We start from the raw sequence: 72,089 nt of genomic DNA on the forward strand, positions 1-72,089 counted from the left end.
GTGTACAGACTGAATAACATCAGTGATTGCCTGCAATCCTGTCTCACTGCCTTCTCAACCACTGCTTCTGTTTCTTGCCCATCAGCTCTTATAACTACAGTCTGATTTCTGTATAAGCTGTAAATAGCCTTTTGCTTCCTGTGTTTTACCTCTGCTACCTTTAGAATTTCAAAGAGAGTATTCCAGTCAACAATGACAAAATCTTTCTCTATGTCTAAAAATGCTGTAAACATAGGACTGCCTTTCCTTACCGTATCTTTTAAGATAAGTCATAGGGTCAGTATTGCCTCGAGTGTTCCTACGTTTCTGCAGAACACACACTGATCTTCTCTGAGGTTGGCTTCAACCAGTTTTTCTATTCTTCTCTAAAGAATTCATGTTAGTATTTTGCAACCATAACTACTGCTGACAAAGGCCTTAATGGCCGAAAGCTATAATTGTGTGAATCTTTTTGTTATGCCTATTGTGACTCAGCATCTCCACTATATGGTGAGTAGCAACTTTCCTTCTCTGGAATTGTAATCATTAGTGGATACTTTAACCATCCAACAATCAACTGAGAAAATTACAGTTTTGTTAGTGGTGGGTGTAATAAGACATCCTGTGAAACTTTTAATGCCTTCTCTGAAAACTGCATTAGGAACACCACTCATGATGGAAATATATTGGATTTCATGGCAACAAAAAGACCTGATGCCTTTGAGGATGTCCACATCAAAACAGGTTCCAGTGAGCATGTAGGATTGTGACAACAGTAGAGTCTCAATAGCTCGAGATGAACGGGACCGGAACCACCTCGAACTATTGAAAACTCAACTACCGAAATTTAAATGGGAAAAAGAAATATTATGATATTGTAAGTAATACAGGTCAAAATATGAACTATAAAAGTATTTAAACACACATTTGCATTGGCAGAATAACAATAATTATTTATTTAGACAAGTAATAGTGAGGTGTCATTTGTTTGGCGAAGCTGCAACGTTTCCTCGCGGCAATGTCACGCCACCGTCTCAGGAGCAGTAGGTCAGTTGGTGTCGCCTCAGGCTGTTGTTCCACGTAGCATATGGCGGCCTCGAGAGCAGCGTAGCCATCGGTGTGGCTCATCATCGGTGCAGCCTCCGCCTCGTCATCCTCGTCACTCTCACACTGCGGTGGAATGTTAACCGTGTCAATTATAAAAGAGTCTGTCACTTCCAACTGTTTGTCCGAATTTAACCAATCGCCTACTTCCACCTCTTCTGCCTCTTCACAACCTGGCAATCTTCTGATTAAATTACACAATAGTTGATCGTCCTCATCTGCTATATCTTCAGTTTCTGTGTCTGGCATACTTTCCTGTAGAATTTTCCTGCATGACTTAGAAATTGTGTCTGACTTTATTTCGCAAATTCAGTACATGACGTCCTTCAAAGTCACTTTCTTCAAACCTCCTACAATGCTTTCATTGTCTTCGGAATGCAGGATTGACTAGCAATTGCCGTCGATACTTTTTTTTTTAAGACATTCCAGAACGCCCTGATCCATGGGCTGAATGAGACAGGTAACGTTTGGTGGGAAAAACAAGGCATGGATACCATCGCACTGCAGTTCTCCTGCACTTGGATGTGAGGACGCATTATCCATGAGCAAAATTGCTTTGCATGGCAGTCCCCTTTCTTTTAAAAAATTCTTGCAGTCAGGTACAAATGAGTTAAAAAATCAGTTCTTGTATATTTCCTGATTCATCCAGGCATTATTCTGATGTGTATAGATAACCGGAAGAGCTGAGTTGGATACATTCTTGAATGGTCTTGGCTTGTCAGACTTCCCAATCACAACTAGTTTTTGTTTGTGGTTTCCAGTTGCATTTGAAGCTGCCATAACTGTGAGCAGCTCTTTGCTTATTTTGTGCCCAGGAGCATTTTTTTCTTCACAATAAGCAAGTGTTCAAGTGTTCTCACTGGTAACGTTTTAAAATTTAGCCCAGTTTCGTCACAGTCATATATTTGTTCATTATACAAATTTTCGTCAGTTATAATTTTTTTTAAACTCGACGATACATTTTTAAATGGCCTGAGTGTCACTAGAGAGTTTTTCTCCACATATGTCTAGTTAACGCACTCCATACCTCTTCTTCCACTTGTCGAGCCAGCCCACACTAGTGGGGTGAAATTGTCATCTCCTTCCCGAAATTGTCATCTCCTTCCTGGAGCTGGTTTCTGAAAAACAAAGCTTTTTCTTGCAAGATTGGGCCAGAAATTTGAGCACCCTTCTGTCTTTGTTGGGTAAACCACTTGAGCAATGCCTCACTTGTTTTTTCGAAGTCTGACTTCTTTATACTTCTTCGACTGAGAGATTCGTGTGAGCATTTCCGTGAAGAAAATGTTCCAATTTAAGTTGGTTTCTTCACCAGTCACCAACAGTAACTTCACTGACATCATATTCAAGAGCAAGTTTTTTTATTGTTTCTCCTTTGTCAAGTTGTCTTAGTGCTTATAATTTTAGATGCAAAGGCACAAATTTCCTCTTTTTTGTTACAGCACTCATCTTTGTAAAGTGTACAACGGAACACACAGTCAACAAACAAAACGACAAATAACACTGTACAGTACAGGTACTGGGAACTACAGCAGTGTATGAACTCCCTAGTTTTGATCGGTAGCAGCTGGCAGCAGTCAGGGTATTTCGTGCAATACTGACAACAGACGTTCGTGCAACAGGGCCGCGAGCTAATCGTCGGTGTTGACTGCATTGTTGTCTGCTTCGTCACTGAGTTGTACTCTCCCTATCTACCTTTTGCAATGCTGTTTTCATTATTTATCATGTCAGTAAAAAAAGAAAGTATATTGTTGCAACTTCTTCTAAAAAAAAGGAGGCTCGGATTATTGGAAACTCGAACTATCGAGACTCTACAGTATATGTTCAGTAAACTAGATAAAAATCAGTAATGTCATATCTCAACGAGGAACTTCAAATTTTCAGCACAGGGCAGGAACATGTAGAGGAACTCTCGCTCAAGTTTAAAAGAATAGTTGACCGTGCACCGGACAGATATGTACCCAGAACAACAGTTCATAATGGGAGAGAACCTCCATGATATACAGTCACTGCAAAGAAACTTCTAAAGAAACAGAAAATACTGCATAATACGTCTAAAGCGAAGTGTAGGACTATAGATAGAGAGGTACTGAATGAAACATGTTTGGCTGTCAAGAGAGCAACGTGTGATGCCTTCAATGACTACCATGACAAAATATTGTCAAATGATCTTTCACAAAGCCCAAACAAAATTGGTGATATGTTAAGGCTGTTAGTGGCCCTAAAGTTAGTGCCCAGTCCATAGCAAACGACAAGACTGAAGTTGAGGGTAACGAAGCAAAAGGGGAAATGCTTAACTCCATTCCCCAATTTATTCCTTGTACCATTGAAAAGACAGGTGACATAAGTATTGGTATCAGTGGTGTTAAGGGACAGTTGAAATCATTAAAATTGAACAACGCTCCAGGTCCCAATGGAATCCCCATCAGGTTCTATGTTGAATTTGCAGCTGAACTAGCCCCTCTTCTAACGATAATCTATTGTAGAAACCTCAAACAAAAAAACCATGCCAAGTTCTTGGGTGGGGGGTGGGGGGAAGTCTCAGGTCACACCTGTACAAAAGAAGGGTAGTAGAAGTGATTCACAAAACTACCGTCCAATATACTTGACATCAGTTTGATGTAGAAGCTTGGAACATATTCTGAGCTCAAACAGAATGAGGTATCTTGAGCACAATGATCTCCATACCAACCAGCACGGGTTCTGAAAACGTCTATTATGTGAAATCCGACTCGCACTTTTCTCACAGAACACATTGTAAGCTGTGGATCGAGGCAGTCAGGTAGATGCAGTATGTCTTGATTTCCAAAAAGCACTTGACTCAGTACCACACGTATGCTTATTGTCAAAAGTATGATCATACGTGGCATCAAGTGAAATTTGTGACAGAATTGAGGACTTTTTGGTAGGGAGGACATAGCATGTTTTCCTGGACAGAGATTCATTATGAGATGTATAATTAACTTCAGGTGTACCCCAGAGAAGTGTGTTGGGACCCTTGTTGTTCATCTTGTATATTAAAGACATGTTGTTGTTGTTGTTGTTGTGGTCTTCAGTCCTGAGACTGGTTTGATGCAGCTCTCCATGCTACTCTATTCTGTGCAAGCTGCTTCATCTCCCAGTAACTACTGCAACCTAAATCCTTCTGAATCTGCTTACTGTATTCATCTCTTGGTCTCCCTCTACGATTTTTACCCTCCACGCTGCCCTCCAATACTAAATTGGTGATCCCTTGATGCCTCAGAACATGTCCTACTCACCGGTCCCTTCTTTTCATCAAGTTGTGCCACATACTCCTCTTCTCCCCAATTCTATTCAATACTTCATCATTAGTTATGTGATCTACCCATCTAATCTTCAGCATTCTTCTGTAGCACCACATTTCGAAAGCTTCTATTCTCTTCTTGTCCAAACTATTTATCGCCCATGTTTCACTTCCATACATGGCTACACTCCATATAAATACTTTCAGAAACGACTTCCTGACACTTAAATCTATATTCGATGTTAACAAATTTCTCTTCTTCAGAAACGCTGCCATTGCCAGTCTACATTTTATATCTTCTTTACTTCGACCATCATCAGTTATTTTGCTCCCCAAATAGCAAAACTCCTTTACTACTTTAAGTGTCTCATTTCCTAATCTAATTCCCTCAGCATCACCCGACTGAATTTGACTACATTCCATTATCCTCATTTTGCTTTTGTTGATGTTCATCTTATATCCTCCTTCCAAGACACTGTCCATTCCGTTCAACTGCTCTTCCAAGTCCTTTGCTGTCTCTGGCATAATCACAATGTCATCGGCGAACCTCAAAGTTTTTATTTCTTCTCCATGGATTTTAATACCTACTCCGAATTTTTCTTTTGTTTCCTTCACTGTTTGCTCAATATACAGATTGAATAACATCGGGGAGAGGCTACAACCCTGTCTTACTCCCTTCCCAACCACTGCTTCGCTTTCATGTCCCTCGACTCTTATAACTGCCATCTGGTTTCTGTACAAATAGTAAATAGCCTTTCGCTCCCTGTATTTTACCCCTGCCACGTTTAGAATTTGGAAGAGAGTATTCCAGTCAACATTGTCAAAAGCTTTCTCTAAGTCTACAAATGCTAGAAATGTAGGTTTGCCTTTCCTTAATCTAGCTTCTAAGATAAGTCGTAGGGTCAATATTGCCTCACGTGTTCCAGTATTTCTACGGAATCCAAACTGATCTTCCCCGAGGTCGGCTTCTACTAGTTTTTCCATTCGTCTGTAAAGAATTCGTGTTAGTATTTTGCAGCCGTGACTTATTAAACTGATAGTTCGGTAATTTTCACATCTGTCAACACCTGCTTTCTTTGGGATTGGAATTATTATATTCTTCTTGAAGTCTGAGGGTATTTCACCTGTCTCATACATCTTCCTCACCAGATGGTAGAGTTTTGTCCGGACTGGCTCTCCCAAGGCTGTCAGTAGTTCTAATGGAATGTTGTCTACTCCCAGGGCCTTGTTTCGACTCAGGTCTCTCAGTGCTCTGTCAAACTCTTCACGCAGTATCATATCTCCCATTTCATCTTCATCTACATCCTCTTCCATTTCCATAATATTGTCCTCAAGTACATCGCCCTTGTATAGACCCTCTATATACTCCTTCCACCTTTCTGCTTCCCCTTCTTTGCTTAGAACTGGGTTTCCATCTGAGTTCTTGATATTCATACAAGTGGTTCTCTTTTCTCCAAAGGTCTCTTTAATTTTCCTGTAGGCAGTATCTATCTTACCCCTGGTGAGACAAGCCTCTACATCCTTACATTTGTCCTCCAGCCATCCCTGCTTAGCCATTTTGCACTTGCTGTCGATCTCATTTTTGAGACGTTTGTACTCCTTTTTGCCTGCTTCATTTACTGCAATGTTTTTAAGACATTGCAGACAATATAAATAGTGACTTCAGACTTGCTGCAGATGATGCAGTTACCTATAATGAAGCTGAAAGAAGCTGTGTAAATATTCAATCAGAGATAAGATTTCAAAGTGGTGCCTTGATTGGCAACTTGCTTCAGATGTTCAAAAGTGAAAAATTTTGCTCTCCACAAAATGAAAAAAAAAAAAAAAATGTAGTAGCCTATAATATCATTGAGTCACTGTTGGAATCGGCCAACTCACATATATCTGTGTGCAACACTTTGTAGGGATATGAAATGGTATGATCACATAGGTTCAGTCGTAGGTAAAGCACATTGTAGACTACAGTTTATTGGTAGAATACTGGGGAAGTGCAATCAATCTACAAAGGAGATTGCTAACAAGTCACTCATGCAAGTGATTCTAGAATATTCCTCAAGTGCGTGGGACCCGTACCAGATAGGACTAACAGGGGATATTGAATGTAAACGGAGAAGGGCAGCACAAATGGTCACAGGTTTGTTTGATCCATGGGCGAGTATCACAGAGATACTGAAAGAAGTTAACTGGCAGATTCTTGAAGACAGATGTAAACTATACTGAGAAAGTCTATTAACAAAGTTTCTAGAACCAACTTTAAATGATGACTCTAGGAATTTACTATAACGCTCTACTTATCACTCACGTATGGATTGTGAGGATAAGATTAGAATAATTACTGCATACACAGAAGCATTCAAACAATCATTTTTCCTGTGCTCCATACGTAAATGGAACGCGAAGAAACCTTAATAACTAGTACAACAGAATGCACCCTTTGCCATGCTCTTCATGGTAGTTTTCAGAGTACAGATGTAGATGTAGGCAGGCTTTATAGCAGTGTCTTTTGTTCTGAGCAGATGATGACTATTTTTGTGAGACAAAATGAAGGTTGTAGCAGTTTCTTACAAGAAGATTAAATTTTCTACTTAGAGATAATTTTCCCAAAGCATGAAAAACGTTTTGCTATTCACACAGGTACAAAGCATTTGTGCACGGGTAACAGGGATGTTGCTAAAGCTCTGCCTACTTTTGCCATGAATTGTAGAATACAATACTCACATTAAACTGATGATATGAGACAATAGAATCAAAATTGTAACTTGATAATTATTGTAACTGTAACAACATAAAATAGTCTTATAATTTCACAAACAAAAACAAAGCATGAAGCTAACATAAGATTTATTTGTAGCAAATGTAATTATTTTTCCATACCTTCAATTTAATTCAAAGTTATAATCAGACTTGAAATTATCACTGTCATTCTATAATTATTTTGAATAACAATTTGAAAATATTTGGTAAAAGAACTAATTGTGTATAAAATTCTGTATGTAAAAGATAAATACTTTATAAAATCTCTGAGCTGAGACTGTTTGTATTACCTCTATTTTTATTGAGGTCATCAATTGTTAAATAGCTGTCCCGAATTAGTAGTTGGTCTATTATGCACAAGTATAGACGGGGACATGCACGGGTTCGCTGCAGGTAGTACAGTCAATCGGTCTTGTAAAGTACTTTTCAAAATTTACATTAACTGCTTTGAACAACTAGTTAGACAACCCACATACAATGGAAATATTTTAGACCTTGTAGCTACAAACAGGCCTGACCTTATTTGTAGTGCCAATATAGAGACAGGGATTAGTGATCCAGTGCTGTAAAAGCGATGATGGTTACTAAAGTTCATAAACCTATCAAGAAGACTAGGAAAGCATTTATGCTAGAAAAAGCAGGTAAACAGTTGTTACCACCCCTCTTACACAATGACTGGACACTGTTTGGTTCCAATACAGCAAACATAGAGGAATTATGGCCAAAGTTTAAACTGACTGACAAAATCATGCTCTGGAAACTTTTGTGCCAAGTAAGTGGATTTGGTTTAAGAATCATGAAAGAAGGTTGTATACATGGAAGAATCCTGGAGATACTAAAAGGTATCAGATAGATTATATAATGGTAAGACAGAGATTTAGGAACCAGCTCTTAAATTGTAAGACATTTCCAGGGGCAGATGTGGACTCTGACCACAATCTATTGGTTATGACCTGTAGATTAAAACTGAAGAAACTGCAAAAAGGTGGGAATTTAAGGAGGGATCAACTGAAAGAACCAGAGGTTGTACAGAGTTTCAGGGAGAGCATAAGGGAACAATTGACAGCAATGGAGGAAAGAAATACAGTAGAAAAAGAATGGGTAGCTTTGAGGGATGAAGTAGTGACGGCAGCAGAGGATCAAGTAGGTAAAAAGACGAGGGCTAGTAGAAATCCTTGAGTAACACAAGAAATATTGAATTTAATTGATGAAAGGAGGAAATATAAAAATGCAATAAATGAAGCAGGCAAAAAGGAATACAAACGTCTCAAAAATGAGATCGACAGCAAGTGCAAAATGGCTAAGCAGGGATGGCTAGAGGACAAATGTAAGGATGTAGAGGCTTATCTCGCTAGGGGTAAGATAGATACTGCCTACAGGAAAATTAAAGAGACGTTTGGAGACAAGAGAACCGCTTGTATGAACATCAAGAGCTCAGACGGAAACCCAGTTCTAAGCAAAGAAGGGAAAGCAGAAAGGTGGAAGGAGTATATGGAGGATCTATACAAGGGCGATGTACTTGAGAACAATATTATTGAAATGGAAGAGGATGTAGATGAAGATGAAATGGGAGATACGATACTGCGTGAAGAGTTTGACAGAGCACTGAAAGACCTGAGTCGAAACAAGGCCCCCGGAGTAGACAACATTCCATTAGAACTACTGACGGCCTTGGGAGAGACAGTCCTGACAAAACTCTACCATCTGGTGAGGAAGATGTATGAGACAGGTGAAATACCCTCAGACTTCAAGAAGAATATAATAATTCCAATCCCAAAGAAAGCAGGTGTTGACAGATGTGAAAATTACCGAACTATCAGTTTAATAAGTCACGGCTGCAAAATACTAACATGAATTCTTTACAGACGAATGGAAAAACTAGTAGAAGCCGACCTCGGGGAAGATCAGTTTGGATTTCGTAGAAATACTGGAAGACGTGAGGCAATACTGACCTTACGACTTATCTTAGAAGAAAGAATAAGGAAAGGTAAACCTACGTTTCTAGCATTTATAGACTTAGAGAAAGCTTTTGACAATGTTGACTGGAATACTCTCTTTCAAATTTTAAGGTGGCAGGGGTAAAATACAGGGAGCGAAAGGCTATTTACAATTTGTACAGAAAGCAGATGGCAGTTACAAGAGTTGAGGGACATGAAAGGGAAGCAGTGGTTGGGAAGGGAGTAAGACAGGGTTGTAGCCTCTCCCCGATGTTATTCAATCTGTATATTGAGCAAGCAGTAAAGGAAACAAAAGAAAAATTCGGAGTAGGTATTGAAATCCATGGAGAAGAAATAAAAACTTTGAGGTTCGCCGATGACATTGTAATTCTGTCAGAGACAGCAAAGGACTTGGAAGAGCAGTTGAATGGAATGGACAGTGTCTTGAAAGGAGGATATAAGATGGACATCAACAAAAGCAAAATGAGGATAATGGAATGTAGTCGAATTAAGTTGGGTGATGCTGAGGGAATTAGATTAGGTAAAGAGACGCTTAAAGTAGGAAATGAGTTTTGGTATTTGGGGAGCAAAATAACTGATGTTGGTCGAAGTAGAGAGGATATAAAATGTAGACTGGCAATGGCAAGGAAAGCGTTTCTGAAGAAGAGAAATTTGTTAACATCGAGTATAGATTTAAGTGTCAGGAAGTCTTTTCTGAAAGTATTTGTATGGAGTGTAGCCATGTATGGAAGTGAAACATGGACGATAAATAGTTTGGACAAGAAGAGAATAGAAGCTTTTGAAATGTGGTGCTACAGAAGAATGCTGAAGATTAGATGGGTAGATCACATAACTAATGAGGAAGTATTGAATAGGATTGGGGAGAAGAGAAGTTTGTGGCACAACTTGACCAGAAGAAGTGATTGGTTGGTAGGACGTGTTCTGAGGCATCAAGGGATCACAAATTTAGTATTGGAGGGCAGTGTGGAGGGTAAAAATCATAGAGGGAGACCAAGAGATGAGTACACTAAGCAGATTCAGGAGGATGTAGCTTGCAGTAGGTACTGGGAGATGAAGAAGCTTGCACAGGACAGAGTAGCATGGAGAGATGCATGAAGCCAGTCTCAGGACTGAAGACCAGAACAACAACAACAACAACAACAACAAGTGGATTAAGGATGGAAAAGACCCTGAGTGGTTTAATAATCAAATTCAGAAAATACTGATAAAACAGATATTGTTGCAGTCTCGGTTTAAAAATGGGCACGCAAACATCAAAAGGCATAAGTTAGTAGAAATTCGTTTGTGAGGAGATCAGTGCACGAAGCGTATAACAACATCCACCCTCATACATTGGTGAAAGATCTTGTCAAGAAACTGAAAAAATTTTTGTCATACGTAAAATCACTAAAAGTGTCGAAGGCTTTTATCCGGCTACTCATCAACCAGACTGGACTGGCAACAGAAGACAGCAAAGGAAAGCTGAAGTTTCAAATTTCACTTTTAAGAAATAATTCATGCTGGAGGATCATACAAATATGTCATTCAACTGTTGCAAAGACTACCACACAGAGGACATAGAAACACATACGCCTGGTGTAAAGAAGCAACTGAGAGAGGTGAAAACAAATAAGGCACCAGGTTCAGTTGAAATTCCATTTCTGTTTTGCATAGAGTACTCTGCAGCCCTTTACTTAGCTCTCATTTATCGCAAATCTCTCAATCAGTGGAATGTACCGTGTGACTGGAATAAAGTGCAGGTGACTCCTAAGTATAAAAAAGGTAAAAGAACAGACCTGCACAATTACAGACCAATATCCTTACCACCAGTTTGCAGCAGAATTCTTGAACACATTCTGAAGTCTAATAAAATAAATTTCGCCGAGCGGTTCTGGCGCTACAGTCTGGAACCGCGCGACCGCTACGGTCACAGGTTCGAATCCTACCTCGGGCATGGATGTGTGTGATGTCCTTAGGTTTAAGTAGTTCTAAGTTCTAGGGGACTTATGACCTCAGCAGTTGAGTCCCATAGCGCTCAGAGCCATTTGAACAATAAATTTCCTTGGACAGAAAAGCTTCTGGATACTAATGAACACAGATTTAGACGGCATCACTCATCTGATACTAAGTCTGTTCTTTTGTCACACGATATCCTACAAATCGTGATTGGAGGGTGAGAGGCAGATTCTACACTATGTGATCAAAAGTATCAGGACACTCCCAAAAACATACGTTTTTCATATTAGGTGCACTGTGCTGCCACCTACTGCCAGGTACTCCATATCAGCGACCTCACTAGTCATTAGATATTGTGAGAGAGCAGAATGGGGCGTTCCGTGGAATTCACAGACTTCAAACGTGTTCAGGTGATTGGGTGTCACTTGCATCATATATCTGTGTGCAGGATTTCCACACTCCTAAACATCCCTAGGTCCACTGTTTCCGATGTTTAGGCGGGAGGTGAGAAAACTTGGATTTCATGGTAAAGTGGCTGCTCATAAGCCACACATCACACCGGTAAATGCTGAACGACACCTCACTTGGCGCAAGGAGCGTAAACATTGGACAATTGAGCAGTGGTCAAATGTGTTGAGTGACGAATCACGGTACACAATGTGGTGATCTGATGGCAGGGTGTGGGTATGGCGAATGCCTAGTGAATGTCATATGCCAGCATGTGTAGTGCCAACAGTAAAATTCGGAGGTGGTGGTGTTATGGTGTGGTCGTGTTTTTTACAGAGGAGACTTGCACCCCTTGTTGTTTTGCATGGCACTATCACAGTACAGGCCAACATTGCACCTTCTTCCTTCCCACTGTTGAAGAGCAATTTGGGGATGGTGACTGAATCTTTCAACATGATCGAGCACCCGTTCATAATGCACGGCCTGTGGCGAAGTGGTTACATGACAATAACATCCTTGTAACGGTCTGGGCTGCACAGAGTCCTGACCTGAATCCTACAGAACACCTTTGGGATGTTTTGGAACGCCGACTTCATACCAGGCCTCACCGATTGATATCGCTACCTCTCCTCAGTGCAGCACTCCGTGAAAAATGGGCTGCCATTCCCCAAGAAACCTTCCAGCACCTGACTGAATGCATGACTGCGAGAGTGGAAGCTGTTATCAAGGCTAACGGTGGGCCAACACCATACTGAATTCCATATTTAGCGATGGAGAGTGCCAGGAACTTGTAAGTAATTGGCAGCCAGGTGTCTTGATACTTTTGATCACATAGTGTATATTCCTGGACTTCTGGGAAGCATTTGACATGGCACCCCACTTCAGACTGTTGACAATGGTCCAAGGATACAGATTAGGTTCCCAGATATGTGAGAGGCTCAAAGAGTTTTTAAGTAATAGAGTCCAGTACATCATCAGGAGTGCATCAGAGAAGTGTGATAGAGCCAATCTTATTCTCTATACACGTAAATGGTCTGCTGGACAGGGTGAACAGCAATTTATGGCTCTTTGCTGAATGGCTGTGAAAGGAAACATGACAACTTACACAGAATTTCTAGTGGGTGTGATGAATGGCATCTTTCTCTAAATATAGAAAAATGTAAGTTATTGAAGATAAGCATGAAAAACAGTTCTGTAACATTTGAATACAGAATTAGCAATGTGCTGTTTGACACAGTTACATGTATTAAATATCTTGGCATAATGTTGAAAAGCATAATGAAATCGAATGAGAATATCAGATTGGTACTAGGAAAGGTGAATACTTGACTTTTGTTTTATTGGGAGAGTATTGGGAAAGTGTAGCTCAACTACAAAGGATGTTGTTGTTGTTGTTGTTGTTGTTGTTGTTGATGATGATGATGATGATGTTTGCTTTGTGGGGTGCTCAACTGCGCTGTTATCAGCACCCGTACAAATTTCCAACCTTTGCTCAGTCCAATCTCACCACTTTCATGAATGATAATGAAATGATGAGGACAACACAAAGACCCAGTCATCTCGAGGCAGGTGAAAATCCGGGAAGCGAGAATGTGACCATGAGACAACTACAAAGGAGGCAGTGTCTAGAACACTAGTGTAGCCCATTCTTGGATACTGCTTTATTTGCGAGTGAAACAGGTAAGGAAATGACGAAGTGTTACATGTTGCCCTCTGCCATGCACCGTACAGTGGTTTGTGGAGATGCATGTAGATGTACATGTAGTTGTTGTTACAGAGTTGGTGTGAGTAGCAATTATTGAGAAGCTGATACAAAGTTGTGTTCAAATGAATGGATTGTACAGAATGGAAACTGATTTGTGAGATTACAGTAAAATATGAGATGAAGACAATAAAAGAAATGATGGTGAAATTTAATAATGCAGTGTCCAAATTGTTACACTGAAACAGGTTTCCACAAGTATACCCAAGTGAAATTCCCTGATGTTTCCCTAATTTCCAGACAAGTTTCAGCATTTTTCCCTGACAAATTTTGAGATCTCAAGGGTAAATAAAAATGAAAGTTAACATTCCGGCTTTCCAGCTATGGTACAAGAAATGATAGTGCCAAATGAGGAAATATCTAAATAAAACTTGTAAGCAGACGGAGTTTTCTGACATGAGCTAAAATCTTAAGTACTAACACCAACATCTTTTGTAATGAACTGTTTTTAGATGGAGACCATCAGTGATCATTAAGACCATTGATGTTATTTTATTTCAATAAAACAAAACACATTTGGTGACAAAAATATGCATTTCCTTGGAGTCACAAGTTGTTGTTGTTGTGGTCTTCAGTCCTGAGATTGGTTTGATGCAGCTCTCCATGCTACTCTATCCTATGCAAGCTTCTTCATCTCCCAGTGCCTACTGCAGCCTACATCCTTCTGAATCTGCTTAGTGTATTCATCTCTTGGTCTCCCTCTACGATTTTTACCCTCCAATACTAAATTGGTGATCCCTCGATGTCTCAGAATATGTCCTACCAACCGATCCCTTCTTCTAGTCAAGTTGTGCCACAAATTTCTCTTCTCCCCAATTCTATTCAATACCTCCTCATTAGTTATGTGATCTAACCCATCTAATCTTCAGCATTCTTCTGTACCACCACATTTCAAAAGCTTCCATTCTCTTCTTGTCAAAACTATTTATCGTACGCGTTTCACTTCCATACATGGCTACACTCCATTCAAAAACTTTCAGAAACGAATTCCTGACATTTAAATCTATACTCGATGTTAACAAATTTCTCTTCTTCAGAAACGCTTTCCTTGCCATTGCCAGTCTACATTTTATATCCTCTCTACTTTGACCATCATCAGTTATTTTGCTCCCCAAATAGCAAAACTCCTTTACTACTTTAAGTGTCTCATTTCCTAATCTAATTCCCTCAGCATCACCCGACTGAATTTGACTACATTCCATTATCCTCGTTTTGCTTTTGTTGATGTTCATCTTATATCCTCCTTTCAAGACTGTCAATTCCCTTCAACTGCTCTTCCAAGTCCTTCGCTGTCTCTGACACAATTACAATGTCATCGGCGAACCTCAAAGTTTTTATTTCTTCTCCATGGATTTTAATACCTACTCCGAATTTTTCTATTGTATCCTTTACTGCTTGCTCAATATACAGATTGAATAACATCGGGGATAGGCTACAACCCTGTCTCACTCGCTTCCCAACCACTGCTTCCCTTTCATGCCCCTCGACTCTTATAACTGCCATCTGCTTTCTGTACAAATTGTAAATAGCCTTTCGCTCCCTGTATTTTACCTCTGCAACCTTCAGAATTTGAAAGAGAGTATTCCAATCAACATTGTCAAAAGCTTTCTCTAAGTCTACAAATGCTAGAAATGTAGGTTTGCCTTTCCTTGATCTTTCTTCTAAGATAAGTCGTAGGGACAGTATTGCATCTCATGTTCCAACATTTCAACGGAATCAAAACTGATCTTCCCCGAGGTTAGCTTCTATCAGTTTTTCCATTCACTGATTTCAGAAACAACCTCAGAAAAAAGTAGGCATCTTGAAAGAAGTGTATAAGGCAAGCAAGAGTTGTGTAAGCCAACAATATAGGTGACTGCCGATAAAATGTTGCTTCTAACACATTCATTATTGTCAATTATTACCCACTGTGTTACACCTATTATTTTACACGTATCATGTGATTGTTCTTTCGAGAATTATTTGTGTACATAGCGTACAAACCGCCAGCGACTGCCACAATTTTCTTCTTCTTATTGTCCAAACTTTCTAATACATAAAATACTTTCAAAATGATACAGTGTACTAGAATAAATAAATGTCTCTAAACACCATACCTTGCAACGTACTTGTGGTGAGACAGTAGCAATTTCTGAAATACATCGCCCGTGGCCTCTGGCCGGCCGAGGAGCACTGCAGTCCTGGGTCCACAGATAAATCAAGAAAATCCGCTGCATTACGCCACACACAAAGAGACATCGCCAGCAGGCAGGTCGCTGAGATTAGATCTCATGGGCAGGACCTGAACATTAGCGGGAAACAAAGTGTTCCAGAATGAGATTTTCACTCTGCAGTGGAGTGTGTGCTGATATGAAACTTCCTGGCAGATTAAAACTGTGTGCCCGACCGAGACTCGAACTCGGGACCTTTGCCTTTCGCGGGCAAGTGCTCTACCATCTGAGCTTCCGAAGCACGACTCACACCCGGTCTCACAGCTTTACTTCTGCCAGTACCTCGCCTCCAACCTTCCAAACTTTACAGAAGCTCTCCTGCGAAACTTGCAGAACTAGCACTCCTGAAAGAAAGGATATTGCGGAGACATGGCTTAGCCACAGCCTGGGGGATGTTTCCAGAATGAGATTTTCACTCTGCAGCGGAGTGTGCGCTGATATGAAACTTCCTGGCAGATTAAAACTGTGCGCCCGACCGAGACTCGAACTCGGGAGTCCCGAGTTCGAGTCTCGGTCGGGCACACAGTTTTAATCTACCAGGAAGTTTCAAAGTGTTTCAGATCAGCATGCCCGATCCCTTAGAGACACCCACAGAAACGGCCCACGGTTTTGGCATGTCATAAATATCCACTAGTGTGGCCAGCTATTCAGAAGTCACAGGCAGCATATTGATGAAATGGGACCGTAGCAATCAATCCGTACAACAGATAACTTGTGCAAATACTCTGAGAATCAATAACAATGAGGATTATTAGCAACTCACCATAAAGATGATCTCTGAGCCACAGGCACGTAGAAAAGATAATCAGACTCTCACAACTAAATTCTCAGCCATAGCCTTTGTCAGAAAACGAGAGCACACACACACACACGTTCACACAATCACTCAAATAAGACTCGTGCACACAGGACCGCCATCTCCGGCTGCTGCGTCTACAGCCTCTGAGAATCAGATCCGAACAACCCACTCTTCAAGCCTCCCTGCCTCTCTTCTGCAGCTGCCAGGCTAGTGGCAACAAGTGCTGGCAGCACTTACTGCAAGCTGGGGGGAGTGGTAGGAAGAGGAGAAGCAGTAGTAATGACGGAGTACGGAAGCGACACATGTACTCAGCTGCACTCAACCAGTGACGATGCATGACATCTCAGTAAGCAAAGTATTTCATCTACTGAGATAAAAACGAGGGTTTTCCAGAGTTTGTTTCAAATTTCCCTGATATTTCCCTGACCCGTTTGAAATTCCTCGATTTCCGAAACCTGTGGCAACCCTTTTAACATAACCTAACCAGTACTCCAATATTGGATATAATGCAGCGAAAATTACGTATAACTGAAGCATGGGACACCACCTGTCTGCTTTTAACCATGACGTCACCAACATGTCGAACTCCAAAAAAATGGATCAGACTCTTCGGTCGACTTAGCTCAAATGAAGCAGGCGATACCGAGAAACACCCAAACATACAGGAGAATGTGGTATCGAACACTTCAGTTTACATCACCTCAAATGAAGCACAGTTTGTTAGTTTTCTGCTCATCTCTCACCTCCAACTTAACTTACAAGTTGCAACAAAAGACAGGACACACTGTAAAACTTCACACAACTGACAAGAACGGAACAGCAAGTGCATACGAATAAAGAACAACAAAACAAAGATGGCAATGAATAGCAAAGGATCATGGCAGCAGGACCGTAGAGACATCTATCGGTAGCTCAGCGTTTGAGCGTACACATATCCGTTTGGCGCTACCATTGTCCACTATTAGCGGGCGAGGGCACTACCCGCTTGTCGAACTGGCTGCCAGCGATTCAGTTGTCGAGAACAGTTGCCGCAGCTTCGAAATGCTTGAAACAGTCAATGGCATTGCTTTTCCTACCAAAAACTGCACTGGCATTGTTCGTATTGCAATTACCAACAGGAAAAAATGAAATAAAAAATTTACGTCCGTGAAATAAATCTTTGGCACTCCTCCAAGTTCTCAACATTGTAAAAAAGTAACTTTGTCAACGAAAAAGTTTAGGGGTGCGCATCCCCCAGAGTTCCCCCAGAAAAACAGCCCTGAACCTAACCATACCCCACAGACATGATTGTTTTCAATGAGCCAGATTATCGAACAGGAGCTCTAACTTCCTTCTCACTTAAAAGACTCCACTGACCTACTGTTACTCTATTTACAAAAAGTGCACATGAATAACTGATGGTTTTTAGAAGTAACAGGGAGGGGTTCATACATGATAACATGGATTTTCAATTTAAAGGGCATGTCTGAAAATTTCTTGAAAATAACATGATCATTTTCAACAGTTACATAACGGTGATACGCAACAAAAACTTAAGTTTTGTTAAACTTTGCATGTGAAGCAAAAACAGTTGCTTAAAAATAAAATAAAGTGATACAGAAAGTAGCAGTGTAAATGAAGCCTAGATATCAACACAGAGAGAAATCCATGCACTTTTAAATCTGTCTTTGGTTATGGAGTTGCTGGTTACTGGAATCACAAGTTTTCACAGGCACATAGAGTTACCACGTTTTCTTTTCCTACCATCGATATGCAGGTTTACTGAATTAAGTACAATCAGAATAATCCAAGTGTCTCCACGGATTTCGATATACAACTGAGCCCCGTAAGCAGAAACTTATTTTGTGTCTGAATACAGGATCCACAACGGCGCTAAAAACTCGTATTCTTGGTAACGAAAGTGCTTTTGACCACTCTATGAGTCTGGATGTTGTCAGATTACAACCGACTGCAACTGATATTTCATTGTGGTGTTCAGAACTCTTCAAACTGTAACACAGTTCTTCAACAACAATAAATGATCGGTCCCCTAAACGAACTTCCATGAAGTGTAATTGAAACACATATCCACTTCACTAAAATTTTTGCTTAGGTCATTAACATGAAGATGACCTCTTGTCTTCTTTTCAGGGCTTTGATGGTCTCCAGATCTGGCTGTACAGAGAAAGATACAATTTCCAGGTTTGTTAAGTTGGTGGTTTACAGGCTACTAAATGACATAATTTCTTTATTAAATCTCCTGTATTCATAAAATTGTAGATAATTGGCTCCCAAACATGTCCCAAAAAAGAATCAACAAGACTCTGCTTTCAACAACTACAATTGATTACTCCTTACAACAGTTTATTAACCCTCCTTCATATAATTCTTGCCATCAAGTGCAAGGCAAGAAAGCAGGACAAAGATTCTATTTGACATGAAAGTCAAAGAACTTAGTTACCATCTCAGACATTCAACGAAAATGTTTGAAATTCTTTTTTAAATAAACTGTTATTTTAATATTTATGTAAATGACTTTACAAGATTACTATATTTTTTATGTTTTAATTAATTTAATTACACAAATGTTAAAATATGTGTTTAATGAAATGGTAGTTCACAACAAGCTATAAACACTGATGATTTTGTACAAAAATGTCCACTACAAGAAACAAAGATGATATTCAAATTTATGTTAAAGATTGATAGCTGCTGGTACTGTAGATTTAATAATAGGTATTAAGCTCGATTACATCACAAACTGCCAAAGCAAATTTTGCTGCAGTGTGGGATGCCTCATGAAAAAAGTAATTTGTACATATTTTCAGTTAGTGCAAATAATTCTATTTAAGAAGGAGTAAATATTCTATCATCAGTTAGTCATTACAAAGCAAAAGAAATGCAGGCCGCTACTGTTTGTCTAAGAAAAATTTTTACTTCAACACTGTTCTGGATTTGCCAAAGATTGGCCTTATGTGGTCATATTGATGAATCTTCCAATTTTGTCAATCTTCTGAAATTATGTCCCAAGGATGTTCCCGAACTGAAACGATGGCTTAATCAGACTAGTTACAGGTGGATGGCTCATGACATAAGTAATGGAATAACGTGGAATGTTTCCCTCTATTATAACCATATCAGTAATGGAATAATAACATTGATAAGCACGTCTCTTCAGAGAATTTTGATTCAGCAAATAAAAGAATATGTTTTATACGCATTAATATCGGATGAGACATCCAATATATCAATTGGAGAGCAGATATCTGTTTTTGTACTGTTGACCAAAATGTTGCTGCTCATGAGTTGCTTTCTTGTTTTTATGAGCTCCCGTATACTGACTCAGATATCCTGTTGCAATCTGTGAAGGATATATATTGTTATGATATTCTACTTCTGTAAACAACTGTTGTGGGCAATACTATGGCGGCGCAGCAAACGTTTCAGGCTGTCTTGTTCAAGACTCATTTAATAACATTCCAGTATCAAGAGATATTCTGTCAGTTCTCAAACATTTGATTTCATTTACTTGTGGTTAATCCAATAGGCTAGGAAAACTCAGAAATCTAGAACAGTCGCTTTCAGATTCTCATGACATTGAAGCAGACCTAGGCTTACAACTGTTCCATCAAAAGAGATGATGTAGGCATGTCGTGCCTCTGTTGTGCATAGATGTTGTTGTTGTTGTTGTTGTGGTCTTCAGTCCTGAGACTGGTTTGATGCACCTCTCCATGCTACCCTATCCTGTGCAAGCTTCTTCATCTCCCAGTACTTACTGCAACCCACATCCTTCTGAATCTGCTTGGTGTATTCATCTCTTGGTCTCCCTCTACAATTTTTACCCTCCACGCTGCCCTCCAATGCTAAATTTGTGATCCCTTGATGCCTCAGAACATGTCCTACTCACTGGTCCCTTCTTTTCGTCAAGTTGTGCCACATACTCCTCTTCTCCCCAATTCTATTCAATACTTCATCATTAGTTATGTGATCTACCCATCTAATCTTCAGCATTCTTCTGTAGCACCACATTTCGAAAGCTTCTATTCTCTTCTTGTCCAAACTATTTATCGTCCATGTTTCACTTCCATACATGGCTACACTCCATATAAATACTTTCAGAAACGACTTCCTGACACTTAAATCTATACTCGATGTTAACAAATTTCTCTTCTTCAGAAACGCTGCCATTGCCAGTCTACATTTTATATCTTCTTTACTTCGACCATCATCAGTTATTTTGCTCCCCAAATAGCAAAACTCCTTTACTACTTTAAGTGTCTCATTTCCTAATCTAATTCCCTCAGCATCACCCGACTTAATTCGACTACATTCCATTATCCTCGTTTTGCTTTTGTTGATGTCCATCTTATATCCTCCTTTCAAGACACTGTCCATTCCGTTCAACTGCTCTTCCAAGTCCTTTGCTGTCTCTGACAGAATTACAATGTCATCGGCGAACCTCAAAGTTTTTATTTCTTCTCCATGGATTTTAATACCTACTCCGAATTTTTCTTTTGTTTCCTTTACTGGTTGCTCAATATACAGATTGAATAACATCGGGGACAGGCTACAACCCTGTCTCACTCCCTTCCCAACCGCTGCTTCCCTTTCATGCCCCTTGACTCTTATAACTGCCATCTGGTTTCTGTACAAATTGTAAATAGCCTTTCGCTCCCTGTATTTTACCCCTGCCACCTTTAGAATTTGAAAGAGAGTATTCCAGTCAACATTGTCAAAAGCTTTCTCTAAGTCTACAAATGCTAGAAATGTAGGTTTGCCTTTCCTTAATCTTTCTTCTAAGATAAGTCGTAAGGTCAGTATTGCCTCACGTGTTCCAATATTTCGACGGAATCCAAACTGATCTGCCCCGAGGTTGGCTTCTACTAATTTTACCATTCGTCTGTAAAGATTTCGCATTAGTATTTTGCAGCTGTGACTTATTAAACTGATAGTTCGGTAATTTTCACATCTGTCAACACCTGCTTTCTTTGGGATTGGAATTATTATATTCTTCTTGAAGTCTGACGGTATTTCGCCTGCCTCATACATCTTGCTCACCAGATGGTAGAGTTTTGTCAGGACTGGCTCTCCCAAGGCTGTCAGTAGTTCTAATGGAATGTTGTCTACTCCCGGGGCCTTGTTTCGACTCAGGTCTTTCAGTACTCTGTCAAACTCTTCACGCAGTATCGTATCTCCCATTTCATCTTCATCTACATCATCTTCCATTTCCATAATATTGTCCTGAAGTACATCGCCCTTGTATAGACCATCTATACACTCCTTCCACCTTTCTGTTTTCCCTTCTTTGCTTAGAACTGGGTTTCCATCTGAGTTCTTGATATTCATCCAAGTGGTTCTCTTATCTCCAAAGGTCTCTTTAATTTTCCTGTAGGCAATATCTATCTTACCCCTAGTGATATAAGCCTCTACATCCTTACATTTGTCCTCTAGCCATCCCTGCTTAGCCATTTTGCATTTCCTGTCGATCTCATTTTTGAGATCAGTTATTTTGCTGCCCAAATAGCAAAACTCCTTTACTACTTTAAGTGTCTCATTTCCTAATCTAATTCCCTCAGCATCACTCGACTTAATTCGACTACATTCCATTATCCAGTTAAATCATTTAGCATTATTGAACATCCATTCCAATAGTGCAAGGGAACTGAACCTGGAACCTTTAATCAAAGAATTCAACAACAAAACAACTGTCAGGAGAAGCATTTTCAAGTGTCTCCCTAGTTAGACGAGTGATCATGTATTTTAAGTTACTTTTGTTGCACTTACATTTACTATAATTATATGGAGGGCAGTTATGAGTGGAGTTTGGATTTTGTATATAGTTTTTTTTACAGTACCTGGTGTTGTATCTTTACGAATTATATTTTGGAAGTACTAAGCTACTTTAAATTCAACTTTAAAATGCATATTTTTGGCATATGAGCATATTATTGTCATATTTAGAGGAAATAGCCGTAAATATGCATATTTTTGACATTTAGAGGTCATATTGAGGTTCATTTTGTTCCCTGACAACCCAAGAACCTCCCAGAATATTGGGCCAATAAATTTCCAAAATGAGATAATATGGGATGAGCCATCAGAATAAAAGCCTTTCAGGTAAATGTGGATAGCTTATGGAGGGGCATAGTCTTGTTTTTTCACTTAGGTAGTCTCTCAGATAAGGATGCTAAAGACTTGTGATGGTTCATTGTTGCAAGATGGATTATCGGAGTAGAAACATGCTTTGGTATTTGTTGCCCACAGTTAATGTGTGTTTAGGTCGCTCACCTGATCTCTGCTGGGTGCCAAAATGTCCTACTAGTTATTGTTGGCATTTTGGAATATGAATCATTCTTGTGTGTGTTTCTGTGCTGTTCCTATAGACTATTTGCAACCTTCTTCAAATTACAAATATGACCAGGCCAAAAACCAATAATTTACGGAAATGGATCAGGAGTGATTGTGCTTTCACAACGGACAGAAAAATAATATTCTGCCAACTATATGAAAAAGAGATAAGTTTAATTTTATTTTTTCTTTGTTTGATAATTTTTCCAAGAAATTAAAACAATTAAGTTCATTTGTAAATTTGCGTGCATGTTTTCTATGCACAGATGGGAAGGAACAAAAAAATACCTTTAGGAATTACCTTCGACATTCATGCAAATTAAAAAAAAAAAAAAATGTTAAATGTTGTGAGGGGATCAAAGTTCCAATTTTTAGAAACTTATTTGTAGTATTAATACACTTTCTTGAGTGACCATCTCGTGAGTACACACTGTTCTCTTACATTTTTGTACAGTTGTACGTACTTACAGTTATTTACTCACTTCTCCAATGCTTTAGGTCAGGGCTGAGAAAAAATTTCAACTGGATCAGCATAAAAAGACATCTCAGCAACAGAACAATGTAACCACGACACGGTTAAAAACTTCACAGCCACCATTGATTCATTTTCGAAGCATATGGATGACAAAAATGAGTTCAATGAAGATCTTTGTGAGGCTTTAATAAAAGCAAACATTCCCTGGAACAAGCTGGAGAATGAAGGATTAAGGACCTTATTGAGAAAATACACAGGAAAAGATATTCCTCACGAGTCAACGCTCAGAAAGAACTTTGTGGACCCATTGTATGAAAAGGTAAGGTCTTTCAGTAATTTTTATGAACGTAGGTATGTGAAAGTCAATGGATATAATTTGGTATATACATGGGCCAAAATATTAGTTGTTTAGCTTTCAAAAACCTTGAAAAATAAATTTAAATTATGTTTGAATGTTTATTTTGGCAAAATAACATTGTTACTTGAACGTAAAAAAGAAAAAAAGAAATTAAATTTAAAGTGAGTGAAGCTTTTCAAGGAAGGAAAAGACAAATGAAGAATGGACTTGAAACGGAGACAATCTGTCTCAAAATGTTCATTGCAAAAAAATAGTAAATTTATCTTTAAAGAATGTAATTTTTTTTTTTCAAATTGAACGACTATTACTTTGGTCAATGTATATACACAAGAAAATAGTCATAATATAGGTAGCTGCTAAAACAGATATAGTTTGATTTCATGTGTATGCCTTCTATGTAGTGTCCACATGTTTATGTGTATTTTTTAATTTAGTTTCTCTATTACAGACATTGGAGAATATTAGGAAAGACATTGGCGATTCTCCAGTCTGTTGACAAAACCACTGATTCCTGTGGTCGGTATATGGTGCACGTTACAGTTGGAAAACTCTCTGCTGACGAGGCTGGACAAGGACACCTCATACTGTGCAAAGAAGTAGAACGAACGACACACGCCATGATTGCATGCACAGTGCAGGAAGACAGTGCAGGAAGCACTGTGTAAGTTTCACCAATACTTAATAGTTTAAAATAAATTATAGGTAATATACGAGTGCAGTTTTTCACATCATGTCCCTAGCCAATAATAAAAAAAATTGTAAAATCCTGTGATTTTCTTTCAGGTGTGCTACGGAGAAGTGAAGATCAGACGTGGGGAGAACAAGGTTTTGGCCATTGCGACGTATAGTGCCATATATATGCTGAAGGCAGCAGAGTGTCTCCGGGTGTTTTACCCTAAAACTATTCACCTCACGTGTCTGGCTCATGGCATCCATCGAGTCACCGAAGAGGTCAGAGCCACATTGCCAGAGGTCAACAGCTTTATATCTTCGGCAAAGAAGGTTTTCATCAAGGCACCAAGTTGAGTGAGAGCTTTCAAGACTGCTCACCCAGACTGTCCTCTGCCGCCTGAACCAGTCTTGATGAGGTGGGGAATGTGGATTTCAGCTGCAAACCATTATGCAGATAACCACAGAAAGTTGAAGAGGTATGGATGCGTATGTAGCTCTGGATAAACTGAATAAGCAAGGAAAACAAACACAACATGGAATTCCAATATTAAGCTTATTTCTCTGTAGAGCATTTTTCAGCATGAAACCAACATTCACTAGATTACAGTTTTCTTGTTCCAAGTCCTAAAGGGCTTTGAAGATAGCGAAAATTTAACCATACAAAAAGCCAAGAATGCCCTGAAGAATTCCAGCATGTTACACAGCCTATCTTTCATCCGAGTGCACCTGGGTGGCCTTCCAGACCTAATTAAGAAACTTGAGACTCGTAACATGGAAGTTACGATGGCAGTGGCTCTCGTCGAAGGACTCAGGACACAGCGCAAGAGTTGGCCCGGTCCGATGGGTGAGACACTTAGAAGAAAATTTGATGCAGTTCTTCATAGAAATCCTGGTTGGCCTAAGATTTGGAAGATCGCTCAGTTACTGGAAGGAGAGAAACGCTCTGAGAATCTAGATGATTTCACATCACCTGATGTCGCTGCTCTTAAATTTTTACCTGTAGTGTCATGTAATGTTGAATGATCATTTTCGAGATTGAAAATGTTACTATCTGACCACAGGAAAAATTTTCATGTAGAGAATATGGAAAAAAATGTTGGTAGTTCAAACAAATTCTAATTTTTAGAATTTACCAAAATTATCATGTAAGTACCTACAAGGTCCGTTCCGTAAGTAATGCGATCAAATTCATAAAACATCATTTACTGAATAAATTCGTACAAATAATCAAAAATGTTCAAAATAGCACCCTCTTGCATTGATACAGTTCTGGAGACGGTGTTTACAGGCCTGGAAGGCTTCCTGGAATGCCTTTTCCGGAATGTTCTTTAGAGCTGATGTAACATGCGCCTGGATGCTTTCAATCGTGTCCCAATGTTTTCCTTTCAGGACTCCTTTTAACCGAAGAAACAAAAAAAAGTCAGTGAGCCAGGTCAGGGTTGTAGGGAGGCTGGGGAACCAATGCGGTCTCAGTCCTGGCCAGGAAGTCGTTGACAATGAAGGCGTTGTGACTCAGTACGTTGTCATGGTGAACTTTCCACGTGTCCTCGATGTCGCTTCGGCAGCACGAGACCCTCCTTTTCAGTATTTTGAGCACTTCCAAGTAGAAAGCTGAGTTCACTGTAGTCCCGGTAGGTACGAATTCGTGGTGGACAATGCCTCCGACATCAAAGAAGACAATGAGCATGGTTTTGATCCTGGACTTGCTCATGCGTGCCTTCTTGGGACGGGGCGACGGTGGGGTGTGCCACTCTGAACTCTGCCTTTCTGTCTCAGGGTCGTACTGAGAAATCCATGACTCATCACCAGTGATAACTGAGTTTAGAAAATGACAATCATTTTCACACATTTCCAACATTTCTCGGCACCGAAGCACTCACATGTGCTTGTGTTCGTCGGTCAACACTTTTGGGACGAGTTTGACACACACCTTTCTTATGTTCAAGTCTTCGGTCAAAATGCTGAAAACGGTTGTTTTGACATGTTTAGGGTTTGTGCTATCAATTGAAGGCTCAGCCATCTGTCAGAGTCCAAACAATCACACACATGCATCACATTTTCGTCGACGCGTGTGGTTGATAGCTGTCCACTGCGAGGTTTGTCGGTGATCTCCTCTCGGCCCTCCGTGAACGACTTGTACCATCGGAAAGCTTGTGATTTGGAAGAGCAATCAGTCCCAAACGCATGCTGAAGTAATGGAAACGTTTCGGTGGCAGATTTATCAAGTTTAGTGCAAAATTTGATAGCGTACCATTGCTCTACAGAATGATCCAGTGTGCTGTGTGACATGAACTCAAAACGAGGTTGACGGAAACGCACATCCTGACTCTCTGGCAGCTCCTAGCCGAATGAGACAAAGAGCATTTTGAAGCTACACCCCCCGCCCCCCCCCCCTCCACTTAGTCCAGCTGGTTACAACATGCTGTGGTGCACTGTTGCGTCAGAAAAAAAACTGTTTGCATTACTGCACCCTGTTTGTTATACTTCATTTTCTTCATTGAATTATAGCCATTATTGTAAGTATTTGATGGTTATTCATTAATTTTTCCAAGTAAGATGCATATGCATATTTAAAGGCATATACTGGCAGTAAGAACATATCTTAAATGCATATTTCGAAGAGTTTTGGAGCATATTTCGTGAGTATTAAGTGCATATCGATCTGAACACTAGTTATGAGTTTTAAAGTGTAACCTGATGAGCACACACCAAGATTTTGGAAAGTCTGACTGTAATAACATTTCTTTGGGGATGCCAATGGGGCACGGTTTTTGCACACAGAAAATAAATGCTTCACAAACTATTTTGTGTTTTAATTGTACCCAGGGATAATGTGTATCTGAGAACAAAAGTGTTTCTTTGTACGTTTTGTCACATAACAAAAATAATGGTGTTGATATTCTATGACATTACATGTCAGATACTTTTATACTGAAACTGTTTTGTCAAATCCAACATAAATAAATATTGAAATTCTGGAGAATAGGTTTTGAAACTAAACTGTCTTCCAGATATTGCAACTTCCTGTGATTAAATATGTGAAATTCATGTTGTTTTGTTTTTTGATATCCAGGATATTTTTAAGTGGTACATTCATTGCACTGCTTAGACTACTCTCTACAGAAAGAAGAACAAGTAATTATTTTGTATGTTTATTTAAAAAAAATATAAGTGAAATAACAGTATGTACAAAAAGGTTCCACTAGATTCCATCAGATAAGTGTGTCCTCTGAACGTATATACTCTCCAATGTCTGCCTGGTGGAAGCATACAACTGCCATAGGGTCTGCATGTTTACACTCTGCTGTAGCCTTTGCCGCTGCTCCAAAACCCTGTGAACAATCAAATTTATGTTCATTTACTATCTATAGGTAGTATGTAAAGCAGGAGAACAGAGGGTTACATCATAAAATTATATGTAAAATGTGTATCTCATATTCTGACGGTACAGAGTTAAAAATATATCTGGATGGACAAAACAAATTACAGTATGAAACTTCCTGGCAGATTAAAACTGTGTGCCCGACCGAGACTCGAACTCGGGACCTTTGCCTTTCGCGGGCAAGTGCTCTACCAACTGAGCTACCGAAGCACGACTCACGTCCGGTACTCACAGCTTTACTTCTGCCAGTACCTCGTCTCCTACCTTCCAAACTTTACAGAAGCTCTCCTGCGAACCTTGCAGAACTAGCACTCCTGAAAGAAAGGATATTGCGGAGACATGGCTTAGCCACAGCCTGGGGGATGTTTCCAGAATGAGATTTTCACTCTGCAGCGGAGTGTGCGCTGATATGAAACTTCCTGGCAGATTAAAACTAAGCCATGTCTCCGCAATATCCTTTCTTTCAGGAGTGCTAGTTCTGCAAGTTTCGCAGGAGAGCTTCTGTAAAGTTTGGAAGGTAGGAGACGAGGTACTGGCAGAAGTAAAGCTGTGAGTACCGGACGTGAGTCGTGCTTCGGTAGCTCAGTTGGTAGAGCACTTGCCCGCGAAAGGCAAAGGTCCCGAGTTCGAGTCTCGGTCGGGCACACAGTTTTAATCTGCCAGGAAGTTTCATATCAGCGCACACTCCGCTGCAGAGTGAAAATCTCATTCTGGAAACATCCCCCAGGCTGTGGCTAAGCCATGTCTCCGCAATATCCTTTCTTTCAGGAGTGCTAGTTCTGCAAGGTTCGCAGGAGAGCTTCTGTAAAGTTTGGAAGGTAGGAGACGAGGTACTGGCAGAAGTAAAGCTGTGAGTACCGGACGTGAGTCGTGCTTCGGTAGCTCAGTTGGTAGAGCACTTGCCCGCGAAAGGCAAAGGTCCCGAGTTCGAGTCTCGGTCGGGCACACAGTTTTAATCTGCCAGGAAGTTTCATATCAGCGCACACTCCGCTGCAGAGTGAAAATCTCATTCTAAATTACAGTATGTCCAAGATAAAGTGGCCACATTGTTATTTTAACAATTCCTCACCTACACAATCTTCCGATCACATAACAGGTGCAGTTAATTGTCACAGCTTCATTTCTCACTTTGAAAATTCTGCAAGTGTCATTTCATAGTTCTCCAAATTACTCGAGTAATGTATGCCAAATTCTGTGAATCAAAGAGTGCGTACAGTTGAAGCTTACATCTGTACTGAGGACATCTGTAAGAGGACTTGTGAAATTGCTCACAATCAATTCCTGAACTCTAGTACTAATGTAAAAAAGCAGTGTTTACAAGTTAATAATAAAATGTGAAAAATCTTGTAGACTTAGTGCTGCACAGCTTATAAGTATTTGTTAAAATACATCTTGTTTTACACTGTGAGCAGAACATATACATGGTGTTTGTTTTAAACTGAGACAGCTAAATATCTCAAAAATGACGCGTTGTATGACAAAAATGTTCTAGGTGAAAAGTTAATACTAGTAAAGGGGACATTTGTCTCTGCTACAACTTACCACCTCCTCACCACCCCTCTACATCTAAATCTACACTTTGCAAACCACCATGAGGTGCATGACAAAGTGTCCCATTGTACCAGTTATTAGGGTTTCTTCTTGTTCCATTCACGCATAGAGTGCGGGAAGAATGACTGTTTGAATGCCTCTGTGCATGCAGTAATTACTCTAATCTTATCCTCATGATCCCTATGCGAGCAATACTTACAGGGTTGCAGTATATCCATAGAGTAATCATTTAAAACCAGTTCTTGAGGCTTTTTTGACAGACTTTTTCGGGATATTCATTTATTTATTTATTTATTTAGAATCCAATAGCTCACACATGTGATATAGGATTTGTCATTTGATTGCACGTAACACATAACAACACACACACATAATAAATGGACAAACACATACAAACAGCCCCTACAGTGAGTTTGTGGTGGGCTGTGTGTCATGATACGAATAGCTCTTTTTTGCATAATAAAAATGTCATTTAGTCTTGACCTGGTTTTCCCCCAAAAACTTATGCCATAGCTTGCAACTGATTGGAAATAACTAAAGTACACCGCTCTAATGCATTCCTTGCTACATACCTTGGATATTATTCTTAAGGCAAAACATGCTGAGCTAAGTTTCTGAGTAAGATATACACTGTATTCATTCCAGTTTAAATCTTGGTCAATTCACATTCCCAGAAACTTTGTGGTGCACACTTTTTCTATTTGTTTGCTATCCAGCATAAGGCACATATTTTCCCCTTGACACTTGCTTCCATACAATATAAAGTTTGTTTTCTTTGTATTTAATGTCAGCTTCTTTGAATAAAACCATGACTGTATGTATCAGAGCATTTTTTCAGCTGTAGTACACAATGATTCTTTTATATCACTAATTATGATACTCGTGTCATTTGCAAATAGTAGAATTTTGGCTGAGCTGTCTGGAGCCTGTATATCATTGATATAAATTAGAAATAACAATCGGCCCAGAATGCTGCCCTGTGGAACACCTATTTCAATTTGTTTTGGTTAGTTTACATCTGTCTTCAAGAGCTTACCATTTCAGTTCCTTCAGTATCTCTGTGACACTCTCTCACAGTTTAAACAAACCTGCGACCATTCATGCTGCCCTTCTCTGTGTATGTTTTATATCTCCATTTAGTCCTATCTGGTAGAGGTCCCACCCATTTGAGCAATATTCTAGGATGGATCACACAAGTGATTTGTAAGCAATCTCTTTTGTAGACTGATTGCACTTCTCTGTATTCTACCAATAAACCGAAGTGTACCATCTGTTTCACCCACAACTGAATCTATGTGATCACTCCATTTCATACCCATAGAAAGTGTTACACCCAGGTACTTGTAAGAGTTGGCCGACTCCAACAATGATTCATTGATATTATAATCAATGGATGCTGTGTTTATTTGTTTTGTGAAGTTGAAAATTTTACATTTATGAACGTTAAGAGCAATCTCTGCACCAAGTTGAAATCTTATCAAGATGAGACTGAACATTTATGCACTTTCTCTCAGATAGTACTTCATTATAAATAACTTCAGCATCTGCAAAAAGTCAGAAGTTACTATTAATATTGTCTGAAAGGTCATTAATATACAAAATGAACAGCAAGTGTACCAACATGATTCTCTGGGGCATACCCAAAGTTACTTCTACATATGACGATGACACTCAATCCAACATAAAATGACGTGTCCTCCCTATCACAAAGTCCTCAATCCAATCACAAATTTCACATGATACTCCGTATGATTGTACTTTTGAGAATAAGCATAGGTGCAGTACTGAGTCAAACGGTTTTTAGAAGTCAAGAAACACTGCTCTCTACCTGGTTACTTGATCCAAAGATTTCAGTATGTCATGAGAAAAGTGCAAGTTGGGTTTCACATGATTGATGTTTTTGAAATCCATTCTGACTGGCATTGAGGAGGTCATTCAGTTCAAGATTCCTCATTATGTTTCAGCTCAGAATATGTTCTAGGATTCTGCAACAAACCTATGTCAAGGATACTGGACAGTAGTTTTCTGGATCACTTCTACTACCCTTCTTGTAGACGGGTGTGATCTGTGCCTTTTTCCAAGGACTGGGCATGGTTCTTTCATCGAGGGATCTATGATAGATTATAGTTAGAAGAGGGGCTAACTCAGCCACTAATTTGGTATAGAACCTGACAGGGATTCCACCAGGTCTGGAGCATTGTTCAATTTTAATAATTTCAGCTATTTCTCAATACCACTGGCACTAATACTTATTTCATTAATCTTTTCTGAAGTATGGGTATTAAATTGCGACAATTCTCCTGGGTTTTCCTTTGTAAAGGAACATTTGAAAACACAACTAAGCATTTTAGCTTTTTCTTTGCTACCCTAGATTTCAGTCCCCATCTCATTTGCTATGGACTGGACACTAACTTTGTGCCACTAACAGCTTTTACATACGACCAGAATTTCTTTGGATTTTGCGGAACATCATTTGACAATATTCTGCTACCACAGTCACTGAAGGCTTCATGCATTGCTCTCTTGACAGCCAAATGCATTTCATTCAGCACCCCGCAATCTATAGCCCTCCTACATGAGTGGGATCAACATTGCATTTTCAAATGGAAACCCCTCAATTTTATTGCATATTCAGATTCTACACCAAAATACATGTGTGGTTTATTCAAACCATTGTTTCCCACTTGTGGTACATGGTGCTCTGATCAACAAATTTCATGTTTGCCTCTTTTTGCAGTTAAGAATCAATGAATTTGATTCTACATTTCATTTACGATGTTAGTGTGTTCTAACAGCAGATGGAATAACAGCAGGTATATGTTATGACCCTATCTCATTCCTGTGTTTTTATCAATGTTTACTGATTCCGTGTAAAACACCAAAATTGTGCAGAGGGTTCATATTCAATATTCTTGAGCTGTGCATTTTAATTTCTCACACTCTCCACTGTTCATTAACAGGAGGGAGTATTACAATAGGAGAACTTTATGCAACAGGAGACAAAAAAGCTAACAGAGAAAGCACTCCAAGAAAGATCTCCTGAAATATAAAGTGTGTGAACAATTTGATACAAAGGAAAAACATGTGGGTATCATTATGTGTTGTATCTCATTGCATGACACCCTTACAAAGAAAAATTAGTAACATTTGACAGCAGCAGCAGTGGATTATTACGTAAGTGAATATCTTTAATAATTATTTACAATACAATAGTGCAGTCCTACAGAAAACGGAAGATGATCAATACATTGTGCTTGTCAACAGATTCTTTGTTTCTCTCTATTTAATGATATCAATATAATAGAAGGAAACATTCCACGTGGGAAAAATTATATATAAAAACAAAGATGAGGTGACTTACCGAATGAAAGCGCTGGAAGGTCGATAGACACACAAACAAACATAAACATACACACAAAATTCAAGCTTTCACAACAAACTGTTGCCTCATCAGGAAAGAGGGAAGTAGAGGGGAAGACGAAAGGAAGTGGGTTTTAAGGGAGAGGGTAAGGAGTCATTCCAATCCCAGGAGCCGAAAGACTTACCTTAGGGGGAAAAAAGGACAGGTATACACATATGTGTGGATGGATATGTGCGTGTGTGCGAGTGTATACCTGTCCTTTTTTCCCCCCTAAGGTAAGTCTTTCCGCTCCCGGGATTGGAATGACTCCTTACCCTCTCCCTTAAAACCCACTTCCTTTCGTCTTCCCCTCTACTTCCCTCTTTCCTGATGAGGCAACAGTTTGTTGCGAAAGCTTGAATTTTGTGTGTATGTTTATGTTTGTTTGTGTGTCTATCGACCTGCCAGCGCTTTCGTTCGGTAAGTCACCTCATCTTTGTTTTTATATATGATTCTTTGTTTCTGATTTTTAATCTTCTTTACAGTCTATTTAACTCACTGAGAACATCACAGTGTGGATGATTTAGGTGTTGTAATATGCACTTCCGATTTTTTTAAAAATTGCAGCCTATATCAAGTGTTTTGAATATCTGTCCATTTCTGATATAGAATTACTTGTATATAAACAAAGAATACTCACATACCTTAATTTTTTGCCTCTATAGAAATACTGTCTTGTACTTATGCACACATCTATATCTACATATACATAGATACTCCGCAAACCACCATACGGTGCATGGCAGAGGGTACCTTGTACCACAACTAGTATCTTCTCTCCCTGTTCCACTCGCAAACAGAACGAGGGAAAAATGACTGCCTATATGCCTCTGTACGAGCCATAATCTCTCTATCTTATTTTTGTGGTCTTTCCACGAAATGTAATTTGGCGGCAGTAAAATTGTACTGCAGTCAGCCTCAAATGCTGGTTCTCTAAATTTCCTCAGTAGCGATTCACCAAAAGAACGCCTCCTTTCCTCTAGAGACTCCCACCCGAGTTCCTTAAGCATTTCTGTAACACTCGCATGATGATCAAACCTACCAGTAACAAATATAGCAGCCCGCCTCTGAATTGCTTTATTTCCTCCCTCAATCCGACCTGATAGGGATCCCAAACGCTCAAGCAGTACTCGAGAATAGGTCGCACCAGCGTTCTATAAGCGGTCTCCTTTACAGATGAAACACATCTTCCCAAAATTCTACCAATGAACCGAAGACGACCATCCGCCTTCCCCACAACTGCCATTACATGCTCGTCCCACTTCATATCGCTCTGCAATGTTACGCCCAAATATTTAATCGACGTGACTGTGTCAAGCGCTACACTACTAATGGAGTATTCAAACATTACGGGGTTCTTTTTCCTATTCATCTGCATTAATTTACATTTACCTATATTTAGAGTTAGCTGCCATTCTTTACACCAATCACAAATCCTGTCCAAGTCATCTAGTATCCTCCTACAGTCACTCAACGACGACACCTTCCCGTACACCACAGCATCATCAGCAAACAGCCACACATTGCTATCCACCCTATCCAAAAGATCATTTATGTAGATAGAAAACAACAGCGGACCTACCACACTTCCCTGGGGCACTACAGATGATACCCTCACCTCCGATGAACACTCACTATCGAGGACATCACAGTGGAACACTTACAATAATTATTCTGACAAAAAGACAACTTGGTGTTGACAGCTGTCCAGATAAAACCTCAAAGTCTGCAGTTTAATCCTCAATCAAGCCTACGATCTTTCTTCCCTTTCTTCTAGCGATGCACTGAGATGACAAAAGACATGGGATACACCCTAATATCACGTCAGACCTCCTTTTGCCAGGCACAGTGCAGCAACTCGACGTGGCACGGACTCAACAGTTTGTCGGAAGTCCCCTGAAGAAATGCTGAGCCATGTTGCCTCTACAGCTGCCCATAATTGTGAAAGTGTTGCCGTGCAGAATTTTACGTACAAACTGAACTCTCGATTACGTCCCACAAATGTTCAACGGGATTCGTGTCAGGTGATCTTGGTAGCCAAACCACTCCCTTCAACTGTCCAGAATGTTCTTCACACCAAGTGCAGACAACTGTGGCCCAGTAATACGGTGAATTGTCATCCATAAAAATTCCATCATTGTTTGGGGACATGAAATCCATGAATGGCTACAAATGGTCTCCAGACAGCCCGAACAACCCAGCCCGTCCCATTTAAACACAGCCCACACCATTATGGAGCCACCACCAGCTTGCACAGTGCCTTGTTGACAACTCGAGTGCACGGCTTTGTGGGGCCTACGCTACACTCAAACCCTACCATCAATTCTTACCAATTGAAAAATGATCTCATCTGACCAGGCCATAGTTTTCCAGTCATCTAGGGACCAACTCATGTGGTCAAAACCCCAGGAGAGGCATTGCAGGCAATGTTGTACTGTGGGCAAAGGCACTCAGGTCGGTCATCTGCTGCTATAGCTCATTAATGCCAAATTTCGCCACACTGTCCAAACAGATATATTCATCACATGTCCCACATTGATTTCTGCTGTTATTTCTTGCAGTGTTGCTTGTCTGTCACCACTGACAATTCCTATACGAACACTCCTGCTCTCGCTCGTTAAACGAAGACTGTCAGCCACACCGTAGCCCGTGGTGAGAAGTAATGCTTGAAGTTTGGTATTCTCAGCACAATCTTGATACTGTGGATCTTGAAATATTGAATTCCATAACAATTTCCAAAACAGAATGTCCCATGCATGTAGCTCCAATTAGAGGGTTGCCACAAGTTTCCCCAATTTCCAGACAAGTAAACAAATCATTTTATCTAATGAGGAAAAAAAAAAAAAAACTTTCCAGTGCTTTTTTGAATTTCCCTAACACGTTTCAAAGTCCCTGATATTTCCCCAATCCAGAACTTGTGGCAACCCTGGATTACCATTCTGCATCCAAGGTCTGCTAATTCCTGAAGTGTGGCCACAATCACATCATAAACCTATTCACATGAATTACCCGAGTACAAATGACAGCTCTGGCAATATACTGCCTGTTGTGTACATAGTTCCGCGTAGTCACTGCGTACACAACTTTCCACACTAGAGCGCACCCCGCTAAGCACAACAGCGCAGGCGCAGCGCTCGTCCGTCTCCGCACTACTAGATGGCACTGCCATTTTTCCCTGACAAATTTTGAGATCTTTGGCATAAGTAAAAACATAAGTTGACAAAAAGGTAAGGACTTCTGCATTTCTCACCCATGTAAGCAAAAATCTCAAGTGCTAACATCAACATCATCTGTAATGAAAGGGTTTTAGATGGAGAAAGCAAGCCCAAAGGTACAGGGTGCCACACGGGAGATGGACGGTTTTTAATGAAATAATACTCAGCCAACTTTAATTAATGCATGTTTATTTACACAAAATCAAAGCTCATTATTTGCCATTATTTGTGAAAAATAATGTCATCAAGGTGATGTCCATCATTTCAAATGCAGGACTCTTCTCAAAATCCTCCATCACACAGACTAAAATCTCTGCAGGGATGGCAGCAATTTCTTGAATGATTACATTCTTCAACTCGTCCAAATTTCATGGTTTGTGGTTATAGACACAGTTCTTAAGGTATCCTCACAGAAAAAAGTTCAAATACTGACAGGTCAGGAGACCTGGGAGGCCAAGGGTCATTGCCAAAACGTGAGATAATCCGGTCAGGAAACATGCGTCTAAGAACTGTCATTGAAGTGTTTGCGGTGTGCGATGTTGCCCCATCCTGCTGGAACCAAACGCGTTTTAAAGGGATTCGTCGTCTTCTTAGTTCTTGTTTCAAGAATATGAATGTAACGAACTGAATTAACAGTAACTGTGGCCCCGTTCTCTTAAAAAAAAAATAAGGTCCAATAATGCCAACAGAGCCAAGAGCATACCATACTGTTACTTTTTCTGTGTGTAGAGGACGCTGGTGGATAAGGTGTGGATGCTCTGGAGCCCATTAACGTAGGTTTTGCTTGTTAACGGTCCTGTTTAAATGAAAATGAGCTTCATCGCTCATCAATAAAATTTCATTTTCATTCGATCCCAAAATCACTCGCATTCTGTAAGCGAAGTCTTCTCGTACAGCAAAATCAGTTTCCTTAAGTTGTTGGACAATGAGCATTTTGTAGGGATGGAATTTTAATTCTTTATGCAAAATTCGTCTAATTGACTCATGATTGATTCGTAACTCACTAGCATGACGTCTAGCTGACCGTCCTGGGCTTCTGACTGCCGCTTGCGTTACCTTTTCAACATTTTCTGGTGTCGTTACTCTGCGTCTCGGGCCAGGATGCTTCTTATCCAGTATGTTTCCAGCTGATCTGAAGTTTCCCACCCATCTGAGGATTGTGTTACGGCTCGGAACAGCTTCATGTCGACTGACATTAAACCGCGCACGAAACAATCGCTGCGTAGCAATAATAGGCTCACCACTTTTCACGAAGCTGTCATAGACAAACACTCGACGATGCAAGTCCCGCTGCTCCATAGTGACTGAGTAAATGAAATGGCGTCTTGTGTAGATCAGAACTATCCCCACCACAACCACCTCCCACCATCGCACCCTCAGTACTACGCAGTTCAAAACCGTCCGTCTCCCGTGTGTCACCCTGTATGTGTGTTTCATTAAGACCACTGCTATTATAGTAAAACACATTTGGTAACAATAATACGCATTTTCTTGGAGTCACAAACAGATTTAAAATACCTTCACCGATTTCAGAAATAACCTTAGAAAAAAGAACGCCTCTTGAAAGAAGTGTAGAAGGCAGGGAAGAGTTGTGCAAACCATAGGACTATAGGTGACCACCACTAAAATGTTGGTTCTACTATGTTCGTTATTGTCAGTTATTACTCACTATGTTATGTCTATTATTTTGCAGGTATTGGGCGATTTTCCTTTTGAGAAATATACTAGTATGTAGTGTACAAACCGCCAGCAACTGCCAAAATTTTCTTCTTCTTATCATCCATATTTTCTAATACAGAAATTACTTTTGAAGTGCCAAAATGACCAAGAATAAATAAAATGTCTATAAAATGCCACACTGTACAATGTACTTGCAGTGAAAGAGTCACAATTCCTGCAGTCAACACTCGTGGCCTCTGGTCTGACGAGGAGCACCACAGCCCTGGGTCCTCAGATAAACCATGAAAATCTGCAGTGTTATGCCTTGCACAAACGGACCCGGTCTATGGGCAGAGCGGTAAGACTTGATCTGATGAGGAGGGCTTGCACAATAGTGGGAAACAACGGGCTTACGATCAGCAGGCCCGATCCATTAGAGATACCTGCAGAAATTGCCTGCAGTTTTGGCCTGTCCACGGAAGTTCACCTGGTGGCCAGCTATTCACATGTCACAGGCACCATGTTGGGAAACCGTAAAGAGGTTGTTGAGCAGCAGACAGGCACATAGAAAAGAAAATCACACTCTCACAGCTAAATTTTCAGCAACAGCCTTTCTTCAGAAAATGAGGGCACACACACAATCACTCAGGCGCAACTCGTGCATGATGGCTCTCCATCTTCCACCATAATCGAGTCCATCAATATGAGGTGGCAAATATGAGGTAGCCAAGGAGGTGGAAACGTGGGTTTTACTATGCCAAGACTGCTTGGTAGCTACAACAGGAAAACACAATTAATTAGCAGGAGTACAAAATAAGAAAGTATTTATTATTTAACTTTGCTGTAGTCCACGATCAGTCGGTTGCCAATTATAGAAGACGTGACTTGACCAAGCATCTGTAGAATGACATAATTTACAAGTCACAAATCTTGCAGTGACGAATTAATCCCTCGTAATCTTGAATGTCGAATCTGGTGAATTTGAAGACTAACTTTGAACTGGGCTACGAAGACTTGACGACTGCAATGACTGAGCTGCAGGCGATGACTAACATCGCTGGCTGACCACTGAGCGCGGCTACGAACTGTAGACTGGCACAACTGCACTACACTCATGCGACACGTGAAGTGGCCTAGTGACGCCTCGCAGTGAGCACAAGTACTGCGACTGGCTGTGTACTCTTTGGCTAACACAGCCGTTCTTCTGTTCCGTTTAACGAGAGAATCACATCCGGCGGATCGATCTCTCAGGCGCCGGTGTGGTCGTATGACTGGTGACATAGCAGTGCACACATGGCCACCATTTCTGGCAGCTGCGTCAACATCTCTTAGAATAAAATCCAAAGAAACCACTCCTAATGTCTCCCTGCCTCTCGTCAGCAGCTGCCACACTAGTGGCAAGAGTGGTGGCAGCACTGGCTGCAAGCTGAGGGGAGTGGTAGGAAGAGGAGAAGTAGTAAGAGTGAGGAAGTAGGGAAGTGGCACACGTAGTCAGCTGCACCCAGCCAGCAACAATGCATATCAAACAAATCATTTCATCTAATGAGACAAAAAACAAAATTTTTCCGGTGTCTTTTTTCAAATTCCCTGATATTTTCCTGATCTCCCTGACACGTTTGAAATTCCCTGATTTCCAGAACTAGTGGCAACCCTGGATTACCATTCTGCATCCAAGGTCTACTAATTCCTGTAGTGTGACCACAATCACATCGTAAACCTATTCACATGAATTACCCGAGTACAAATGACAGCTCTGGCAATATACTGCCTGTTGTGTACATAGTTACGCGTAGTCAGCGTGTACACAACTTTCCCCACTAGAACGTGCCCTGCTAAGCACAACAGCGCAGGCGCAGTGCTCGTCCGTCTCCGCACTACGAGATGGCGCTGCGTTAGAGACGGACCAAATTCTGCTTCCGCCGATCCGCGTATTAATATGTAACGCAGCCAATGAGATTGCTGCTAACGTAGAACCTTTCCTCCTCGCGGATCACACTCGCGCAGTGATACATGAAAGCGCGAGGTATTATAACGAGTGTACAGACCTTCGATTAGTCAGTCTGCATTAGTCTGTAGTCAAGTTTCAGTCTGCGTCTAATAAGATTACCATATTCCTGTACATAGCCATAAAGATAAATAAATAGACACTTTGTCAAGTATCAGAGATATATGTGAGAATAAGATTAATGTACCAATACCAAAGGAACTTCAGATTGTCAATTGTAAATAGCATCCACAACCAAGTTAAATAATTTTTATGCTTGTTATTATTTTAATAAATGTGTGTCAAAATTAATCAAGTTCTGTCTAAAGTTGGTCACCGTCAATCTGCTGCTCTAAGCGTGCAAGTGGCATTTCTATCATCTGACCTAACGGCAGAAGATAAACACGCCACGATAAGACCACGAGACATATTGCTGACACTCGCCCACTTACATAGAGTGACAAGTCAAATAATCTGATGGTGTGTGTACTGAAGGTCTTACAGTACGCACACCACACTGCCCTTTTGTACCTTGAGTATGTGATACTAATGCCATCTGTACATGTACATACATTATTCCAGGATTTTGTCACCTCTGTGTAATTGGTGTGAGTGGAAACTGCTTTTGGAGACCATGTTAAACTGTAAGCCCCATGATAAAAGGCTGGGTAAGATAGGTCAAAGGAAACCAATGGTATAGCACCTCCAATCGGACAATCCCTTAACTTTACATAGGTCCGTCCACCCACTGTGTTTGTTTACAGTGTAATGCAGGTGCTGACAATGTGTCTCTGTATCAAGTTCGAGGCAACCAAATGGGAGTACAATTTGAGGTAGTTAGTGAACAGCTAGTAACTAGGTGTGTCTTTATCCCACTAACAGACACATTTCTCAAGCACAAACTTTGTTCGCGAGTTGACGAAGCGAACAAATGTCAAAGTGAAATGATGGCTGTGGCGATGTACTGATCTGCAGAGTAGCCAAAAAGAGAAAAATGAACACTCGATGCTAAATTTTTACTATGTTTTGTGTGTGTGTGTGTTTCTCCAAATTAAGTGTTTTCCCTCAAAATCGCAATTTGATTGCACTGTATCCCTAGTATTTGAGGTTTTGTAACATTAAACACTTAGTATGTTTCCTGCGATCAAAACAAAAACACTGTTGCATCACTGGCTATACAAATCAGATACTCTGGCATCATAGCTTCCACAATTCTGCAATAACAGGCCCCAGTATTATCCTCTCAGACCGACAAAACATGGTTGGGGGCCTTGAAAAGGTATTTTAGTAGCTATTAAGTAGCATGCTGCATACTGTGCACACATTGTTTTCAATTTGTGTGCAGATATGAAGGGAGAAATGTGAGTACAGCACATTAACAAAATGCACTGATGAGCAAGTGGTTTTATTGGGTAGGTACATTGTGTTTTTCCACACGTTTCATAAACACAACAAATATACATAACAGAGACTTTAGTCATCAATAATGTATTCTCACTTATTATTTAAAACAATCTGCCAATGATGTGGCAACTTTTTGATTCTGCGACTGTAGAAATCACCTGGATTTGAGGCGAAGACTCATTGAGCCACTTTTGGAATGTATTTTTATCTGAAAAGGAAGTTACTTGAAAGTTGTTCAGTAGAGAGCTGAAAAAGTGAAAATCTGAGGGCGTAAGATCAGATGCATATGGTGGGTGCAGAATGACTTCCCAACCCAACTCCTGTATAGCGTTTTTTGTCAATCTATCAGAATGCAGGTGGCATTACTGTAGAGTAGCATCACTTTACACACTCTTCCTGGTTGCTGTACTTGAATTGCATCTGCAAGATGTCTCAATTGTTAACAAATGTTAGTAGTGATGGTTACACCTCACAGAAGCAATTTGTGGCACACTAAAATGGCTCTGAGCACTATGGGACTTAACTTCTAAGGTCATCAGTCCCCTAGAACTTAGAACTACTTAAACCTAACTAATCTAAGGACATCACACACATCCATGCCCGAGGCAGGATTCGAACCTGCGACCGTAGCGGCCGCGCGGTTCCAGACTGTAGCGCCTTTAACCGCTTGGCCACCACGGCCGGCTGGCACACTAAACTATCATTGTTCCACTAGATGCATAACATTATCTTTTGTGGAAGTGTGCAGGTCTTTGTACATGGAGTTGCTGCCTAGCTTGAACTCAATCATTCCTTTCTTTTCCTCATGTGAACAAAAGACCCCATTTCTCCTCACCAGTAACGATACAAGGTAGGAATGGTTGGTGTTGTTCACAAGTCGACTGATGACAAGCAACCACATACGTCTGATTTTCTAACCTTCCTCATTGCATGCAAATGTCGCACAATGGTGGAATGATCACAGTTCATCACATTTGCCAGTTCTCCAGTGCATTGTCGAGGATCATTGTGGGTTAAAGCATGTAAACAATCTCCATCAAACTCCAAAGATCCTCCTAGAGGGCAGAGTCACTAATGTCAAAATGATCCTCCTCAAAATGAGAAAACCATTTTCTTGCTGTGCTCTGCTCAATGGCATTATCCCCAAAAATGGCACAAATGTTTCTGGCTGCTTCCGCTGCCGCCACCTCTCTACTAGAACTCGAGGAGAAGAATATGTCAGAAATGTTCCCCACTTGGCACTCCATTTTCTACATTTTCTAGCATCTACAGCTCTATTCAGTATCTCCAAATGATAAACTGACAATACATAAACTCAAATAGCAACAGTGAACTAGAAACAAAAAATTACAACCAATAAATAAACCCATAGCAACAAGAATAAAAAAAAGAAACCTCCTCCCGAACAGGCCATGAAGGCCCAACGGTACTGACCGGCCGCCATGTCATCCTCAGCCCACGGGCGTCACCGGATGCGGATATGGAGGGGCATGTGGTCAGCACACCACTCTCCCGGCCGTATGTCAGTTTAAGAGATCGGAGCCGCTACTTCTCAGTCAAGTAGCTCCTCAGTTAGCCTCACAAGGGCTGAGTACACCCCGCTTGCCAACAGTGCTCAGCAGTCCAGATGGCCACCCATCCAAGTGCTAGTCCAGCCCGACAGCACTTAACTTCAGTGATCTGATGGAAACCGGTGTCAGATCTGCAGTAAGGCCATTGGCATAGCAACCAGACTACCAACATGAGAAAAAAAAAACCACATGCTATGAGCTTACGCACTAACCTAATTCTCAAAATGGAGAAGCTATTTACGCTTTACCATCACAGCTTCGGGACCCAATGGACTCCAGAGGAGAAGAGGGCCAAACAATAATATGAGGGTAATCCCAAAAGTAAGGTCTCCTATTTTTTTATAAGTACATAGGCCTGTTTATTTCTACAATGATTTACATAGGTTTACAGCTTGAACATTTAGCTATTTTTTGACATAATCACCATTTCTGTCGATGCACTTTTGTAGACACTGTGGCAGTTTTTGTATGCCCAAGTCATACCAGATCGCCGCCATGCTGTTCAGCAAGTTATGAACCTCCTCTTTCACCTCATAGTCGGAGCTGAATCGCTGGGACCACAATTAAAGCTGACAGGTACTGTGACACTCTGAAAAAACTCAAACGGGCAATTCAGAACCTGAGGAGAGGAATGTTGAGCACGGGCGTACACATTCTCCATGACAATGCTCGCCCACACATCGCTCGGCAAACCTTTGCCCTCCTGCAACTGTTTCAGTGGAACATAATCACCCACCCACCCTATAGTCCCGACTTGGCGCCCAGTGACTATCACCTGTTCCCTAGGTTGGCCGGAAAGTGATTCAGCTCCGACGACGAGTTGAAAGAAGAGGTTCATAACTTTCTGAACAACATGGCGGCGAGCTGGTATGACATGGGCATACAAAAACTGCCACAGCGTCTACAAAAATGCATCGACAGAAATGGTGATTATGTCAAAAAATAGCTAAATTTCCAAGCTGTAAACTGATGTAAACCATTGTAGAAATTAACAGGCCTATGTACTCATATAAAAAAAATATAGGGGACCTTACTTTCGAGATTACCCTCGTAGTTTTGCACAAGAACAAAACAAGCTCGTTAAAAATGCTTTTGGAGTTTCCTATGGACTCACATGTCTATATTATCTATATGTCAGGTGATAAAGTATCATATAGACACTACCCATGAGCATGTTGTAATAATTGATCTATTCACTCTATGTTGTAAAGAATTATGTGAATAGTTAAATGCAGAAGAGTTCTTTAAATCGTGGTTTCATGATTTTGTAGTAAGTTATCATAAAGTAAGAGCTTTCTTACAGCCCTCGACCCTCTGCAGACGAAGTTCAGCAGTCAAATTAGTGACACTGCTTAGCAGGACCAAAGAATTAAGAAAATATATGAAGACAACCGTCGAGATTGAATAAGGAGACTTTTATTACAAACAGCATCAGAGTGACGGATCCATACATGAAGTTGTCAGTCCAGCACAGGAGTTCTCTATTTAAACACTTCAACAGTCTGTACAAGTGGTGGGATGAGGTGATCACAACTCTATAAAAGACATATTTACGCCAGTGACTGTAGCACTTTCTTTATTTCACAATTGCAATTTTGGCCTCAGGCCATTATCAAGTGCAGATTTTTGTGGCTTTAAGTCATGTCAACTTAAAATGAGCTGACACATTTATACGAGGGTCACTCAAAAAGAAATGCACACTATTTTTGTAAAAATACAGTTTCCATTCTGCACGTGTGAAAGTTTTACAGTGTGTAGATACATCCTTCCCGCTTGTTTTCAAACTTAGTTCAACCTGTTCCCGTGAGTGGCACCGTCACAGCATGTCTTCGAGACGGCTGCTACACTTGACGTTCTTCAGAAGCAACGTGATGTCATAGAATTCCTGTGCTGTGAAAACGAGACAGTGGGAAACATCCACAAGAGGTTGAAAAAGGTGTATGGCGATGCTGCTGTTGATCGCAGTACAGTAAGCCGGTGGGCAAGCAGGTTACGTGATGAAAGCGGGCACAGCAGTATTGAGGATTGTCCTCCGGTGGGCAAGCAGGTTACGTGATGAAAGCGGGCACAGCAGTATTGAGGATTGTCCTCGCAGTGGCAGGCCTTGTACTGCACACACTCCAGACAGTGTGCAGAGAGTTAACGAATTGGTGACTGCTGACAGACGCATCACCGTAAACGAATTGTCACGCTATGTTGGGATAGGGGAAGGAAGTGTTTGAAAATACTGAAAGTGTTGGTGTTAAAAAAGGTTTGTGCCAGGTAGGTTCCCAGGATGTTGACAGTGGCTCACAAAGAAACAAGAAAAACGGTATGCAGCGAACTTTTGGAACAGTACGATTATGGTGGAGATGAATTTCTTGGAACAATTATGATAGGTGATAAAACATGGCTCCATCATTTTTCACCAGAGATGAAGAGGCAATCAATGGAGTGGCATCATGCAAATTCACCCAAGGAAAAAAAATCAAAACCACGCCTTCTGCTGGAAAAGTTATGGCTACGGTGTTTTTCGATTCTGAAGGACTCTTGCTTGTGGACATCATGCCAAGTGGAATCACCATAAATTCTGATGCATATGTGATGAAACTGAAGAAACTTCGAGCTCGACTGAGTCGTGTTCGACCACATCGGCAAAAGCAGGATGTTTTGCTGTTGCACGACAATGCACGGCCACATGCCAGTCAAAAAACCATGGAAGCAATCACAAAACTCGGATGGACAACACTGAAACACCCACCTTACAGTCCTGACCTGGTTCCATGTGACTCATCTCTTTGGGAAACTGAAAGACTCTCTTCGTGGAACAGGGTTGGAAGATGATGACTCCCTTGTGCACGCTGCCAACAGTGGCTCCAACAGGTTGGTCCAGAATTTTACCGTGCAGGTATACAGGCGCTGGTTCCAAGATGGCATAAGGCAGTTGAGAGTGATGGAAATTACATAGAGAAATGAAAATATTGTTCCTAAAGGATGTATCTACAAACTGTAAAACTTTCAAACATGTAGAATAAAAGATGGATTTAAAAAAAGACAGTGTGCATTTCTTTTGGAGTGACCCTAGTATGTTGTCGTCATTATTATTAAGTACATTCGTGATTCTGTTACATTTTGCGAGCACACATATCCATATGACATAAAACAACATATGGTTATGTGTGCTCGCAATATGTAACAGCGTCACGAATGTATTTAATAGTAATGACAATGACATATAAATGTGTCAGCTCATTTTAAGTTGCATGGCTTAAAGCCACAAAAATCTACACTTGATAATGGCCTGAGGCTGAAATTGCAATCGTGGAATAAAGAAAGTGTTACAGTCACTGGCGTAAATATTATGTCTTTTATGAAGTTCTATATGATTGTGAATCCCAGGTATAAAAAGTTAATTGATGACAACTTAGTGCTCAAAATAGCATTTAAGGAAGCACACCTACAACTAAGAGTTAAGTACCTTGCAGGATCTTATCTTCAGATCTCTTAGATGTAGTTGTGAAGAGAACTTACTGTGAAACAAGAGGTCAAGGAACTTTACTGAATCATGCATCTTGATAAGTGTGTCTCTAATAACTAGCGTTGTCAATGTTGTGACCACAATGTCACCCATTACACCTGCTAACAACTGTCAACAACACAAGAAGTATTTAACTCTAGCAATAAAATGAAACTGTGGGAAGTACGCGGTTTTGGAAGGGGACAAACTGAATACATGACAAGAACAACCACAACACCATTCCAATCAAATATTCACCCAAAAATGACATACAGAAAACATCAACAATCAACCCAAATACAAAAAGCAAGAAACACACCACGGATATCATTCATTACACATGAACTATATAGCTCAAACAAAGACAGCAATACCAGGAACCCCCACAAAACTTGAAAGTCCAGCACCGCCAATTTCCTACATAGCTCAAATGAACCCCACAGCGACCGAAACTAGCAGAACTAAGTATTACCAAAACCCATTGATATCAAAACAGCTGCAACGCACTCCACAATACCAGCACTTTAAACTACTAAATATGAACTTCAATGAACAACACAGCATAACAATCCCATAAAATTTGAATACAGCATTACTAGGGTGCAGCCTGGCACAGTCTCATCAATTAAATATCAAGGGATAATGTTACAAGACAAAGTAACGTGTAATAAGCACATAAGGTTTATAGTATGGGAGGAGAATGCTTGACTTTATTTCATTGGGAGAATTCTGGGACAGTGTAACTCGTCCGTAAAGGAGATGGCATATACAACACTTGTGCGGCCCATTCCTGAGTACCCCTTAAGTGTTTGGGATCCCCACCAGGTCTGATTATCAAAGCAACTCATGAGTGATCCTGCTAGATTTGTTACTGGTAAGTTCAATCAGCTTGCAAGTATTATGGAGATGCTTTGTGAACTCAAGTGCGAATCCTCGGAGGGAAGACAACACTCTTTTCATGACACACTATCGTGGAAATTGAGAGAAGCTGCATTTAGCGCCAACTACAGAATGGTTCTTCTGCCACCAATGTACAATTCGTGTAAGGACCATGAAGCTAAGGTGTGAGAAGTTAGGGCTCATTGGGAGGCTTTTGAATATTCATTTTTCCCTTGCTCTATTTGTGGGTGAAACAGAAAATGATATGACTAGCAGTGGTACAATATACCATCTGCCATGCAATTTTTATTCACGTTCAGTTGGTGACACTAGTCACCTTACTTCTACACATCTCTCTCAACACTGCTGCTACTGCTGGAAGCATTTTCAGAAAGCCTCTTTTGGTATGATGCACAATTGCTCCATCAAATTCTGCATGTCTTCCCTCTTCTGAAATATGGTTCCTTTCAAAGCCTTTTTCAGTTTCTGGAAAAACCAGAAGTCACTCAGTGCTAAATAATGGGAATAGGGAGGTTGACAAATCACGACGTCTAATGACTACTGCGGTCATTAATGCTGAGTACCTGGCAGTAGGTGGCAGCACAATGCGCCTAATATGAAAAAACGCATGTTTTTGGGGGTATCCAGACACTTTTGATCACATAGTGTAGCCCTTGGTTGGCCCCTCCTTTTGGTGGAATACAATCTACCTTTCATTATTCACCTGGCATCCTGTCACCTGACACCTTCCCCATATGTCCTAATCAGTGGATTCTTTGAAATTTAAGAAATTTCACTGTATTTTTCCCTGATATAAGATCATGTGTTTCAATGTTTTACCTTACTCTCCAACCCACAGCCTGTCTTGCAGGCCCATAAATTTTTTGCAGGGTTTTTCTTTCAAATGCTGTTAGGCTGTTCATATCTGCTTCTATCACTGTCCTCATTTCTGGCCCATATGTACCAACAGTCAAACAAGGCAATAGCATACTCTTAACTTGGTTGTTCTTGTAATTAGAGAATTCTTAAATACTTGTATGTTTGCGTAATATACTTTGTTTGCTGCTGGTATTCTTTCTCTGCTATATTGTCTCATATTATTACCGACCATTAGCAGAACACCTAAACAATGGAAGCAGCTTACAAGCTTCAAAAAATATTATTAAGGCATAAAATAATGCTGTAGACAAAATTTATGTAAGTATCTAGTGGTGGTGGTGGTGGTGGTGGTGGTGGTGGTGGTTAGTGTTTAACGTCCCGTCGACAACGAGGTCATTAGAGACGGAGCGCAAGCTCGGTTTAGGGAAGGAGTGGGAAGGAAATCGGCCGTGTCCTTTCAAAGGAACCATCCCGGCATTTGCCTGAAACGATTTAGGGAAATCACGGAAAACCTAAATCAGGATGGCTGGAGATGGGATTGAACCGTCGTCCTCCCGAATGCGAGTCCAGTGTGCTAACCACTGCACCAAAGTATCTAGTGTACAGGACTATTATACTCCATATAATATTTACTAAGTCAGTGTACAAAGAAAAAAAAGAGTACAATAATTCCTTTCTAATCCCCAAGTAGATCACCAGAGGATGCACCTAAACTGGTGTGAAAGCAGTAGTGGTTAAATAAAAACTTTCTACGGCCAGAGTGGTGTTTTTTGCCTTCTTATAAAAATTTTCTTTTATTCCTGCTTCTGTTTCAGCAAGCAAGCAAGCAAACATCACGCACACACGACCGTTAACTACAGCATCTCGTGCCGGAATGCAACATCATGTGCAATGCAAACAGCAATGTGGATGGGGTGGGGAAAGGGAAGGAATAGTAGTGTACAGGTGGGGAGAGAGACAAACTCTTTTGTTGTTATCAACCCTGTTCCATGTTGACCTGTTCTCCTTTAGAGTGCACTGCACAGCAGATAATACTGAGGCATATCTATCTGTCCTTGCAATCTCACTTATTCTAGTGTCACAGTATTTTACTAAAACTTCATGTCCTCTTTGGCTATTTCTCTCACTGTATATTCCAGATAATTTTGCCCCTTTTCTTTGTTGAAGGTGTATTCTATATGTGCCATCCATTATCCGAGCCTCTTGCGGTTCAGTGTAGAGTGATTGGCCTCGCCCTGGAGGACTTGAACTTATTTAGGGTTTACTCGCCTAGGAACATTGGCTTCCCCGTGCCTTTTGAGTCATCCCTGCCCTGTGCTGCAGGAGACACTTTGCCTGGTTCCTCTGTCGTGACCTGTCCAGCTTAGTATGCTCTGGCGGTAGCTATGCTACTGCCAGCATGGATCTCAGCTTCTTTGACGTACACGAACCTCGCCTCTCTACAATGGAGGTGTCTTTAACAAGACGGTGTCTCACGGATATGAGGAACTAACACCTTCAAAACCAAAAATACGTCAGTAGCCAATAACTGAGGACATTAAAATTTAACTCACTGACAAGGCAACAAAAACAATCCTCCAAAACACCAAGTAATGCACAGCAAAAAGTCCACTGCTGCTCTAACATCACTCCGAAACAATTTAGAAACATAAACATCATACAACAGTGTGTGCCAACACTTATTGCAATATGCTTCTGCAAATGCAGTTCATTTCAAACATTTCATCCCTCAATAACATCACACAACACAGTTATCTCACTAGACAAAGCTGATGGGCACTATCCCAGCCTCTGGTTGACCCCAAATTTGAAATTCATGTGTTGTCTTGACTCCTCCAGTTTTCCAATGTTCTACTGCAACTGGTTTGTTAAATTTGCAAAGTTGTTAGAGAATCAAAACGCCGCAAAATCATTCACAAGTTGGGATGCTTATGAATGATGAACACCACTACTCATTGTAATAACAAGTATATACAAGGTGTTTCAAAAATGACCGGTTTATTTGAAACGGCAATAAAAACTAAACGAGCAGCGATAGAAATACACCGTTTGTTGCAATATGCTTGGGACAACAGTACATTTTCAGGCGGACAAACTTTCGAAATTACAGTAGTTACAATTTTCAACAACAGATGGCGCTGCAAGCGATGTGAAAGATATAGAAGACAACACAGTCTGTGGGTGCGCCATTCTGTACGTCGTCTTTCTGCTGTAAGCGTGTGCTGTTCACAACGTGCAAGTGTGCTACAGACAACATGGTTTATTCCTTAGAACAGAGGATTTTTCTGGTGTTGGAATTCCACCGCCTAGAACACAGTGTTGTTGCAACAAGACGAAGTTTTCAACCGAGGTTTAACGTAACCAAAGGACCGAAAAGCGATACAATAAAGGATCTGTTTGAAAAATTTCAACGGACTGGGAACGTGACGGATGAACGTGCTGGAAAGGTAGGGTGACTGCGTACGGCAACCACAGAGGGCAACGCGCAGCTGGTGATCCAACAGCGGCCTCGGGTTTCCGTTCGCCGTGTTGCAGCTGCGGTCCAAATGACGCCAACGTCCACGTATCGTCTCATGCGCCAGAGTTTACACCTCTATCCATACAAAATTCTAACGCGGCAACCCCTCAGCGCCGCTACCATTGTTGCACGAGAGACATTCGCTAACGATATAGTGCACAGGATTGATGACGGCGATATGCATGTGGGCAGGATTTGGTTTACTGACGAAGCTTATTTTTACCTGGACGGCTTCGTCAATAAACAGAACTGGCGCATATGGGGAACCGAAAAGCCCCATGTTGCAGTCCCATCGTCCCTGCATCCTCAAAAAGTACTGGTCTGGGCCGCCATTTCTTCCAAAGGAATCATTGGCCCATTTTTCAGATCTGAAACGATTACTGCATCTCGCTATCTGGACATTCTTCGTGAATTTGTGGCGGTACAAACTGGCTTAGACGACACTGCAAACACCTCGTGGTTTATGCAAGATGGTGCCCGGCCACATCGCACGGCCGACGTCTTTAATTTCCTGAATGAATATTTCGATGATCGTGTGATTGCTTTGGGCTATCCGAAACATACAGGAGGCGGCTTGGATTGGCCTCCCTATTCGCCAGACATGAACCCCTGTGACTTCTTTCTGTGGGGACACTTGAAAGACCAGGTGTACCGCCAGAATCCAGAAACAATTGAACAGCTGAAGCAGTACATCTCATCTGCATGTGAAGCCATTCCGCCAGACACGTTGTCAAAGGTTTCGGGTAATTTCATTCAGAGACTACGCCATATTATTGCTACGCATGGTGGATATGTGGAAAATATCGTACTATAGAGTTTTCCAGACCGCAGCGCCATCTGTTGTTGAAAATTGTAACTACTGTAATTTCGAAAGTTTGTCTGCCTGAAAATGTATTGTTGTCCCAAGCATATTGCAACAAACGGTGTATTTCTATCGCTGCTCGTTTAGTTTTTATTGCCGTTTCAAATATACCGGTCATTTTTGAAACACCCTGTAAATTCTTAGGATGCTCTCATACTGGAAACTGTGCCCTGTATTTAACTTGTCCATAAGTACTTTCCAACTCAATATCTGAAACAGGGAAGTGAGAAGAATATTATAAAGATGAGAAAATCTCCCTGGAAGCCACATCGATGGAAGTGTCTGACAATGTTCTGCCTATTGCCTCCAACTGCTCCTGTAGGCTTCCTCAAGACTAAAAAAGCCTGCAGTATCACCACAACCCACGGGGTCAGATTTCCAGAGGTGGATTGACATCTGCTTAAGTCTAACTGGAAGCAACAAAGGAGCTGCTCTGATCTTCAAGGTCTTAATAGCGTACTGTATGTCACTGGTTGTGGGTGAGATATTGGTTCCACTTCCCTTCAGGAGCTGGAGAAGTACGCTGTATACTGGGTTGTACAGGGTGGAGCAGAGGAAATGCATGTTTTTTGAACTGCTAGTACACAACAATGAGAGGGAGCATTGTCCTCGAATGAATGTCGGCATACTGTCCATACAACGCAGTTTAAGCCGTTATGGAGTGTTGGAGCGTAGAGCATCATGTGTCCGTTGTCGAGCAATACTTTAGAAACAATGATTCTGTAGTCACAGTGCAGCATCTTTTCCGTCAAAATTTTAGAGTCGGACATCGAGGGGCAGTGCCCGACCGAAATACTGTACTCCGATGGGTTGCAGTGTTTATAAGTACTGGATCTGTGATGGAAAAGAAGCCACCTGGTCTTCCCCATTCAGTTCGAACTCCGGAAAATGTAGACCGAGTGAGAATGGTAGTGCTTGCTAGTCTGAAACGATCGGCTAGACGACAGGCTGTAGCACTGCATCTTACATGATGATCTTAAGTTTCACCCGTACAAGATAATGATCGTCCAGCAGCTTAGTGAAGGGGATTTTGTGCAGGTTATAGAGTTTTGTCACGTAATGGATGAAATTTTTACGGAAGATGCAGCTGCTACAGTTTTCATGAGTGATGAAGCACACTTTCATGTAGACAGTTATGTCTATGTTCAAAATTATTGGTACTGGGCACCAGAGAACCCACTTGAATTACACTCTCTACAGTTTAAAAGTAACAGTGTGGTGTTGCATTTCAAAAATGGGGACTGTTTTTTTTATATAAAGAGGAAGGAACTGCAGTTACTGTGACATCAGCAGGCTATGTTAACTTTCTTCGTCCAGAACTTGAAAGGCGTCAAGTGAACATGAGAGAAATATGTTTTCAGCAGGAGGGTGCCACAGCTCACAAGGCGAGAGCATCAATGGAAGTGGTGCGACAAATGTTTCCGGGACATGTTATTTCGAGATATGGTGATTTTTACCGGCCCCCTCGCACACCCGATTTGTCGATATGCAACTTCTTTTTGTGGGGATATTTAAAAGCAAAAGTCTAGATGAACAAGCCTTGCACAATCAATGACTTGAAGAATTCCATTTGTCAGGAAATTGAAGCTGTGCCGAATGAAATGTTGGAGAGAGCCATGCGTAACTTTCTGGAGAGGATCCAAATTTGTATCCAGCAAGAAGGACGTCATCTCCAAGACATTATTTTTCGAACCTAATCAAAGTATGCATATTTCAAAACTGCATTAAAAAATCTATCAGTTAATGCTTGTTTTTATTATTTTTATCAAACCCTGTCCCAGTCATTCAATAGTGAAAAACACGAGTTTCCTCTGCTCCACCCTGTATAATGAAAGTGCACCTACACACGGAGAGCCAGTGTGGGCTTTAATTATTGTATGGCAGTGAAAGTTATTAGATATGCCAATGCGTTAATGTAGGATCGATTTATGCTGAAAAAAAAGGTCCAATTTTGGTCACCAGGTACAAATCTGGCACTGTACACTGTTTGTAAGTCAGCATGACACCCACACCACCATCTGACAAACAATAATGTGAGTGAAGAGTATGGCTATTAAGAAGACAGACTGTGTGCTGTTAACAAAACTATTTTATGTGAATAGCAGCAATTACAGTGGTGCGCTGAGAGTATTGCCGACTGAAAGGTCAGAGGAGAGGCCTGACGTCATTAAATGGCTTACCGAAGATGATGATGAAATTCAAAAACACGAGTGAGCTCAGTACAGAACCTGGAAGAGGAAGGCATTCCATCTCAGCCATTGTCTATCCCACGGTCAACTGTACAGAAAGTATGGCAGTCTATTTCACACTGGAACCTGTACAAGATCCACACAGTGCGGCAACTGAAATCTCATGATCCACAGCACTGTTCTGAATTTGCTGTTCAATTTCTGGCACAGATCAAAATGTATTCTACAGAGTGGCAAGGTACATTTTACATTATAGGGTGTGGTGAATACACAGAATTGACGAATTTGGGTTGCTGCTCGACTGTGAGTTGTGCACGAAGAGCCACTGCACATGCTATATGTGACTGTATGGTGTGGATTCACAAGCACCTTTATTCTCTGCCTGCTCTCCTTTGAAATGATTACACCTAGAATGCCTGTCAGGTGTACCGTGACGTGGGTACATTATTGAGATTTCCTTGTACAGCATGTGATTCCTGTTTTGGAAGAGTGCATCTACGTGGAAACCATGTTTTCATGCAAGATAGGGCAACACGTCATGTCGCTCACCCAGTGGAAGATATGCTGAATGCAATTTGCTGCAGACGTATCTCCAGAGGTTCTCTAGATAAATGACTTGCAAGATCTCTGTATCTGAATCCATGTAACTTCTAGCTCTTGGGATATCTACCTGATCTGAAACACAGTGCTCAAATTCCACCAGAACTGCTGCAAGCAGCTGCTGATGATGTCATTTTATAAATGCAGAATCTTGTCCACACTTCCAGTACTCATACTGAAAAAACTCAATAAACAGCAGTTAATAATAAAAATGAACATTACACCTTTCTCACTCGTTTGACTTTTCTGCTCATGTCCCGTTTCGAAACTATTACATATGGAAACATTTCTATACATCTTCCTTGCATTCACAGCACCATATTTATACTTGGTAACACAAATAGGAACTAATTTCTTTCCAGCATAAACTGGTTCCGCATTGACACACTAGAACACCTACCAAGTATCACTGACATACATTAGTTACTGCCCAAACTTGACTTCTGTGAATAGCTGAACTTTTAATACAACCACCCACCATTAGGTACATTGAACATAACAACAAAAATTTCTTCTGCAGTGACACAAAAAGAAATGAGTACTTGATGTCGAATAACATGCTAAAGTGTGGAGGAGGGACACCTATAATGGGGTCGACAGAAGCGTCCGATCCCACGCGTCGGCTTTGACCCGTGACGTCATGACGGTGCGGAGTTTAGTTTGTGAGTGGGGCATGTTTGTAGATGACGTCGTGTTGTGGTTTCTGGTGGTATGTTCAGGATTTTCGTTTGTTTGGTGTAATGGGCTCAGTTTGCTTTTGCTCATTATCCAGAATTGTTCGAGTGTCGGCTGTGTTTGTAGTGGAATTCGTTTCAGTGAGTTAACGATTTTGTGTGAAGGTTTATTTAGTGTTGTTCGCTGTACATCGTGTGGTAATTTTAGTAAAATTAATCGATTGTTGTGTTTGTTCAGGAATGGATATGACGGATAAAATTAACGGTGCGCAGGTCAAGGAAAGTGTTCGATCCCAATGTGTGGCTATGTATGTTGATATTGGTATCGGGAGATGTTTTTGTGCTATATAGGCCAAGGCAAGTGCTGGATCCTAATTTATGGGATCGGGAGCTGCTCTTGAGCTATATAGGTCAAGGGAAGTGTCCGATTCCAGATGATATTGTGTTTAGTGGTATTTGGGGAGTTTTTTGAAGTCGGTTTTTTCGACATTTTGTGTGGTTTTGTATGGGGGTGGGTGCCTAAATTTGTTTATATTTAGTTTGTCCCCACCCAAAAAACCCCATTTTCCACCCTTGTCCCGTTAGTGACATTAGGCTTTTTGTGGAAAGTGTGTGTGTTTGTTTTTCAATGTATTTTCGTCCTTATAACGTCTACGTACCGACTTTATGTGCGCCATATTGGAATCGTGGTTTATGGTCGTTTCCACCATATTTGTGACGTCATGGGTCAAAGCAGACGGGTGGGATCAGATGCTTGCATTTTTCCCCTATAATGTTCTTTGTTACTGGAGAAGTCCCAACTGCCTTCCACTCAGCAAAAGTTGTGTGCAATTAAGAACTCGCAGCTTCACCTATAAATCCATCCAAAGGTCCCTGTCCCACAGTGGATCTTGTGGAACAACTGATGGTAATCAGACAGTTATGCTATAACCTCTTCTTACTAAACATATTAATTTCACTGGATTGCTAACTAAAAGACTGTCAAGTTGCAGGAAAGCAGTAACAGAGCAAGGGCAGAGCCACATGTCTTTTCTATGCCCAAATCAATACTGCATCATCATAGCCACCATAATGATGAGAAAGAGCCAGTAGTCTTTACAGCACCTGGTCAATCTTGATACACATCAGTTTTGGTGGCTCCCTCCTGGGGAGATGAATCCATTGAGTTTCTACGTAATATCTTTGGGCAACAGAGCAATTATTTCCAATACAATGTTTTCCTAAACCAAATTGAATTTTGTGGTTTGGCAGTTTTTGTTGAACCTAGTGTTTAAATATGGCTCTACTGTTGGTACACCTGGATCAATTTATATTGACAGTACGCCTGTCATAGCCATGAAAGCAGCACAGACTACAGTACAACTCATCAGCTATGAATAGTATTGCCATCAACAATGCAAGCATTCACCTTTACCGTGTAACCACAAAGGCAATTATGGTGTCATACAGTAGCATGTATTGGGTCTAGTGTAGCAGGGGAGACAACCCGTCGGCTTTGGACAATGACGTCACAAGTCGCCAGAGAGCAGTTTACCATTTTCGCTTTTACTGTTATGTTTCAGTTTCGTTTTTTTACTGATTGCTTAATAAAGTGGATCTGTTTATTCTATCTCGTGAGATTTTTTTTTTAAAAAGCCAAAAAACACTTATCAGCCACTGAAGGGAGCTACAACACTAAGAAGAATCGCTTCTCGATTGGCCACTTGTGACGTCATTGTCCAAAGGCGACAGGTTGTATCCCCTGCTGCACTAGTCCCCATGTATTTTAACTACCAAATTATTGTCACTCCAGTGGAGAATGTGGGAGTTTTGGAGAGGGATATTACCATGAAGAACTTCAGACATATTAAAATCTGGAAAATAAAAGACCACTGTGGGAAAAATATGGGTTTTCAGTACGGTCTTAATATCTAAATGACACGAAAATAATAATGGGCTAATAATAATGTCAGGAGACACTCACTGGCTTCATGAACTCACAGCCAGGCTACGACCTTCCAATTTAATCTAGACCTTTGTCTAAACTACAGAATAGACTGTGACTAAAATCATCATTTAAAAAAGGAGTGTCAACAGAAATGTCTATCGCCAAAGAAGAACGTGAGTATTGGGAACACCCAGGAGGCATTCAGAAGCACCACAGATGATCTTCCTAGATCATTTCCTTTCACAGTAGCTTTCTCACAGAGCCTACTGTGTGTGACACAGGCAAATAGTGTTCCACAACTTAAAACTGTTATGCAGATTCATCAATTAAAGTTTCTCATTATCTCACTTTTTATCAAACAATATATCAAGACCCCACACACTAGCCGGGTACGAAACAGTTTTTCTTATAAGATATTATGTATATTACAATAATAACAATAAAAAGCTGGAGGTACTCACAAGTGGCATGTCGTTCATCGAAAGTACAATAACTCCTTGGTACTTTGGAGTATTTTCTGTAATTCTCCCCAATCCAGATTTCAGGACATTATGTCCATACAGAAACTGTTGCTCTCCTGATGGTTTCACCCAGATCTTGTACTGAAACAGTTAAAAATTTTTTTCAATATGCACATGACACAAAAAGTCACTCAATCCCCAGGACCACATCCTCTTTAAAATAAAGTAATTCGCCTAAAACGAAACTCAAATTGTAGTGTAGTAGTACTTCGTTACCTGTGCGTATGGTGCGAGGTAATGTAGTGCTGTAATATGGAGACGAAACTTCCCAGATTTCGTGAATTTACCGAAACACGTTCCAACACTGATTAGATGGTCAGGAGCGACATTCGACGCCAAACTTAAAACTCTCTCCGAAACGTAGTACACTCGGTCTTTCTGCTCCCTGAACACATATGTGCCATCTGGCCTGTCTATCAGGAGTTTCACATTAGCACCGATACTGCGGCGGAAAGAAAAGTGTTATTAGATCACACTCTTCAAAAGTGCTGGGTTGTCAAGCTGTCACTGATACGTTAACTGTAGGAGAAGTATTACGTCACAATCTAAGTAAGTAAAAGAAACAAATGCTTGCTAGTCGTGATCCAAACACAGACTCTTAAGTTCCTGTACATGTTTGTAGTTCAACATGCTCGAAACAAATGGCAGCTAACATCTAAAGGAAATGAAGTGCTATTTAGCCAATACTCACTATTTTGCTAATTTTTCGAAAACCAGTTTCATTCGATCGTCACTTAAATGCTTCATTTCTTCAGGTTTACGACAAACAAATCACACCACGTGAATCTGTTTACATTTATCTCTGTGGTGTGTACATGGTAGAGGTGGCAAAAAATAACGTAACTGATAGAAATAACCGGTTACTGAAAAGTAACGGTTACTGCGATAACCGTTCCTCTGATTCTGGCAGTTATTTCAATAACTGTTTAATGTCAACAGTGCCTCGCGCCATCTGTTGGCCGAAGATCGTACTGCGCATTTGGAAGGCGTTCAATAGACCATGGAAATAACTGTGAGACTGCGCGCCATCTGTTGATAAGAACTGTGTACTATTTCGTGGGCCTTCGTTACTTTAAGCTACTACAAACAGCATAGTGAACGCATTATTGTGGCCAAGATAGATACGAAGCCCACACCTACTACAGTAGTACAAGTTTATATGCCAACTAGCTCTGCAGATGACGAAGAAATTGAAGAAATGTATGATGAAATAAAAGAAATTATTCAGATTGTGAAGGGAGACGAAAATTTAATTGTCATGGGTGACTGGAATTCGAGTGTAGGAAAAGGGAGAGAAGGAAACATAGTAGGTGAATATGGATTGGGGGACAGAAATGAAAGAGGAAGCCGCCTGGTAGAATTTTGCACAGAGCACAACATAATCATAACTAACACTTGGTTTAAGAATCATGAAAGAAGGTTGTATACATGGAAGAACCCTGGAGATACTAAAAGGTATCAGATAGATTATATAATGGTAAGACAGAGATTTAGGAACCAGGTTTTAAATTGTAAGACATTTCCAGGGGCAGATGTGGACTCTGACCACAATCTATTGGTTATGACCTGTAGATTAAAACTGAAGAAACTGCAAAAAGGTGGGAATTTAAGGAGATGGGACCTGGATAAACTAAAAGAACCAGAGGTTGTACAGAGATTCAGGGAGAGCATAAGGGAGCAATTGACAGGAATGGGGGAAATAAATACAGTAGAAGAAGAATGGGTAGCTTTGAGGGATGAAGTAGTGAAGGCAGCAGAGGATCAAGTAGGTAAAAAGACGAGGGCTAGTAGAAATCCTTGGGTAACAGAAGAAATATTGAATTTAATTGATGAAAGGAGAAAATATAAAAATGCAGTAAGTGAAACAGGCAAAAAGGAATACAAACGTCTCAAAAATGAGATCGACAGGAAGTGCAAAATGGCTAAGCAGGGATGGCTAGAGGACAAATGTAAGGATGTAGAGGCCTATCTCACTAGGGGTAAGATAGATACCGCCTACAGGAAAATTAAAGAGACCTTTGGAGATAAGAGAACGACTTGTATGAATATCAAGAGCTCAGATGGAAACCCAGTGCTAAGCAAAGAAGGGAAAGCAGAAAGGTGGAAGGAGTATATAGAGGGTCTATACAAGGGCGATGTACTTGAGGACAATATTATGGAAATGGAAGAGGATGTAGATAAAGATGAAATGGGAGATATGATATTGCATGAAGAATTTGACAGAGCACTGAAAGACCTGAGTCGAAACAAGGCCCCCGGAGTAGACAATATTCCATTGGAACTACTGACGGCCGTGGGAGAGCCAGTCCTGACAAAACTCTACCATCTGGTGAGCAAGATGTATGAAACAGGCGAAATACCCTCAGACTTCAAGAAGAATATAATAATTCCAATCCCAAAGAAAGCAAGTGTTGACAGATGTGAAAATTACCGAACTATCAGCTTAATAAGTCACAGCTGCAAAATACTAACACGAATTCTTTACAGACGAATGGAAAAACTAGTAGAAGCCAACCTCGGGGAAGATCAGTTTGGATTCCGTAGAAACACTGGAACACGTGAGGCAATACTGACCTTACGACTTATCTCAGAAGAAAGATTAAGGAAAGGCAAACCTACGTTTCTAGCATTTGTAGACTTAGAGAAAGCTTTTGACAATGTTGACTGGAATACTCTCTTTCAAATTCTAAAGGTGGCAGGGGTAAAATACAAGGAGCGAAAGGCTATTTACAATTTGTACAGAAACCAGATGGCAGTTATAAGAGTCGAGGGACATGAAAGGGAAGCAGTGGTTGGGAAGGGAGTAAGACAGGGTTGTAGCCTCTCCCCGATGTTGTTCAATCTGTATATTGAGCAAGCAGTAAAGGAAACAAAAGAAAAATTCGGAGTAGGTATTAAAATTCATGGAGAAGAAATAAAAACTTTGAGGTTCGCCGATGACATTGTAATTCTGTCAGAGACAGCAAAGGACTTGGAAGAGCAGTTGAATGGAATGGACAGTGTCTTGAAAGGAGGATATAAGATGAACATCAACAAAAGCAAAACAAGGATAATGGAATGTAGTCTAATTAAGTCGGGTGATGCTGAGGGAATTAGATTAGGAAATGAAGCACTTAAAGTAGTAAAGGAGTTTTGCTATTTGGGGAGCAAAATAACTGATGATGGTCGAAGTAGAGAGGATATAAAATGTAGACTGGCAATGGCAAGGAAAGCGTTTCTGAAGAAGAGAAATTTGTTAACATCCAGTATTGATTTAAGTGTCAGGAAGTCATTTCTGAAAGTATTCGTATGGAGTGTAGCCATGTATGGAAGTGAAACATGGACGATAAATAGTTTAGACAAGAAGAGAATAGAAGCTTTCGAAATGTGGTGCTACAGAAGAATGCTGAAGATTAGATGGGTAGATCATGTAACTAATGAGGAAGTATTGAATAGGATTGGGGAGAAGAGAAGTTTGTGGCACAACTTGACCAGAAGAAGGGATCGGTTGGTAGGGCATGTTCTGAGGCATCAAGGGATCACCAATTTAGTATTGGAGGGCAGCGTGGAGGGTAAAAATCGTAGAGGGAGACCACGAGATGAATACACTAAGCAGATTCAGAAGGATGTAGGTTGCAGTAGGTACTGGGAGATGAAAAAGCTTGCACAGGATAGAGTAGCATGGAGAGCTGCATCAAACCAGTCTCAGGACTGAGGACCACAACAACAACAATTCATTACTTTTAGCATAAACAATTAAATAAAGTTAATGTCCGAGCCGTGGCTGATAGGAGCTTCAGTACAGGCATTAACAAGTACGGTCGTTCCCTTAAGCCACCGCCTTACGTGTTAATTTAGCTTGGACGGGTAGTACAAGGAAAGTTACTAAGGAATTCGAGCGACTATGGAAATAACTGTCAGAGCCGGTATTCTCCTCTGGCAGTTATCGTTATTGGCTCGTAGTTCTAGTTCTCTGGTAGTTATCGGGCTACCACCACAGATAACCTGTAGGCTGGTAACGGAATAACTGTGTGTCTAGACGTTCCTGACTCGGTGACTCCAGTTAAAGGTCGTAGTTCCAGGTGATATTTCCAGAGAGGATAGTAACTGGAGCGAACAAATATTTTCGTACTGCTACGGAAATAGCCGCTGGCCATTACGAATGACAAATAACATGTCAGAAAGTATAACATAATACAGTGGAATATAATAATTATTATCCTCATCATTTGTCAGCAGATTGCCAAAATATGTGAATATATCACAGTAACTGCTAATATTTACAGAATTGGTACATTGACAGAATAAAACACAGCTACGTACTTTTAACAAATTTATCGTACACAGAATACCCGATCTTGACTGTTGCAACCAAGTGCTGTCAAAACTGAAATATAGCACAATTTTTACCTAAGCTGGTCTATCAGTCTCTGTTACGATATTCATCTACAGAGTAGAAGGAGGGGTCAATGGAAGCGTCTGATTCCACCCGTCTGCTTCGACGTAAAGGTGTTGTGGTGTGTGAATGTCATTACGGCACAGTGTTTATGAGTTGGTTTTTGTGTGTGTGTGTGGGGGGGGGCGGGGGGGGGGGGGGCTGTCGATCTAGGTTGCAGTACCGGAATTTGCTGGTGGTAATTATTTTTTTTTTCTAGCTGTGTTGTTTTGTGTATTTATGAAGTAGTGAATGTGATTTAATTTATGTAGGGATGATTGATTTGTGGACTTTTGGGATTGTGGTTTTATTTTTCGCAGTTGTAGGTGTTGGTTTTTTGGCATCAGTAGCTGTGGTGGACCTATATAGGTCACCGGAAATGACCGATTCCCATTTTCATAGCTGTGTGTGTTGATGTTTTAGTATCGTCATCTGAGGTTGACCTATGTAGGTCAAGGGAAATGTCTGATTCCAATTTTCGTACTTTTAGTTGTGGGTATAGGTGTTTTGGTATGGTCACCTATATTGTTCAAGTGAAGTGTTGGATTCCTGCAGATTTTTGTTGGTGTAGCAGAATGCTGTATTTTTTTTTCTTTTTGTTCTTCATCTTGTGTTTTGGGATCATGGTGTGTTTTTTTTACTAGCTTGTCCTCACCCTAAAACCCCCAACTTCCCGCAGTTGTCCCATTGGTTTGATTGTATTTTTGGTGGGAAATGTTATTGTATTATTTATATGTATCTTCGTGTTTGTTGCCATGTGTATGTAGTGACGTCATAGACACACTTAAAATAGCCATTTCCGGCATATTGATGACGGGTGGAATCAGACACTTCTGTATCAAATAGTCTTTCAAACACACTGTAAACCATGCCTTATCTGAAACCAAGTTTTTAATGGTTGCTGACTTGCTGGCAGTTTATTGAAAATGCATGTTCCTGAATATTGGACCCCTTTTGAACCAAGGTAAGTAATTTTAGGTCTTTATGTAGATTGCTGTTCCCATTTCTAGTACTGATATTATGTATTAACCTATTGGTTGGAAATACTTGTAACAAATTTCATTAAGGAATAAATATACTAGGAAGCAGTGGTTAGAATACAAAGTTCCTTGAACAGGTTCCGACATGATGTTCTTGAATTGATCCCACAAACGATTTTTATTACACGCTTTTACATGCGAAAAACTTTTGCTACGTTTGATAAGTTACCACAGAATATGCTCCCTTATGAAATAATAGAATGAAAAAATGTGGTATGCCCAACTGAATTTATTATCGAGTTGTAGTCCCAGAAATGTAACACTGTCAACCTTTTCGATCTGCATGTCTTCATATGTTATAAACATGCTGTCGCTGGAGAAATCGAGCAGTTTGCAAATCTGACATAAAACTTGGATTAGCGTACTCACACTTTCCCCAATAGGACTAGCTTTTACAGCACAGGAGTAAACGAATCTGTCACATTACGTATATTTTTTGTTGTATTACAAGGCTGTACACTTTATTCTATTATGTGAGCAGCACAAGAAATTAAGCTTCGAATTTAACCTACAGTACTCAGTTTACATATTACTTCATACTTAAAAACGCACGTTGTTAACATTTTACTTAAACAGTGCTTTGGCGAAGTTCCGCGTACTTTCTGTCGCAGGTGCGAAGATAATATTTCTAATAGCGACCGATAACCTACAAACATATAATCTGAAACACTAATAATCGTTCTAACATCAACTAAAATGTACCCGGAGTTAATAAGCTGAGGTTATGACACGATTCATACGACATTCCTGCTATTTCACACTACTCGCAGTTATACTGATAACTAAACTGATGGATTCCAACTATGTCGTTATTTAACTGTCGGAGCTATCGGTATTCGCTAGCGAAAAATAACTTGGCAGTTATTAATAACCGTTAACGATAACGGTTATCAAAGAATAACTGGAACTGTGATAACGGTTACTCCAGAATAACCGTTTGGCCCACCTCTAGTACATGGCATAACAACACTGCCGGACCAAAGCACAGATCGCTAAAGATATCACATTAGGTCAAGATACTTGATCGGTGATAACGGAAAGTATGTGTTTTTATAATGAACAAACATCCGTGTTTCTACGAAAGGATTTGTATTTATTTGATTTTAGGCAAAGATTTAAGATTTCATAGAATGGCTAACACGAGTTGCAGCATTCCTTACGAGGCCAACGTAAACTGGGCCGATATTTCCACGGTGGTGAGAAGCGCCAACGAGTAAAAATTTGGATCCTCAGTTCCCGATTTTAATAAGTCTATAGACAGCAACAAATCTTGATATTTCACTTTTTATGCAGTAAAAATATTATTATAACTTTATGGTGGAATTTCATTCCTTTGGTGCCGTGTACATCTGTTTATGACGACTATACTTTACGGTCTTCAAGTCCAAAACAAGCTGGAGGCATAATATGACAGGGTACGAGAAGAGAATTTGCTACTGAAGAAGCATATGAAGCAAATTAGTGTGCGGCACAAAATAACAATAGCACACTTAGAAACTTGAGCTGCAGGTATAAAAAAAGACTAATTAAGTTTCTGATGTGTTTAGTACTGAAAACGTAATGCATACGTTAAACAAGCTTCTATAACTTCACGCTGGCGGTAAAGCATCACTATATTCTCAGCAAATAAGGAAATTGGCCCTGATCTTACATTTTTATTTTGCTAGGTTATATAGTTACTTACGAAAATTTGATAAATTATCTCACCCACGAATACTTCACTGCAATTACTAAGAAGTTCGTTATTTATAGACAGTGGTCATCTCTTTAAGGAAACTAACATGGAGAAGAGGTGCATTAGGTAAAATATAAATGTGCGCCACAAGGATTATTTTATCTGCAGAATACGTCATTTATGTAAATCTTAATGTTTTGAGCAGACAGGTAAAGTTGAATATTTTAATATGTTATTCTACAAGTAAAACTAAAGAAAAAAGTTCATATGAACATAGGTCTGCAAATGTATAGTCACGGAGTTACGGCTAATAGCAGATTTTGCCTGAAATTTAGCAACTTCGCTAATATGAAGCCATCGCAAAACTTTTTGAGGTTAAAGTAAAGCACGATTTCCATTTATTTTGTTGTAATTGGTCTGGTGAATCTTATAAAACTTGTCACAGGCGTGTATCTGCAGTAGTTCTCCAGACCATCCAGAGAAGCAAAGATTATTATACAAGTAAATTTTTTGCTTTCCATTAAGAATGTAGAAACGATTATGCCATTGTTGGCAGCCATTAGTGAGTTGTTTCAGTCGTTTCCTGACCTTGAAACGAGTTAGTTTTTGTTCAGCGAAAGAACATAACAACAACAGTGTATTTAAGAGAAACCAAGTAGTAACTGCTGTAGTTTGTAGATTATTTATGAAATAGGGGTGCCTTTCAAATATACGACAGAAGAATACGCCGATATGGTGTTTTTTTTTATGGCAAATGTGATTTAATGCTACGTCTGCAGTTAACGAATGTAGCGTACGTTATCCAACTCGGAGGATTCCGAATGCACGAACCATTAGTGGAGTATTTCGAATGTTGCGGGAGACATGTTTTCTACATAGCCTTCATAATCAGTACGAGCGCTCGATACGTGAAGACGGTGATGAAAATATTCGCCTTAGCCCGGGTACCAGTACACGACGTATCTCTCAACGATTAGGCATTTCACAGTCTAATATGGCGTACACTGAAGTACAATAATCTGTATCCTTACCGCAAACAAGATGTGCATCTTTTACATCTGGGAGATCCTGCCCTTCGCTTGGAGCTGTGCCACTGGTTAAAAACTAATCGGCAACTACACAAATACAGGTTATTTACTGATGGTGCACAGTTTACTCGAGATGATACAAACAATTTACATAACGAGCACATATGGTCTGAAGCAAACCAAAATGCAACAGTGCAGCACAATTTACAGCAGCGATTTAGCATAAATGTGTGGTGTGGTATAACCAACACACACTTTATTGGGGCATTGATTTTCCCAGGATGTCTAATTGGCAGGATGTACTTACCATTCCTTCAAGAAGAAATGCCCCACTTGTTCGAAGATGTTCCACTTTCTACGCGATTGCAAACGTATTTTCAACATGACGGGGCGCCTCCACATTTCACCAACGCCTCTACTGCACATTTAAATGAACATTTTCCCAGAAATGGATTGGTCATGGTGCTATATGTCTGTGGTCACCCAGATCGCCCGATTTTACGCCAATGGATTTTTGTGTACGGGGATGGATGAAAGACATAGTTTATGAGGACAAAGTCAACACACGTGAGGCTTTACTTGTTTGCATTATGAATACAGTAGACGAAATTAAGAACAACCCTATGAAACTGAAACGTGCAACAAAATCTGTTCGTTCATGTGCAGCTAAATCCATTGAACTCGGTGGAGAATACTTGTTGAATATTTGTTGTGAATGTATTGTGAAATTGTCTGTACGTTGTACAACTTCATTAACACTGAGCTTTGTTTTTTTTCTGGTTTAACATGAATTCACGTGTGTTATGGCATTAATGAAAGCAGGTTATTTGATACATTTGTACAGTTCCGGTTAACGTTGTTACCATCATTTTTCCAAAATTAAATTCTCTAGGGCGCTATGTGTTGACTGGTTATGAGTCTCATATGCAGCTTCATTTCAGTAACATATGTGTGACAGCTTAGCATGCTTATTTCTGTCTACCCACATCTTCACTAAAGTGAGCCAACTTAGTGTGCGCATGCCATTTATAGCGGTGAGTATAGTCTGCGACCTCCAATTATCGCTGCTTGTGATTAGATACTTGTGTGGAAGAGAAAAATTTATTCATTTTGAAAGTGACGTTAAAGAATAGTGACACACTTTTGGTTCCTCAATCTTCATATATGCAACACATTTCTACAGAAAAATCCCTCAAGGAAATAAAATTATACTAGGATGTATTACATTGTCACAAGTATGAGATATAAAGTTTCTTTAAAAGACTACAAGGAATCTAGTACTTCTTATCTTCAAGGAGAGTGCTATGAGACTGAACACAAAATGCTCTACACATGTGGGTGCTGATCTCTTTGGAGCAGGCTTATTAAAGGCCTTAGAGCCAGTAAGAAGAATTTCCCCTGATCAGTCGAAACTAGTTACAACCAGGGGGGCGCAGAAAGCGATGCGCAGAAAGCAACGTGTTTTCTCAGTTGTGCGCATGACGTCATGGTGGGAGCAGCTGTGCCAAACAGTACACAGTTCGTATTGTGTGTGGTTGTTTTTGTTGTTTTGTGTTGTGTTTGAAGGAGTATTATGATTGAGTTCTTTCTTCTGAGGTACTCAGTCAACAGCAGAAACATTCAGAATTCGGGAGTGTTACGGTTTTTGCTGTAATTGATATTTGATTCGGAACTGAAATAGTTAGCGATAGTGGACAGCGGGATCAACATTGTGTTCGCCAGCTCTATAGTTTATGGTTCGTCCTGTGAATTTCTTATTGGAGAATCTGCAACTGAGTGAGAAAATTAATTTTTGCAATGACAGGCTGTGCTGTTATGGGCTGTTTTTCCTACAACCGGCACACAAAGGGAACTGACGTAATGTATCACAGTTTCCCGCAAATATGAAACATTACAAAAACTATGGTTGTCGAAATGTTGTAGGAAAGACAGTGTAAATGTTGCGCATACACGAATATGCTCTTGGCATTTCGCAGAAACAGATTACTTAAGGAATTTACAGTCTGAATTGCTTAATTTGCCCTGAAAAAGAATGCTCAAGCCAGATGCAGTTCGTTCGTGCAATTTGCCGTGCAGTAGTGCGACTGTCAATGTGTCACCCGCAACAGAAGACAGAACCAAACGGTATAAGAAACGAGAACTGCATAAGAGATCTCTGGAAACTCTGGAAAAGCTGTCACCAAATAAGAAACATCATAATAAGAGCACATGTACAGAAATTAGTTTTTTTGTCAGACACAGATGAAGTTAGTTTGATGAATACAATAGCGGCATTAGAAAGAAGGAATGCTGTTCTTACAAACAAGTGTGTTCAACTTCGAGCGAGGAATAAAGATCTTCAGAATCAGCTGTCTAGAACACGACGGCTTATGCGCGAAGAAGAAATTAATAAGGAGATTCTTGTGTCTAAGGAAATTACTCATGTGCTGGGAAAAATATTTTCCCCCAATCAAATAAAAAAGTTTATTAAGTGACTCAAAAAGGGTTAGATGGAGTAATGAAGACATTTGTAAATCAATTACTCTCCATGCCATATCTCGGAAATGTTATAGTTTCTTGAGGAAAAAAATGGGGTATCCTCTACAGGCTGTGTCGACGTTGAGGGCCTGGATAAACCGCTCTTTTAGTTGCAGTCCTGGTATTTTGAAAGATGTCTTGATTATGATGAAAATGCAGGCTAAGACATTCACTGACAGGCAACGGGCTTGCATTTTGTCCTTCGACGAAATGAACATCGACAGTAGGATTTGCTATGATCAACAAGAGGACAGGGTGTTAGGACCCCCACAGTAATGTTTTAGTAGTTATGGTGCATGGACTGTTTGCAAGTTGGAAACAACCTGTTTATTTTGATTTTGATGTTCGCATGACAGCTGTCCTTGTGAATGAAATTATTGTCGCCTTAGACAGTAATTCGTATAAGGCTGTAGCTTGTGTGGCCGACATGGGAACAAAAAACGCTTGCGTTTGGAATGAGCTTGGCGTGACGCACATAAACAGTTGTTTCCCTCATCCTAGCGACACACGGAAACGTGTGTGGGTGTTCGCTGATGTCCCACATTTGCTTAAGCTGTTACGGAATCATTTGCTGGATGAAGGTATTATTGTAGAAAATAAGGCAATGTCGAAATCTGTGTTTGAGAGACTTTTGGCTTTAGACAGTGGGGAAATGAAAATGTGGCCAAAGTTAACCCAGCAACACATCACTGTTAAGGGAAGAGACCGACAGAGAGTGCGGTTAGCAGCCGAATTACTGTCTCACACAACTTCACAGGCCGTTCGGTATTTAATGCCAGAAGAAGGACACACTAGTGACTTCATACAGCTGGTCGAGGATACTTTATATATCCTCAATTCAAGGACCTCCGAAAGTAAGAAACCTCTGGCATGTGGATTCGGAATTCATTTTGAAGCACAAGAACAATGTCTGCGCAAGTTCTACAACTCCTGTGAGAGGATGCATGTTGGATCATCAAGGCATTTGTTACCTTTTCAGAAAGGATTCATGAAGTGTATTCGGTCAATTTTAGGTCTATTCAGTGACTTAAGAGAATACGATGTCAAATACATACTTACTGCCAGGCTGAATCAGGACTGTCTCGAAAACTTCTTTTCTCTTGCAAGGGGCCTGGGACATTTTTATGACCATCCAACTCCGATAGTCGTAAAAAAACCGAATCAGGCTATTATTGTTAAGTGCAAATGCTTCTGATATTCCTCTGTCTAATGCTTCTTTTGTTGAACCTGATGAAGAAGGGACATTTGTTAATGCAGCAGTGTTCAGCAGCGTTCTTCCTGATACGTCTGAAGCACTGTCGATGATTGAAGGGCAGAAAGAAATTGAGGGGATAGAACTGACAGAAGAAAATTATGAGAGTTCCTCAGCATCCGTGGGTTTGGACTGTAGTGTGGAAGGATTTCAGTACCTGGTCGCATATATAGCCCATCAGTGCAGGCAGTACGACAGAACATTAGCCACCCCCACTGATGAGCTAACGCCGGTCCCAGGGGAAAAACTGCTCAGCTGGCTGTGTACGATTTCTAAGGGAAGCTTACTTGTGCCATCAGAAACTTGGCTTGAGACAATAAGCCAATTCGAGCTGACTTTTACTTGGCTCCATGGCAGTGAAAGTTTGTCTACAGAAAGAGGCATAATTAGTAAGCTGTGTGCAGCACTTGGTGAGCGGTTCTCCAATATACACAAAGAAATAATTAAAGTATATGCTAGCGCTCGCACATTTATTCGTCTGCACTGACTTTCATCAAAAGCAGCTAAGAGAAAAAAAGGGAGAAAATGGGATTTGTCATCAAAGTAATCAATTCAATACATAGTGTAATGTTTTCCAAATAAAAGTTGTGTATATAGGTATGTACATTTTTAACAGAACAATTGGATATAGAGTGTCGTTGCATGTGATATTCTGTTTGTAAACTTCTCCCTAAATTGTCATGGTGTTACAAGACATGTTACAAATGCTTTTGTATATTTGCAACACTGCTTTGCAGCTTCACTGCAGAGGAGAAATGGTGAGTAAACTTGTTTTTTTCTTTATATAATGCTAATTTAAAGTAATTATGCTCTTAAGTAAATTCATTTCAATGGGATTAAATGAATAGTTTCTGATTTATTTGAGTCGAGGTTTCAAATTTCAAGTGTGTGTCGGTGTGATTGTGATCTGATATTTTACCGATGTGTGAGGCATAAGCTGTGAAAGAATATAACTCATCAGTTTTAACTGTAATATTTTAGCAGCAGAAAAGCAGTTCAGACATATCAATTCTGGTATAAACAAAATCTTCAGCTAAAAACTTGACGTAAACGCGCATGCCATGTCGTCTGCTTGTGAGTGCTTGCTTCCACGCTGACGTCACTAGGCCAGCCAATGGCAGAGCAGAGCGCTTACTGCTCAACCTTATTATTTAGTAACTGGGTGAATGCCTGTGCCGAATGTATTCGAGTAGTTGCAATGGTTGCAACTATATATCGAACGAATCTAGACTGTTCGTCGTCACATCACGGCATATCAAGTCAATTCAAGTCACGTGATTTCAACTCTCATGGCTGTCGTCAACTGTTCTTTTTGCGGGAATTGCGATCTTCACAAGATGCAAGGTTACAAGATAATAAGGTTGGGCAGTAAGCGCTTTGCTCTACCATTGGCTGATATTGTAACGTTCGCGAAGAAGCAGGCGCTCACAAGCAGATGGCAGGGCATGCGCGTTTACGTTAAGTTTTTGGTGAAAGATTTTGTTTATACCAGAATTTAGGTGTCTAAATTACTTTTCTGCTTCTAAAATAGTACAGTTAAAACTGATAAGTTATATGCTATCGTACCTTATGCCTTACGCATCGGTAAAATATCAGATCAAAACCAAATTGACACACACTTGAAATGAGAAATGTTGGCTCAAATAAATCAGAAACTATTGATTTAATCACATTAAAATAAATTTACATAAGCGCATACCTGCTGTAAATTACGATTATATAAATAAAAAACAAATTTAATTACCATTTCTAATCTATAGTGTAGCTGAAAAGAGGTGTTGTAAATATGCAAAAACGCTCGTAAGATCAGTCTTGTAACGCCGTGACCAAATTCGGGAGATGTTTACAAATATAGTATCACATCAACTACACCCTATGTACAATAGATCTGTCAAAAATATAGGTACCTATACACACAATTTTTAGTTACAAAACAGACCATGTAATGAATTTATTATTGTGTAGAAACATGCCATTTTCTCCCTTTTTTCGATAAGTGCTCTCAGGTATTCTTGCTCTGTCTTTTATTGAAAGCCAGCACAAACGAATAAATGGGCGAGTTGTAGTGTAAATTTTAATTTTCTCTTTCTGTTTATTGGGAAATCCTTCACCAATAATTGCATGTAACTTACTAATGATGCCCCTTTGTCTAGACAAATTGTCACTGCCATGAAGCTGAGCAAAGTCAGCTCGAATTGGCTTATTGTCTCAAGCCATGTTTCTGAAGGCACAAATAAACTTCCCCTAGAAATTGTGCACAACCAGCTGGCAGGGTTTTCTCCTGGGATTGACATCAGCTCTTTAAGTAGGTGTGGATAATGTTCTGCCATACTGCTGGCACTGAAAAGCTATATTTCCGGCAAGGTACCGCATGGAATCCACCGATGCTGAGGAACTCTCATAACTTTCTACAGTCAGTTCTATCCCCACAATTTCTTTCTGCACTTCAACCAATGACAGTGCTTCAGACGTATTGGGAAGAATACTACTGAAGACTGTTGCAGTCACAAATGTTCCTTTTTCATCAGGTTCAACAAAAGACGCACTAGATACAGAGATATCTAAATAATTGGCACTTAACAATAGTAGTCTTATTCTATTTTTTAAATTTACACGAGTCGGATGGTCATAAAAATGTCCCAGGCCCCTTACAAGAGAAAAGAAGTTTTCTAGACAGTCCTAATTCAGCCTGACAGGAAGTATATGTTTAACATTGTATTCTCTTAAGCCACTGAATAGACCTAAAAGTGACCGAATGCATTTAATGAATCCTTTCTGAAAAGGTAACAAATGTCTTGATGATCCAATGTGCATCCTCTCACAGGAGTTGTAGAACTTGCGCAGACATTGTTCTTGTGCAATTTTGGTAAACATTTTTGGAAGCAGTGATCAATTAATTGTTATATTTTGACTAAAGTTCAGTCTTGATCACGTCATGTATGTTTTAATGATACAGGTAACCGGTTTCGGTTCTTTCTACAAAACCATCATCAGACCCATAGCTCCCTTAGGATGGTAGGCGGAGCTCTCCTCGCTGCTACACAGTCAACTGATCAGTTGACTGCGTAGCAGCGAGGAGAGCTCCGCCTACCATCCTAAGGGAGCTATGGGTCTGATGATGGTTTTGTAGAAAGAACCGAAACCGGTTACCTGTATCATTAAAACATACATGACATGATCAAGGCTGAACTTTAGTCAAAATATAAATTGTTCTTGTGCTTCAAAATGAATTCCGAATCCAAGGCCAGAGGTTTCTTACTTTCCAAGGTCCTTGAATTGAGGCCATATAAGGTATCACCGACCAGCTGTATGAAGTAGCTAGTGTGTCCTTCATCCAGCAGATGATTCCGTAACAGCTTAAGCAAATGTGGGACATCAGCGAACACCCATACACGTTTCCGTGTGTCGCT

General features: G+C 40.4%; 1 protein-coding gene across 1 annotated transcript; it reads right to left on the reverse strand.

Moving 5' to 3' along the window:
* Positions 1-27,178: 27,178 nt before the first annotated feature.
* LOC124719031 (60S ribosome subunit biogenesis protein NIP7 homolog) lies at positions 27,179-57,572 on the reverse strand. Its single transcript, XM_047244700.1, has 4 exons — positions 57,445-57,572; positions 56,970-57,195; positions 56,694-56,834; positions 27,179-27,374 (listed from the first exon to the last, which is right to left on the reverse strand). Exons 1-4 carry the CDS (start codon positions 57,498-57,500, stop codon positions 27,255-27,257), a joined length of 543 nt encoding a protein of 180 aa, XP_047100656.1. The 5' UTR covers positions 57,501-57,572; the 3' UTR covers positions 27,179-27,254.
* Between the last annotated feature and the right edge of the window lie 14,517 nt (positions 57,573-72,089).

The sequence above is a fragment of the Schistocerca piceifrons genome, chromosome 10 (genome assembly GCF_021461385.2).
Source record: "Schistocerca piceifrons isolate TAMUIC-IGC-003096 chromosome 10, iqSchPice1.1, whole genome shotgun sequence".
Taxonomy (NCBI): domain Eukaryota; kingdom Metazoa; phylum Arthropoda; class Insecta; order Orthoptera; family Acrididae; genus Schistocerca; species Schistocerca piceifrons.

Excerpts from the sequence above, each read along its gene's own strand:
- LOC124719031 (XM_047244700.1), bottom strand. The coding sequence starts at position 57,500 with ATGAAGCATTTAAGTGACGATCGAATGAAACTGGTTTTCGAAAAATTA. Across the intron at positions 56,835-56,969 it reads ACCTCGCACCATACGCACAG|TACAAGATCTGGGTGAAACC; the intron begins GTAACGAAGTAC and ends TAACTGTTTCAG. Across the intron at positions 27,375-56,693 it reads CGATGAACGACATGCCACTT|GGTTTTGGAGCAGCGGCAAA; the intron begins GTGAGTACCTCC and ends GATTGTTCACAG.